Source organism: Rattus rattus, chromosome 2 (genome assembly GCF_011064425.1).
Source record: "Rattus rattus isolate New Zealand chromosome 2, Rrattus_CSIRO_v1, whole genome shotgun sequence".
In the NCBI taxonomy this organism is placed as follows: domain Eukaryota; kingdom Metazoa; phylum Chordata; class Mammalia; order Rodentia; family Muridae; genus Rattus; species Rattus rattus.
Window position 1 is genome coordinate 185,103,254 of NC_046155.1, and position 72,089 is coordinate 185,175,342.

General features: G+C 37.2%; 1 protein-coding gene and 1 pseudogene across 1 annotated transcript; both read right to left on the reverse strand.

The window, feature by feature from the left end:
* Positions 1-14,070: 14,070 nt before the first annotated feature.
* Positions 14,071-27,613, reverse strand: LOC116894613 (vomeronasal type-2 receptor 116-like). Its single transcript, XM_032896327.1, is given in 6 exon segments — positions 14,071-14,990; positions 16,654-16,777; positions 23,501-23,728; positions 25,024-25,836; positions 26,196-26,487; positions 27,396-27,613. Coding segments are annotated over 6 exon segments (2,574 nt in total). The 5' UTR covers positions 27,593-27,613.
* A 35,139-nt stretch (positions 27,614-62,752) lies between these two features.
* The window catches only part of LOC116893501, a 28,583-nt pseudogene continuing 19,246 nt past the window's right edge, over positions 62,753-72,089 (reverse strand).

Sequence of the window (72,089 nt, forward strand, 5' to 3'; positions counted from 1 at the left end):
CCTGGTAGTCTCAGGACACATGCACACAGGAACAGCCAAAGACAAGTAGAAAAGAATGACTACATGCCTGAAAGCAGAACACTCTGTTCCCATAACTGACTGAAAGAAAACAGATCTACAGCACTCCTGACACAATCTTATAGTCTGTCTGGCCACTGTCAGAAATAGCAGAACCAGGTAACACCAGAGACATCCTGATGGCAAGCGGCAAGTGCAGGAACCCAAGCAACAGAAACCAAGACTACATGACATCATTGGAGCCCAATTCTACCACCAAAGCAAACACTGAATATCCAAACACATCAGAAAAGCAAGATCTAGATTTCAAATGACATTTGATCATGATGATGGAGGACTTCAAGAAAGACAAAAAGAACTGTCTTAGAGAAATGCAGAAAAACACAAACAAGTAGAAGCCTATAGAGAGGAAACACAAAAAGCCCTGAATGAATTACAGGAAAACACGATCAAACAGGTGAAGGAATTAAAAATGGAAATAGAAGTAATAAAGAAAGCACAATGGAAAACAACACTGGATATAGAAAACCAAAGAGGAGACAAGGAGCCATAGATACAAGCCTCACAAACAGAATATGAAGATAGAAGAGAGAATCTCAGGAGTAGAAGATTCCATAGAAAACATTGAAACAACTGTCAAAGATAGTATAAAATGGAAAAAGCTACTGCCCCAAAACATGCACGAAATACAGGATACAATGAGAAGATCAAACCTAAGCATAATAGGTATAGAAGAGAGTGAAGACTCCCAGCTCAAAGGACCAGTAAATATCTTCAACAAAATCATAGAAGAAAACTTCCCTAACCTAAAGAAAGAGATGTCCATAAACATACAAGAAGCCTGCAGAACTCCAAATAGATTGGATCAGAAAAGAAACTCCTCCTGTCATATTATAGTCAAAACACCAAATGCACAAAACAAAGAAAAAGTATTAAAAGCAGTAAGGGAAAAGATCAAGTAACATATAAAGGCAGACCTATCAGAATTACACCAGACTTCTCATCAGAGAGTATGAAAACATGAAGATCCTGGACAGATGTCATACAGACTGTAAGAGAACTCAAATGGCAGCCCAGGTTACTGTATCCAGCAAAACTCAATTAACATAGATGAGAAACCAAGATATTCCATGACAAAACCAAATTATACAACATCTTTCTACAACAAATGCAGCCCTACAAAGAATAATATATGGTAAAGCCCAATGAAAGGAGGAAAGATACATCCTAGAAAAAGCAAGAAATCTAATTATTTTGCAACAAAAAAGAAGAAGACAAGCACACAAACATAATCTCACATCCAAATATGAATATACCAGGAAGCAACAATCACTATTCCTTAATATCTCTCAACATCAATTGACTCAATTTCCCAATAAAAAGACACAGATTAACAAACTTGATGCACAATGAGGACCCAGCATTTTGCTGCCTACAGGAAACACACCTCAGAGACAAAGACAGACACTACTTCAGAGTGAACGGCTGGAAAACAGCTTTCCAAGCAAATGGTCAGAAGAAGCAAGCTGGATTGGCCATTCTAATATCTAATAAAATAGATTTTCAACAAAAAGTCATCAAAAAAGGTAAAGAAGAACACTTCATATTCATGAAAGGAAAAATTCATCAAGATGAACTCTCAATCCTAAATATCTATGCTCCAAATACAAGGGCACCTACATACATAAAAGGTTTAATAAAGATGGACAAAAAAATAGAAACAATGTACATAATATAGGAGGCTAGTGATTGGTTCATCATGAGACAATCTACTTCAACTTAGCAAATAACATGGAAGCAAAAATGTGCCCATTTGATAATATTAAATGCTGTGTAATTTAAGTTCGGTTAAAACCTACCTGACTATTTACTGCAGCCTACTCTATCGTGTCTTCAGATAACCAGAGCTGTTTCCTACTTGAAAAGGATGAAATAAAGTTTCCTATCTTCACCTTAGTCCAGTCCATTGTGGAAAATTCCAAATGTAAAAACTATCATAGTCTTCGTGCATTTTTTTTCTCTCCGATTCATGTTTACTCTGTCCCCAACAGGATTAGTGAAATGTGTGTTCTTGAAAACGAACTGCAGCTGAAAGATAGGCAGCATAATATAATGTATATGGCCTTCCTTGAAGTAATATACATATATATATATATATATATATATATATATATTCTGATTTCAACTTGCAGGCAACTGTAGTGAAGGCAGCAAGGGAAGGGTTCACATTGAAACAAAAGAATAAATAAAATCATTTTAATATTTTTAATGTTTTTACTACATTAGATTTCTCAGAGGCATGCATAGAGACACCAAATATGTGTTTAAAATATGTGTACATACTGATACACCTATGTACAGACAGACTTACATTCATACAGAGATATACACATAGTAGAGGCTAAAGTTATTTACACACACATACAGATATGTAACCGTCATTCACATAAATATTCACGCACATATAGAGAGAGCTGTGTTCACCCTAAATCACAAAAAGACACAGGCACACACAAACCACAAACATAGAAACACATATAAACAAATGCATATCCACGCATCTATGCACATACACACTTGTACACACAAAATTATCACAGAAATATATAGATAGGGAGATATACACAGGTACAAACTCCCACAGAAAGATACGTTGACACCTAAAAATGTTCATGCTCACATCCAAGTACAGAAATAAAGACAGACAGGCAGAGTTACAAAGCAAAACGTGTGTGTGTGTGTGTGTGTGTGTGTGTGTGTGTGTGTGTGTGCAAGAACATAATAGAACACACAAAACACATACATAGGCACATGCAGAGACATGCAATGATAAACACAGGAAAATAAACATAGGCAAAATCATCCATACAGAAAAAATTGACACACAGACAAATTTTATTTTAATTTCCATAGGTAGTCAGATAAATAAAAACATGTACTTTTGTGGCAACACGGAGAAATACAAAACATATGATCATACACACATAAAGAAACATAGCATATATAATGTGTGTAATGAACAGAATCCTTGCACTCTTCCGTGTGCAAGTACTCTCTGAGCACCCAGAGAGTTCTTCTGGCCTGCAGTGTGGACAAAAATAGGTGAGAATACTTGTGAATACTATCTCATTGACTACTACCACGTCTACAACCACCTTCCTCAGACATTCAGGTTCTAATTCATATAGGTTAGATTCAATTCACCCATCTACTTTTCCTGCTCACTGAGTCCCACAGGGTAGCCCCAAGTGCCCTGGACAGTCTGCTATACCCTGTGGACCTCTACTTTCCTGACTCATGTCTGCCCAAGCTCATTAAACCTGTACATTATGAACCACATGGGGTAGATGCCTTTCTCTCACTCATCTACAATGTTCATTGAGTCCTCTAGGGCACTCCAGGCTTCTCTGAGTAGACTGCTATGGAAAGCATACCTCTGATCTCCCATCACTTCTCTGCCCACTTTCACAAGCCTGCAGATCTTTACTATATAGACCTGCTGACCTGGATCAATATTGACCATTGATACCCATCAGACGCCTGCCCCAACAAAACTTTTGCCCTTAAGCTCCTTGCTAGTTTGAAACCTCCATAATTCCTCCAGCTCTCTACCCACCTTCACAGGAGTTGAGGCTCCTGAACAATATAGAACTGTTGGGTCAGTGTCACACAGCCCAATGATACTATTCAGAGGTCTGTCGCAACAGCACAATTGACTTTAAGCCTTCTCTAAATAACTACTACAATTAGAACATCCTGGAACCAAAGCTATCAGATGACTAAACACCCACAAAAAATATCAATAAAACTCAGGCCAATATTATAGCTGCAGAGCATAACTACAAAATTGAAACAAAGAAAAATTTTCTAAAATCAAATCTCATAAAGAAGATAGAGGTCTTCAAACAGGAAATGAATAAATTACTTAAAGATGTACTGGAAAATACAATTAAATATGTGAAGAAAGTAAGTAAAACTATTCTAGATCTGAGAATGAAACTAGGAGGAATGAAGAAACCAGAAACAGGGAATTCTGGAGTTGGAAAATCTAAGGAAAAGAATAGTCACAAAAGATGCAAGCATCAACAATACAATAAAAGAAATAGAAAAGATAACGTCAGTGTTAGAAGAAAGAGCAGAAGAAATTGATACATCAGTCAAAGAAACTGTTGTCTAAAAAAATTGTACACAAAAAATCCAGGAAATCTAGGATACCATGAAAATACCTAATCTAAAAACAAAAGGAATGGAAGAATTTGAAGAGTTCCAGCTTCAAGGTCAAGAAAATATGTTCAACAAAATTATAGAAGAAAACTTTTGAAAATGAAGTAAGAGATGTTTATAAAAGTACAAGAAACTTAAAGAACACGAATTAGATTGGAAATAAAAGAAAACCCTCCTGCCACATAATTATCAAAACACAAAATTTACAGATAAAGAATATTAAATGTAGCAAGCAACAAAGGCCAGGTGCTATACAAAAAAAGACCTATCAGAATTACACCCAATATCTAAACAGAAAATTTACATGAATGAAGGACCTTGTCAGATTGCTTGCAACCTCTAAAACACCACAAATGTCAAAGTCAACTAGTATACCCAACAAGAATCTCAATCATCATTGGTGAAGAAAACAGTGTAGTTCCAGAAATTTAAACAAAATCTATCCAAAAATCCAGTGATACAGACAAAATTAGATGAAAATTGCAACCAAAGAAGTGTAAGTACATTCAAGAAAACACAGGAGACAAGTAATTTCATATAAGCAAAAACAAGGAAATAAACACACTCACCACCACCACCATCACCATTACCACCACCCTACCACCACCACCACCACTACCACCACTACCACCACTACCACCAACCACCACCACAACCACCACCACCACCACCAACAAAAAACCCTCAGGAATTAACAATCATTGATCAATAATATATCAATAACATACCTCGATATAAACAAGCTTAATTCCACCCTTAAAAACACAGGCTAAGAGAATGGATGGAAAAACAGGATCCATCATATTGTTATATACAAGAAACATACCTCAGCAATAAAAGTAGACATTAGCTCAGATAAAAGAAATGAAAAGTTGAAAATTTTTTTACCTAACCAATAGTCCCAAGAAGCAAGCTGGTGTAGTCATTTCTCATGTCTAGCAAATAAACTTTCAACCAAAATTTATCAAAAGAGACAGGGAAGGACACATCATCACTTTCAGAAAAGAAATGTTGCTAAAGCTTAATTCACATATCTAATCCTGTTGTGGATTGCCCTGCTGATGTTTGTATTCTGATTTTAATTTTGCTTCCTCAAGAAGAGCTGCCCTGATGAGGAATAGTTCACATACTCAGGTGATTTCATGTGAACCTTCTCCTATTTTAAGTGGTCAAAAAAAGGCTACAGCCTATGATTGGCAGTAGAAGGGAAACTTTGGGCTGGAGGTTATAGAGAGTGCGGAAAGAGAGGGAGTAAAAAGGAAAAAGACTGAAGAAGGGGAGGTGGAAGGAACATGGAGCAGAACCACATGGTTCTGAGAAGCTACAAATAGCAAGGGATCTCATAGCTGGGAAAGACAGTAGTGTAGTGACAAATGTGACTGAACTAGGTGTACAGTTTTAAATATTGTAACTGAGTTGTGTGTTTTTGCATGGGCTTATTTTGCTTGGAGATTTACTGCAACAAATTAGTGCCTATCATATAGATAAGAACCCAACTAACCTGAGAAAAAAGTCCACTGCCCCTTCCAGCACCAAAAGTTACATCTGGGTAGGAAATTTAAGCTTTCAGCAATGTGTGAATTGAAATCTGACTGGGTATCTGGGGTATACAGAGATCTGCACAGTGGTCCACTCCCCATTCCCCAAGCTGACAGCTATAGGGAGGAGCATCACCTCAGGCTGGAGCTAGATTTGAGCAGGCTGGGTGTCAGATTCCCTGGGAGGGCCAGGCTATTCTGGAATTCAACTTCCTGCAAGGTAAGAGGTACTTTTCTGACAGACACAGTGAGTTGGTTAGGCATCTACAGAGGAGGAAGTCTTTCCCTGCTAGCTCCTCTCTATCCCCTTGTCTACACAGGACTAGAGGACAGCCAGACTTGCTCTCCTGAATGTTTCTGATACAGACTACTTGAGATCAGCACACAGGCTGCCAGCTGCAACCCAAACAAAAGAAAGAGATCCTACTCAGAAGCACTGAAGTCTGTTGACTATCTATTGTCAGACACTCCCTGCCAATAAAAAAAAAAATTGGAGAGGACTGAGGTGTCCTGAATCGAACAGAAGAGGGGAAAAGACACACAAAGGCCTACAAATCATGTAATAAGAATTATACATTGATTATACATACACACACACATACGTACGTACATACATACATACATACATACATATAGATGAGAAACGTAATAAATACCTTTATGTGATGATAATTTGAACGGTTTGACAGGGATAGATTTAAATAAATTAGACACTTTGGAATTTATTATTACTGCAATATTTATTCTCTTGATTTACTGTGTCTTCTCATAAAACAGTGCCCTAGATAAAAAGGTATGTGCCTTAGAAAACAAATTAGAGCAAACAGTTGAAAATTTCATAGATGAGATTGAGCAACAAATAGATAAACTTAAAACTTTGCAACATGGCCTAGAGAGAACACTAGAACTCAATGTCCAGGACAGTATAGGTCAAGATAAGAAGTTCAAGTTGGTGAAGAAGAAAATTAAAGAAGATACAAAAATGACAAGATCTTCATGCTCATGGATTTGTATCATTAACAGTGTAGAATAGGTCATCTTCTTAATAGCAATCTATAGATTCAAAGAATTTCCCATGAAAATTCCAACATGATTCTTTAAATCCTTTGACAGAGCAATTTTCAAGTACTTACGTAAAAACAGAATACCCAGGAAAATTAAATAATTAACAATTCTCAACAATAAAATAACTTCTTAAGAAATCATCATCACTGAATTAATTTGTATTACAGAGAAATCTTAATAAAACCTTTATGGCATTGGTATAGGAACAGACAAGTTGATCAATGAAATAGAATCAAAGTCTGAAAAAAAAAACACGCACTTATGGACACTTGAATTTTGGCAAATAATGCAAAACTATACAATGGAGAAAATAAAGCATTTCAACAAAAGATGTTGATCTAACTGGATGTCTTCATGTAGAAAAATAGAAACATATCCATACTTAGCACCCTGCAAAAACTCAAGTTCACATAGACCAATGACCATTAAAACCAGATACACTAATTGTGATTGAGTAGAACAAAGGGAATAGCCTTGAACTCATTGGTATAGGAGCCAGTTTTCTGAAAAGAACATTCATGTTAAGGCTCTAAGATCACCAATTGATAAATTGGACCTCAGGAAACTGAAAAGTTTCCAGGACAAAATGATAGCCTATAGGTCGGGAAAGGATCTTCACAAGCAAATTCCAAAATTTATGAAGAAGTAAAGAAATTAGACACCAACAACCCAAATAAGCCAATTAGATAATGGGTTCAAGTATCAGGTCTGAAGAGGAATAACAGAGATAGATAGATGGTCTTAAGGATGAATATACATCTGCAATTGTTGGGGTGAGGATGTGGGGGACATCTTGAGGACATGTTAGAGACCAGGGTTAGAGAAGCACCCAAGAATCAATAAGAGTGATCTTAGCAGGGACACCCAACTTTGGAGATATAGAACCTGAAAAGGCTACCTCCTATGCTAGGCAGGCATCTCAGCAGGACAGCAGGAACACCAACATACCCACAAATTTTTTCACCCAATATTTATCCTGTTTACATGAAATAAAATGATGGGTGATGGTGCAGAGACAGAGGTAATGACCTAGAAATAATGATCCAAACTAAAGACCAGTACCATGGGCAAGCACAGATCCCTTACACTGTTACTCATACTTTGTTGTGCTTGTGGACAGAGAATCTATTGAGCTTGTCCTCTGAGAGGATCCACCCAGCTGTTGATTCAGATAGAGAGTGACCCTCTCACAGTCAAATTTTAAATGGACCTGAGGGACTCTCATAGAGTTGGGGAGATTGAGGGTCCCAAATGGATAAGGACCTCCATAGGAAGACTATCAGAATCAACTAACTTGGATTCATGAGGCTCCCAGACACTTTAACAGCAAACAAAGAGCATATGGGGGCTGGAGTTAGGCCCTTCAATAAGTATTTCACAGAAGTGAATCTGGGACTTCATATGGCTCCCAGACGTACAGAATGCAGGCTATTCCAAAATCTGTTGCTTGTCGGTGTGCAATATTCTTCCGTCTGGGCTGCCTTGTCTGGCCTCAGTTGGACATAATATTTCTACTTCTGCAGAGACTTGATGTGCCAGGATGAGGGTTACTTAGGGGACCTCCCCCTCATAGAGAAGAAGGAGGGATGGGGGAGGGAGATAATTCTGGAGGGGAGTGACCTTAGTGGAGGCAGTGATCAGTGATCAGGGTGTAAAATTAATATAAAAAAAGTTCACCTGAAAGACTTTAAGAGATATATGAAAAGAATCATTTTACTAAGTTTAAGGAAAAAATATGCTTAGGAAGTTTGTTTAAAGAAAGAAGAAACCAGGAAGTTGGCATTGAAAGTCATGAAAAATGAATAAGTAAAGAAATAAAATTAAAATTTAAAACAGAAAACAATCTCATTTAATTACAAAATATTTGACAATTAATCAGCAAAGTGTTATCTTCTAGTTGCTGAATGCATTCATTAAGAAGAACTGATTAAGTTTTAAGTGTTAGAAAAGTTGGTATGATATTTAGGTATTCTTTCCAAAATCAATTTCTTCACTCACAAATCATGAACTCTACTCAAGTGACACTGCATTAGATATTTGTACTAATGTCTTGATTGATCCTTTTCAGAAAAATGTCTGAAAGTCGTTCTTTTCTTTTAATCTTTTGGGCATCTGACAGATATTATGACTATGGCATTAAAAACTCAAAATATCAAAAAAGACTCCTCAAAATATCATCAAATAGCAGAAGCACTCCCTTAAAACACTGAGAAGTGGATCTTTTCCCACTGTGCATGAGCTGATTACCTCCCTGAAAAAAGGACCTAATGGAGGGGCATGACCTATAGTATATGAAACATTGTATGCCATGAGTGCCATCACTCAAGGTCATGTCAAAAATCTGTACCATTAGCCATTCCAAGGAAGCACTGAATAAGTATTTCTTCAGTATCCTACAGTCAAGCTCTGAGACTTCACAGTTAAAATACCTCTACCCTAGCCTTACCATATATTCACTTAAGAATTTGAAAAGGTTCATTGTCTGGACAAAAATTTTAAAACCAGAAATCTCACCATGATATTTTCCAAAAGCAAGAGTCCTGTGGAATTTATTAAATGTGAAGTCTCCATTAATAATAGTAACACCCCACTGTGAGGTGGTAAGCCATATTCTCTGTATACCTAGAGATTGTCACATTCTTTTTCCCTTCTCCATTTTATTAACTTGGGTATTTCTTATTTACATTTCAATTTTTATTCCCTTTCCCGGTTTCCAGACTAACATTCCCCTAACTGGCCTTCCCCTTCTATATGGGTGTTCCCCTCGCCATCCTCCCCACATTAACACTCTCCCCCTAACAATCACATACACTGGGGGTTCAGTCTTTGCAGAACCAAGGGCTTTCCCTTTCACTGGTGCTCTTACTAGGCTATTTATGGCTACCTATGCATTTGGATCCCAGGGTCAGTCCATGTATAGTCTTTGGGTAATGACTTAATTCCTTGAAGTTCTGGTTGGTTGGCATTATTGTTCATATGGGGTCTCAAGCCACTTCAAGGTCTTTCAGTCCTTTCTGATTCCTTCAACGGGGGCGGTACCGGACTCAGTTCAGTGTTTTGCTGCTGGCATTCACCTGATATTTGCTGTATTCAGGCTGCGTCTCTTAGTACAGATCTACATCCAGTTCCTGCCAGCCTGCACTTCGTTACTTCACCCATCTTATCTAGTTTGGTGGCTGTATATGTATGGGCCACATGTGGGGCAGGTTCTGAATGGATGTTCCTTCAGCCTCTGTTCTAAACTTTGCCTCCTTAATCCCTCCCAATTGTATTCGTCTTCCCCTTTTCAAGAAGGAGTGATGCATTCATATTTTTGTCATCCTTCTTGAGTTTCATGTGTTCTGTGCATCTAGGTTAATTCGAGCATTTGGGCTAATATCCACTTATCAATGAGTACATACCATGTGGGTTTTTCTGTGATTGGGTTACCTCACACAGGATGATATTTTCCAGTTCCATCCCTTTGCCTATAAATTTCATTAAGTCATTGTTGTTGATAGCGGAATAGTATACCATTGTGTTGATGTACCACATTTTCTGATCTAGCTATTATAAATAAGGCTGCTATGAACACAGTAGAACATGTGTCTTTGTTATAGGTTGGGGCATCTTTTGGGTATATGCACAAGAGAGGTATAGCTGGGTCCTCACGTAGTTCAATGTCCAATTTTCTGAGGAACCTCCAGATTGATTTCCAGAATGGTTGTACCAGTCTGCAATTCCACCAACAATGGAGGAATGTTCCTCTTTCTCCATATCCTCACCAGCATTTTGATCTTAGCTATTCTCACTGGTATGAGGCAAAAACTCAGGGTTGTTTTATTTTGCATTTCCCTTATGACTAAAGATGTTGAACATTTCTTTAGGTGTTTCTCAGCCATTCAGCATCCCTCAGCTGTGAATTTTTTGTTTTGCTCTGAACCCCATTTTTAATAGGGTTATTTGTCTCCCTGCAGTCTAACTTCTTGAGTTCTTTGTATATTTTGGGTATAAGCCCTCTATCAGTTGGAGGATTAGTAAAGATCTTCTCCCAATCTGTTGGTTGCCATTTTGTCCTAACCACAGTGTCCTTTGCCTTACAGAAGCTTTGCAGTTTTATGAGATCCCATTTGTCAATTCTTGATCTTAGAGCATAAACCATTGGTGTTTTTTCTCAGGAAATTTTCTCCAGTGCCCATGTGTTGAGATTCTTCCCACTTTTTTTCTTCTATTAGTTTGAGTGTATCTGGTTTGATGTGGAGGTCCTTGATACACGTGGATTTAAGATTTTTACTGGGTGATAAGAATGGATCGATCTGCAATCTTCTACATGCTGACATTCAGTTGAACCAGCACTATTTGCTGAAAATGCAATCTTTTTTTTCATTGGATGGTTTTGGCTCCTTTTTTCAAAAATCAAGTGACCATAGGTGTGTGGGTTCATTTCTGTGTCTTCATTCTAATGCTCAAAGATAATGTATTCTCTCTGTCAGACTAAATGACAGTACCATTTGTGGACAATGTCATGATTTGTTTGTAATACACTTCAGATTTCGTTATATATAAATGCATGTTGACTGGGATCATGTTCACAAAGGCAAAGCAGACTGTATATTTTTCTATCTCTGTTCTCAAATGTGATAGAAAGTGGATGACCTGATCATTGAAATGGCCAGACCAATCCAGTTCCAACTGAAATGAATAATGAAGGGGACAAGGGCTAGGGCAAAACATGTTTCCTTAGGAGGCAGCTGATACAGATAGGGAAATTGTAAACTCAGGACATTATGGAAATTTCCATAAGTAAGGTAAAGAAACTAGAACAGAGACAGCAGCATGATGCTGAATATGTACAGAAGAATAGTTAAATATAATTTTCTAAAAAATATTCTAGAAAACCTCTCATCTGTCACTTCTTCCTACATCTCTGTTTCAAACAAGGAAATGTGAAAACCCCATCAATTCTTGGAATAGTGTCCTACAACTACATAGAATACATAATCCCAGAATGTCTGATCTCTTTACATTGTTCTTAGAATTTGGGAATGGCACCAATGGAGACCTTATTCCATGAATTCCCACCCTACAATATCTTACTTGCTGAGATTTGCATAGGTCCAGGTATGTCAAAATGATAACAGATGTATTTCAATTTGGTCCTGTCAACAACAATGTGCATATCGTGTCATACTCACAAACATAATTAGGCAAAATATTATGATTTTGTGCAGACCAATGAATAAGTCTGTCTAATTGTGAGTGACTCTTACAACTGCAAAGTGGGATCTCAAATACTAAAGAGTCATTTGGTTAAAAGATTAGGGTTTCTGATCATTTCATCCATGGGAAAAGCAAAGGTCACAATTATCTTGTGATTTTGAATATTTCTGTAAAAGATTAGAAAATTTATTATGGACAGAGATCTACAGATATCATTTGTAGTCAATTTAACTAATATACTGAACAAGGTGGTATTGCTCCAATCCCTATGCTTTGAAACACATAAGAGATGGGAGAAAGAAGAAAGTGATTGGAATATATTTTTCCACCCATCAACTATGTGTATGTATGCATTGTGTTATGTTTATGTTAGAGAATTTTGGAACTTTGTAATATGTATATATGTAAGTATTTTTGTTTGTGATTAGACATATATGTGTGTGTGTGTGTGTGTATTCACATACATACATGAATATATGTTTGGGTTTGTCTGTGTAAAGTGTGTGTAAATGTGTGTTCCATTTTTCATATCTTCACACATATATGTATGTAAAGATGTCTGGGTGTGCTTTACAACTTACTCCTTCTACCAATTGTGTGTATATATGTATGTGTATTATATGAAAAAAAGTTGAGGCCTGTTTGTTGGAACCTTGCACAAATATACATATATACAAAAGCTTGGATTCTGCCTGTGGGAAATTTGTTCCATCCTCCAACTAGTGTGTGTATGTGTATGTGTATGTTTGTATACATGCACATGTGTATATGTGTAGATAGGTGTTTATGTAAAATGCTCTGAAACTGCTTGCAGTAGCTGGGCTTCATCCATCAAGTGTGTGACTATGTATGTCTTTGACTGTATGTCTTTCTTCCTAAGTGTCTACATATATAAATTTGCATTTGTTAAATTGCTGGAACTTAGCTTCAACCAGTGTGTCTCTGTGTTTGTGTGTGTGTGTGTGTGTGTGTTTATTTGAATGTTTGATCTTTTTGTTTCTTTTCTCTTCTCTAAATTCAGCACGTCATAGCCAGTAATCCCTGTGAGTTTCTGAGTAAACCCATGTCTACTGTTCTAAGTACTGACTTGCACAACCTGCCTGTCTTGGGTTACTCTGTGGTGTCAAAGCTGATCTTTTGCATAGAGTCAGCTAAATTCCACACAGAGAAGAGATTATTTCAAGGGGCTGTTCTTTCTCTGACAATTTCACAAGGGCGTTGTTGATGATATACTTAAAGATGAGCATTATAATGTAAAGTGTGTAAAAAATAAGTCCAGTCATCTCTACCCATTTGTGATCCTTTCATTCTAGGTTCCTGTATTCTAAAACCTTAGGGGAACATTGAAAAGCAAACTCCCAGTATAAAGTCTTTGTACCATTCTTCTATCCTCTATATCTTTTTTTAAATCTATGTAATTTTAGTTATTTCCATCTCTCTCTCTCTCTCTTTCTCTCTCTCTCTCTCTCTTCCTCCCTCCCTCTCTCTCTCTCCTGTGTGTGTGTGTGTGTATATATATATATATATATATATATATATATATGTGTGTGTGTGTGTGTGTGTGTGTGATTATGGGAAAAATAGCTTCAGTTAATTATAGTGCCCAGAAGAGAACATCTATTCCATTGTAGCAATTAGTACAGGTGTTTGGTAAGATCTGTCGGTTGGACTAAGTATTGAATCAGTCCCCCTGTAAGAGCAGGCCATAATTATGAATGCAAGGACAACAATTCATCTTTGGAAATATTCTAACAACCTGTTGGTAAAAATATTCCTTTTCCCTCTGTGCTCCTAGAATAACTCTTCTAACTATTATATAGCATCAGGAATTCATTATCTCCAGTTAAAGAGGAAGACTGTTTTAAACATTGTAGAAGATTGTAGGAGACAATAGGAATGTCAGTAAACATGGTATTTCTAGGCAATATAGTCACAGGAAACAGTGAGAGCCATTCCAAACACAGATAGGTATGGCAATATAATCCAATATTTGGTGATTATGAACCAAGTATATATTTTTAAGAATTTATGAAATATGAACATGGGAAGATGATTTCACCCTGACCATTTGAAGAGAATTTTGTTCTGGTCTGAACAATACTGTGTAACATTTGGGAACAAAGATGCATCCCAGCATCCCTGCACTGGAGGCCAAAGTGGAGAATATCTCCACCGCCACCATCATCTTGCCTTTGGTGCTATGGTAAACAGGAATGAAAGTGACCCAGACACTGCAGAACACCAGCATGCTGAATGTTATGGATTTGGCTTCATTGAAAGCACCAGGAAGATTTCTGGAAAAGAAAGCCAGAGTGAAGCTCCCAAAGGCCAGGGTACCCAAGTATCCCAATACACAGTAAAAGGCAGTGACTGAACCCTTATGACAAACAATGATTATATGGCCATGCTCAGATTGTGCATCAATATCAACAGATGGAGGAGAAGCTCCCAACCAGACTGCACATAAAATGACTTGAATGAGAGTACAGACGAGAATGATGTAGTTAGAAGCCCCTGAAACAAGAATGTACTTCATCATTCTTTGTGAGGCTGTGATTTCGAATGCTAGAACGACAGTAATTGTTTTGGCCAACACAGTGGAAACAGAAACAGTGAATACCACTGCAAATGTGATTTGTTGCAGGATGCAAGTGGCAGAGTTTGGATGGCCAATGAAGAGCAAGGGGCAGAGGAAACAAAAGATGAGTGAGAAGAGCAAGATGTAGGTGAGAGTGCAGTTATTGGCCTTGATAATAGGAGTGCTGTGATGCTTCATAAAAACTCCAAGAACCACGGTTGTGAATGCAGAGAAGCACAACGAGATTAAGGAAATTGCCATTCCCAGGGGTTCTTCATAGCTGAGAAATACAACAGCTTTGGGAATACAGTGACTCTGCTCTGTGTTTGCATATTGGTCCTCTTGACATCAGGCTCACAAATCAATATCTAATAGAGAAATGAAGGTATTGTTAGTTCAACTTCAGCAATTTGACTGACAGGATATTTCACTTAAGCATATAGAAGATGTCTTGCCCTGTATGAGTCTAGTTGCTGAGAATGCATTGAATGTCACTGCTACATGAAATAATGGAATCTATTTTGTAATGGATTTAATCATCGTTATGGAAATGAAAGTAACAAATATTTTTGTCTATTTTACAGTATTGTTGTGATCTTTTATCATGGGTGTTTATATTTATTAGTGTCTTTGCATGTAAAAGTAAGAGAAGTTCTCATTAACATGATAATAATTGTGTTTATATAGGGGAAGCATGACAGTGAGAGTGAGACCAGAAATTTATATGAATATAACATTGGTGTTTGTCCATGCAAAACTAAAAGAAATTCATAATTTATCCAATTATGCAGTAGTAACACCACATTCCTAAACCTTTTCATAAAAAGAAGGCAGCCTATTACTGAAGGTACAAATGTCTGTAATTTCCAGCATTGTATTTGCAGGAACCTGATAGCCATGCCACTGAGTCATTGAATGATTGCAATAAGAGATAATGTACTTCCTAGTGTAGAAGTCTTTTACATGGAACAATGCATTTGTGGAGATCCATTATCAATTTATTTTATAAGAGAATACAAATTAAGCTTGCTTTTGAGCAGAATGTGTTGGACTTCGAGAATACTCGAGTTTGCTTCATAGCACCAAGGTTACCTATCTCCAAACAGTGTTGTTGAATTTCTTATGTATATGCCTAATGTGGAAGTGCATGAATATTACAAAGCAACAGGTAGGAAGTTGGTTACCTCCTACAATTTGATGGGATCTGGAGGTAAACCTATACCATCATGCTTAGTGGGAAAGGATTTAACTGCTAAGCCATCTTACTGACAAATAAATGTCCCTATGAGATGTCACTTTAATTATATAGGTTCATACAAAATAGACCAGAATAACAACATGCTTGTCATTTGTCTTTATTTTGTCTTGACTAAATAGTTATTTGATTAACTTGGGCTATGGTAGTGTCAATGCCATTTGAAATCTGTGGCTAATTCCTTTCAGATCAAAACAATTTTAATGTGTTTTATTGTGGAAAATTTTAACTAAACAATATGCATAATTAATATTATGAATATGAATAGAGGAAGGAAATACTAAGTTGAATATATAATAATTTGCCGTCTTCATTCATCTTAAAGAGAACATGGATTATTTTTTTAACCATAGTCACATGGTTAACTTTGTCTTCCTTGTGCTTCAGTACATGTAATGTGTGCATAGAGTTATGTAAGGGAACATAGATCAAGGCAACATAAAGAATACTTTAAAGATTCATGATCTATATATGTTTTTGAGAACATTAAACATTAGAAAATATCTTGTCTAGAGTACACTGGCACTGAAGTTTTCTTCTCACAACTATTCAGTTGATAATATGCCATCTACTATAACTTTTAAAGGAGGCAAAATATAGAACAATATCTACTTTTATCTTAATAAGGACATTTTAAATTATTTTATTCCTATGATGACTAACTAGGGAACAAGACATATTTTATTTTAACTTCCACTTTAGACCACTTAAGCATTCCAATATAGAAACAAGATGATGATCTGTTTGAAGAACTTATTCCAGCAGGAAATACTCACTTGTCTCATTAGAAATCTCATTTTCTGGGCAGGGTTTGCAATGAAAACAGCATGTTGCCATTCCATCCTTCCCAAATTTTCTATATCCAGAACCACAATCAGCACTACATACAGAAGTTGGCATCTAGTGAAAAGTACACATATGCTGCTAACAGAAATTTTGCTTACTGCTTCTATAATTATACTACATTAGCATGTGATGTTAATGAACTAATTTTATATATACCAACTGATTACCAGACTTTACTTAGTGCATTGTATGATGACAGACATCAATATATGGAAAAAATTGAGGAGAAGTTGAATTGTTTCCCAACTCCTTGAAATTCATGAGCAAAAGCTGCTAGTGTCCTGTGTGCAAACACTACAGAGATTTCAAGGTTGTTATTCTAGTTAATTTCTCTCCCCTAAACACATAACACAATATAAAGATATAGAGAATCCTAATTAAAAAATTTTCTCCATCACTTTAGCCTGTCATCAAATATGTGAGGCATATATTAAATTGTTAATTGATGTAGGAGTGCTCAGCCTATTGGGAACAATGTTGTCTCTAGCCAGTGGAATATTAGAAATCATGCAGAACAAGCCAGTATGCAGATTTCAATGAGTTTCCATTGCATTATCCAGATCCATGTCTTTTCTTTTCTTGAGTGTAATCCATGAGCCAAATTGACCTTTCCTCCTCACTTTGCATACAGTTACTATATAATAGCAGCAACATAGTAGCAAATTAGGAGTAAAGGACATATAAAACAGGAAACAAGGCCTCAAATAAGGCATCACATAGAGCCTACAAAGAGTGTGAAAAACTGAGGAAGATTTAGATTTCTTGAAGTTAATTCAAGTATTTCTTACATTAAGAAAATCTTGGTTTTACAATGAATCTCATGATGGGTATCTATATTCTGCATTGGAATTTTGCTGATATCTTCATTCTGAATTTCCATCCTTTATTTCTTAGTTTCCTATTTTCATCACAGAGTTGAATATCTACAGATTCAACTCATGTTCTCTAGAAATCTGGTTAACCACAACTCTTCCTTTTTTGTGTGAAAAAAAGTCTCCCTTTATAGTATTAGTAGTTCTCATCTTCCTTTATAGATCAAAGCACAAGATTTTTCTTCTTCTTACTGGTAGTATTTTTCATTATTCATTTTCTCACTTACTAAGATTCTAAGACATATTTAGGATGAGTTCAGAACATGCATTTCCTTGTCCAAATTCTGTTCATTTCACTTAAGGCAGATTATCCATTTCAGCCCAGGTTAGAAAAGAGTCACTGCGAAAGTCTGACTAGCCACAATTGCTTAGAGATTCTCCTCACACATAATTCAAAGAATGCAGATTAAAGGCATGTACCACTACAAAACTTGGCCTCATTTCTGATTTTAATGGAAATTATATGATACTCCTGTTCATGTAATACAATTTGACATAGACAACTTCATTATTGCATCACGTGTTCTAGTAGATTGCCAGATACTTGTTTTTTTTTTAAATTCTGAAATGATACTAGACTGCATTAAGAGCATTTTCTGCATGTTTTTGTGTAAAATATAATTTTATCCTTTAGTTTATTTGTGTGATGATTTAGACTTAACTGATATGCACATGATTAGCCATGCTTACAATCATGGAATGAAGTTATTTGAGCATAGGGACTAGTATTTTAGCTCTGTTCTTTACGTCTAATGGTAAATGACGTAGATGTTTAGTCAAGAATTTTTTCAGGCATGTTGATCAATGATCAATGAGGTAGTAATCTATTTATATTTCTTCTGTTCAACTTTATTATGTTACTTCCCTTCATCCCATTTTTATATGTGTGCTCCTTTCATGTGAATAAAGGATATTTTAACATTCCTCAGGCAGGCCACAAAGGAATGTCCATTTTATGTTAATCATTTTATATGTTTCCATTTCAAATGTTATACCCCTTCCTGGTCTCCTCTCTACCAAGCCTGCTTTCCTTTCCCCTCCCCTTGCCCTCTAAGAGAGTACTCTTCCATTTACACTTCCACTTCAAACTTCTTGTATCTACCTTCTCTGGGGCATCAAGTCTCCACAGGACAAAGGGATAAAAATGTCAACCATTAATAAACCAATAATTCCCCCAATGGCCATATTTATGTAAGTGTCCTATGCTGTTATTTAGCCATGGTGCTGTTTAGGTCATTACTACTACCAGGTCCATATCCTGGCCCCTGGTTCTGTGGCACCCAGCATCTTTGCTGATATCTGTGGTTTGTTTTCTTACCAACATTTCTACAGATATATGTGGTTGCTGCTGTCACAAGGTGAAATGTCTAGGCTGGATGTTCTGCAGCCAATGCCCATGACCTGTGATAACACCAAAGGCCATGTGGATGTCCAAGCTGCTTAAGTCATGCTGTCTCCTGGAGCCATAGTGATCTGAGTAAGCTTCACAGCTACAAGAGACAAGTGGAATGACAGGATCCATGCTGCTCCATATGGCCACTTCTCGATCCATTGTCCTATTGCATCATTCCATGTCTATGTTAATATCCATGGCCTATATTATGACGGTGAAGATGGGAATTTTCATGTTCTGGATTGCAGTGTGAAATGATGATGGTGTACATGGGGTGTGCTGACTCTTGAGGACCTTGACAGTGTCTGTGGCCTAGCTGCATTTAGGCCCAAGGTTTCTGTCACTGCTAACACTATAAAAAATGTAGAACACCATTATTTTTTCTTCTGATGTTGTAAAAAGGCTAGGCAACTACTTTTGCAGTAAATTGAATGATTATATATTCATAAATGTGAGCAAGGTACAGGAAAGTTTTAGGTAGCAAATCCTACTGTCATCCCCACCCAGACACTTCCCCCACCATCCAAGGAAAAGAAGCAACTTAAGCAGGAAGTAAATCCAAAAGAAGGCTTAAAATATATGATAAAGAACCCGATGTTAGTTAATCACAATTGAGGACTTCTGGAGAGCCTTTGGGAGGGAACAAATACATTCTATTTATAAAGCAGGAACCGAGAGTCTTGCCATGTTCCAATGAGTACAAAAATGACAGAATGTGGACATTTTCATTTTAATTTTTATAAAAGATGCTCTAATGCAGAGGCAGATATGGAAGTAATGGGAACTGGGTATTATGTGAAATTCCCAAGGAATCAATAAAAATATTATGTTAAAAATTAACCAAACTCATTGTGTTTTTTGATTAGAGAAAATGACCATTAATGCTCAATTATTACTAAAATTATTTGTTAATTATTGTTCAGTTGTTACATTAATATTTGATACATTTTTAACAGACATTTTTCTGTCAGGCATTTGAGTGTTGTTTATATGTTATTTTGAACTCTTATGCTCATCTTACTTTTTTAAAAGATGTATTTACTTTATATATGTGAGTACAGTGTCACTATCCTCTGGCACACCAGAAGAGGGCATCAGACCCCATTACAGATGGCTGTGAAACATCATTTGGTGGCTGGGAATTGAACTCAGGACTTTTGGAAGAACAGTCAGTGTTCTTAACCTCTGAGGCATCTTTCCATCCCTCATATTACTTTTAAATATGATGGAGTTCTTTTAATGTCCTTAATTGTGTTCATGCTGAATATTTTTCTGTCTCCTTTTATTATAAGAAATAAACTTTCTGGATATTGTAATTAGATTGGCAATTATATCTTTTAATTTTTGAAAGACAAAATTTTATTCTCATCATTTAAAAATGTCTGTTGCAGGCTAAAATTGCCAAACATATAAAGTCCATGTAAAAAAGGTGGCAAAATATGGAACCAATATATTCACCTGAGAAGGGAAAATAGAATAGACACCATTGGTTAATGTGGTTATGCACTGAATGGAGTTGGGTGGGATGAGAATATAATGGGACGACAGGGGAGAATGGATTACAGAATATTTGGAGATACAATTTCTATGGAGTGGCATGTCTGAGTGAAATTAGAGAGCTAAGGCTGTAGAAAATCCCAGAAATCTATGAGGGTGACTTTAGCTAAGTCTCCTAGTAAAGCATGAGAGTTTGCCTCATGAACCTGGCAAATTTTCCAGGGTAGGGATTGAGACAACATGCCATCTCCAAAACTTTTGATCTAAATTTGTCTTACCTAAAGATATGTGTGAGGAAAATGGAGCAGAGGATGAGTGGGTAAATAACCAATGAGTGGTTTAGCTTGAATAACATCCCATGAAAGGAATCTTACCCCTGATGCTGGCTATAATATTCTGTTACACTTGAAGGCAAGAGCCTAATAGATCCATGATATGAAAGGCATCACTCAGATATTAAAGGAAGCAGATGCGGAGATCCACACCCAAACAATAGGTTAAACATGTGGAATCCTGAACAGGAGGGAAAAGAAGAATTTTAGGAGCAAGAGAGATAAAGGAAACCCAAGAAAGCCTACAGAATCAACTAACTTTCAGACATAAGCTCTCAGAGTGACTGAACCATCTACTATGAATAATGCATGGGGCTGACCTAGGCATTCTAAACGTTTAACCATTCTGCAGATTTGTCTTTATGTGGGACTCCTAAGAGCAATATGAGGTCTGCATTTTATTCTGTGCCTTTCTTTTGTGACAGTTTGTCCTACTGGGCTGCCTCTACTGATCCCAACAAGAGAATATGAATCTGTGCCTAGTTGTTGGGCAACAAGATATGCCAAAGCATGTTGATATCTGGAGAGTAGAATCTACCCTTTTCTGAATAATGATGGAGTAGTGAATGAGAGTGAGGTGAAATGTAGGAGAAAGAATAGAAGAGAAGGGTAAGTAAATGGTTATCAGTAAGTAAAGTTAAAGAATGAAAAAATTAACTAAGTACATTTAAAAATGGGTGAAGCTAGTGGAACCTGCTGTCATCCAGAGATGGACTTTATAGGAATGAGGGTTCTCACCTTCAGCTTTCATATCTGCTCCTTGTCCCACTATAAATTTTAAGTAAAATTTGTCAAGGACTATAACATTTCAAAAGCTGAGTATTTCCTTTTCAAATTGCTGTTTATATGCTTCTAGCAGACAGATGTCTACCTTTTTCACATCATTTTGGATATGTACTGCTGCAATATAATGGACATACTCTTGATACCTAGAATACCTTCTTTTGCGTGTTCCTGGTGGTTTAAATTTGATCTTTTAATCATACTTATTCACCTCTTACTTTTACTTTTCCTTGTTTTTTTATCTGTGTCATAGTTTGAATTTTCTACTTTTTATGCCTCTACCTTCATGTCCTGCCTATTTTGTCCTCAAACTGGAGCATGCCTTTTATTAGAGTATTCACTAAGATATTCTTTAGGTTTATTATGTTTATATATTAGTTTCAAATTCTTTCATCATTTTGTAACTTACTGGAATCCCTTTTTCATATCCTCTCTCAGTGTCTCATTGTATCAAAGTTTTCTCAATTTCATTGTATCCTCCCAGAGATGATTACTGCCTTCTTTGATATTTTTTACTATTTTTATAATAATTGTTTGATTCCTAGTTTACTGAATCACAGAACATATCTTTCATTTAAATCTATAATTCTAATGTTTGGAATATTTCCTTCATGATTCACATTTTATATTAGACTCCACATTGGCATTAGATTATATATGAGTAGAACACAGTTAACATTTTTATAAGTCTATATTCTTCCAGTTAACAGTATATAAGATTCATGTGAAGCCTGAATAGAACAAACAGGAGATTTCAATGTTATCCTCTAAATGGATATATAGTTCTGCAAGTATACTTTTAGCTCTTATATTCTTTTCCCTAAGATTAGCACTCTTAATCATATTGTCGAAGAACAGTAATTTTAAATTTCATACCATCTGAGCAACATGAGATTTTATTACAAATGAAACAGGGCAGTTTGAATATGACACATGAAAGCTAATCACATCAGCATTCCTACCTATATTATACCTAGAATGCATATGGATATTTAATTTTAAAAATTCCTCAACTGCAAATTTTTATTACTAACAATTGCTCTCCATATAGAGAAGGCAACTAAGTACAGACTTCTTTGTTTGAATAAAATATGCAAAAATCAATGGGGTGAGACAAGTTTCCTTTACTAAGTATTATCTTTTACAAGGTATGATTCACGGCTGGAGCCACAGCTAAATTCTCAAGAACAATTGTTATTCATGAAGAGGACCCATGTTTGATTTCTAGCATCCGTTAAGTGGCATGAACCTCTTGAAAATGCTCTGAGATTTGAATAAATCTTCAGCTATCCACATATACTGCACGTGCAGGTGTTGCACATGTATACATGCATAAAACACTCTCATACCAGCATTAATAAGGAACTGAAAAATCCAGAGTGTTGTTCATAGGGTATGTAAATTTTTCATAAAAGGTTAATGTCTGGTTAGCAAGAGGTTTTGGAAATTTAGAATTAGTTATTAAACAGGTTTGAAAATTCCATTATAAAAACTAGTAACTTGGTTATGATGAATTTACTCTGTCCTTACAAAGAGCCAGAGTCTTTAAACATCCATTGAAATGGTTTATCATCAGATTGGATATCGCTCTGTAGTAGCAATAATGGGATTAATAGAATATTGCTTACTATACTGGAAATAATATCAAACTATTTTCTGAAATAGTTAATATTAAAGGAATGAAACAGGTTCTGATATAATGCAAATGTAATCTATGCCTATTGAAGAATTCTCAATGAATTCCAAAAAGTCATCTTAAACATGAAAATATGAGCATAATATAGGATTCTAGAAATTAGTCTCTCACATGACAATAAATTTCTTCTCACCAGTTTTATGAAAGTTTGGATGCATGCACTTGATAGTGTAATTTAAATTAATACAATTAGGCTGAACCCACCTGTGCATTTCCTCCAGCCCACTCTGTTATCTCTTCCGAAAAATGTATCTGTTGACCATTTGGAAAATATGGACTAAACATTCCTATTTTAACTTTAAGTTCAAGGCCCTGTGGGGAATTCCAAACATAGAAAATATCATACACTTCCTGCAGTTTGTTTCTTCGGTTCATATTCACTCTGTCCCCAACAGGATTAGTGAATGGGTTCTTCCTCAGAAAGGAACACAGCTGAAAGACAGGCACCACACTATAGATTGTATTCTCTTCCTTAAAGTAAGAAAATATTTTCTTATTTCATCTTAAAGGCAGTTATATTGACAACATGTAGGTGAAATGTCTCAGTGAAAGTAAAGAGATGTGCAAAATTATGATGTTATTTAATTCTATAAGAGTAGATTAACTCTCAAGCACAAACATGCCTGCAGACAGCAAAATATGTTTGTAATATAAAACATACACATGCAAAAAAAAAGACTTGCATCCATATAGAGGTTCACACATAATAGAAAAACATATTTATTTACGCAAACATACACATACATGCCCAAACACACATGAAAATATAGATGTACACAGAGACAGACTATGTAGAAAAAACCTCGAACAGACACAGGTACACAAAAAACACATACACATGTATACACACACAGAAATACATGCATAGGAGAATAATTATGGGTAGACATATATATGTACTGATCTCTATATAGAAAGACACTGACAGATAAATTGATGATATTGTATGTAGACAAACAAGCAAAAATGAAAAAAAAACATACACAAAAGCACCCAAAACATAGAGGCTCCTGCAGATACATGCATTGATAATTATATACAGGAATATACATAGTGACAAAATTCATCATACAGAAAGAACTGGAAATAGACACCTTATTTTCATGACATAGGCAGATTGGCAAAAATATCTATAAAAACCCTTCTATTTCTACCTCCTTCTATATTTCTCTATCTAAATATCTAGATGTAGTCATAGATATAGATATATACACTGATATACAGAAACACAGAAACATAAATATACAGTAAGAAATACACATTAACATACACTCCAACACATGAATGTATTGTACTGAATTCTAGCACTATTTTCTGTGTGCATATTCTCAGTGCACTAACTGATTCCACAAGCCTAGAGTCAGAAGAGTGTGAGCTGGGATCTTTAGTTAAAACAATCCACTACAATGATAATAACATACGTAAGAATTAATAAACAAGGACTCATCATTGATTGGACTCCTGTGGATGGACTAAATATATTTTCAGTATTAAAACATGTATGATGATACTCAGTTAATATGTAATAAAATCACAGGTCTACACTGATGCATAATGCCTTCTACTCTATTCTCTTAACATTAGAGTTTTATACTAATATCACGATTTACTTAGTAAAAATTCTTTGATTTTGGAAAATATTTAGCACAATCATTTTGGGCAATTTACAGTCTCATAAAACTATGATAGTGATAATACAAAACATCATCTAACAGTAGAAATATTACCTTCTTGCAGCTATAACTATAATTTTTGCCATTGTCCTGGGTCATATTATCAAACTTTTGAAAAGTCATCTCATGGAGTGCATGGGCAAAAGCGTACACAGCATTGTATATGTCATAACTCCCTTCAATAAAGGCCATGTCAAAAGTGTGTACCATTAGCCATTCCAGTGAGTGATTGGAAGAGCAGTTCTTCAGTGTCTTACATTTGGATGCTGAGACTTCACAGTTAAGATGCATCCATTCCAGCTTTACCAGAAATTCATCCGAGTATTTGACAGGGTTTAATGTCTGGACAAAATTTTTAAACCCAGAAATCTCACCATGGTGGTGTCCAAAAGCAAAAGTCCCATATCCGTTACCAAATGTGAAGTCTTTCATACTAGGAGTGACATCCCACTGTGAGGTGGTGATCCATATTCTCTGTATACCTAGAGATTCCCACATTCTAAAGCTCACAGCTAATGTAGTGTCTGTGTCGCTATAAATGATAACAACATTTGCGGATGATGTCATGATTTGGCTGTAATACACTTCAGCTCTTGACATGTATGAATTCATATTGACTGGAAGAATGTTGACAAAGGCAAAGCAGACTGTATTTTTTTCCATCTCTCTTCTCAAAAAGCAGAGAAATTGAATGCCTTGATCATTGTCTAAGATGACAAACCCTACCCAGTTCCAACTGAAATGAATTATGAAGGAGACCAAGGCAAGGGCTAGAGATGTATCATCAGAGGCCATCTGATATAGATAGGGAAAATTTTCATCATCACTCAAGACAGGATGAAAGGGTCCATAAGTAAGATGAAGGAACTAAAACACAGGAAGCAGTATGAGATACAATGTATTCCTAAGAACTTATAAACACATTTTTCTGCACAATTCTAGAAATCAAAGCTAGCTATTATTTCCCCCTCATCTCTTTTTCATATAAGGTGATCTGGAAGCACTATCAAGCTTGTGAATAATCCGTTTGAACTACAGAATTTTGCCCAGGCCTAGTAAAATCATGCTGGCACAAACAGATATATTATTTCATGATTGAATTCCCAACCTTCCCTCAATACACACAAACACACACACATACATACACATACACACACACACACACACACACACACACACACACACACACACAAGAACAAAACAACCCAAACCTTACCTTACCTTACCTGCTGAAATATGAAATTGTTTAGGATTATGTGAAGTGTCACAGTTGTTGCCCAATTTAGTCTTGTAATTGCCATTACACACTTGGAGAATTCTTTACAGACATAATTAGGGAGAATATCATGATTTTGTAATCCCATAGAAATGAGACTGTTTAACTCAGATTCCCAATCACAAGAATATTCTGAGAATTTAAATATTAGAGAAATATTTGGCAAAATATCAGGATTCCTGTTGATTTCACTAATGGAAAAAGCCAAAGCCAGAGCATACTTGTGGTTTTCAGTATGTGTTCTGTAAAAGGTTAGGGTGTTTATAATGGAGAGCAATTTATAGATATCATTTGAAGTCAATAAAAGGACAGTCCTGCATTGGATTGCATTGTCCTCACCCCATAAATATTAATATGTGTAATGTGGTTAATATGACAAATGAAACTGGAAGTTCATAAATCCTTGAAATGTTCATGAAATATCATCCTTCATGATTGATGTTATCACTATTAGTAATAATATCACTTTTCAAATGGAATGCACCATATCCTTCAGCATCCATATATTGCTTCCTTACTCTAAATAGAGAATAAATACTGGACTTTGTAAGACCTTAAATCCAGTGAATTTGTAAAGATCAAAATATGAAGTTAGTGGTTGAAAGATCTCTTAGTAAAATTTTTGATACAACATAAACAGGGACCACATCTAGGAAATGTATGAAAGTATGTGAATGTTTATATGAATGCTCTACAGAGCTAGGTGTGTCACCAACATTAGTGACAATAGCACATGCACTTGAAACTACACTGTGATGGAAAGCTTATAAGCAGACTCTATGGCCATTTGCCTAAATGCACCAAGGATAAAGTCATAGAAAATATATGGGGATTCTTTTGATGAGATACCATTGACTACTATGATATGGAAACTGTCTAGGAGAGGGATGAATGTGATAGATAAATATTCACATTTGTTGTATTGCTCAGTTTGCATCTCTATATGTGTGAAGCTGATGATACTGTTTCAAATTAAAGTTGTAATAATAACATTAAGTTTCTAATAGAATTTGGAATTATTTCTTGTTTTGCAGGTAAAAAACAGAGTACAAAATACTCATAGCTTTGCCTTGCTCCTCATCCTCAGTAATTTTGACAATTGTTGATGATGACCTTTCATCATCAGTAATGAAAACACAAAACAACTTACTGTATATTCGAAATGTGACTGAAATATTCATTCTCCAATTGCTGTTTTACTGCATGCATCAAGAAAGCACATCCTATTCCCATGTTTCCATTCTTTTCTTCTTTCTGCTTCATTCTCCAAAAGCATCTGGGATAAATAAAATCAGCCACAAGAAGTGGAATGTTCAGGAGCAAGAAGAGTAAAATTATGGTAAACATATTTTTCGTGCTCTGAGCCTGGTAAATTTGGTTGTAAAGTGCCAAACAGATCAGCAAAGCAAACAGTTACCAAAGTATCCCCGTGTACTATTATCACTGTGGCTGAGGAAGATGCTGCATATGTATTCATGTTTCCTTTTTTAGAGCAGTTTCTTCACCCCTAGAGGAATCATTGACTCTCTCTCCTGAGAAGCTTCATCTCATGTGCACAGTGCATGTGATAAACATGGTTGATAAATACAGATGAGGATGGTACAGGTAGGTCAATGACATCACTTATGTTTGTGAAAATTAAGGTCCCTAGAAAGATTCTACTTTGTGAAAATTCGGTCTCACAACTGCCTCAAAATCTGTTTATATGAACACATTAAATAATTAAATAATATCAATGAATTTTATTAGTTGATTCACTGTGAGACAAGCATTAATGGTTTAGAAAGGACTCAAAATCTGAGGTCACGGCCCTTGTGTCACAAATCCCCAAATAGGAAAAAGTACGATCATGTTTGGAGCTTTGGTATCCACTGAGAATGTAGTATGGACAATGTTATAACAGTGACATGTATAGAATATTTAAACAAACTCGGTCTTCAGGATTAAAAATTATGAAAAATGCATAAATGCTTTGAATATTGCTGTATTCACATATTATCCAGGTCATTATAGAACCACAATTTACTTACATATTATTATTTTTATCAATATGATTATTTATTTTGATTTGTAAATACATTTAGAATATTCTCCTTTATATTTAGAATTTTATTTTCTTCCAATATATAGCATCAAACTTTATATGAATTTGAAATATTTTGTTTATTTGCATTCTATTCAGTGTTCTGCTCTCAGTCCTCTTGCATTTTAAATATTCAACAAGATCCAGAGAAAATACTACATCTGTGTATTCATTTCAAATCTACATAATCCTAGCACTCATATTCCCACAAAATTTTAATGAGAAACTAAACTGAATATTTAAGTTCTAAAACATGATCTTCAAAAGTGACCAACAGTTCTCACAGATCAATATCTTTAGACCTATTTCTCCTAATTTATATTTGATTTTCTACCTTGATTTTGCTAATTTTATATTCCTGTCATTGCAGTGAAGTATTCTTACAATTAGTATCTTAGAAGCAAAGAGTAAGTGGTAAGTGAACCTGTGTATAATGAATAAAATATTATACAATTTTCTTCACTCTTCATCCCATAGGAAGAACAACAATATCAGCCAATCAGAACCCACAGAGTTTCCATGACTAAACCACCAACCAAGAGTGCACATGGAGCGACTCTTGGCTCAAGCTGCATATGTAGCAAAAGATGTCCTTGTCAGACATCAATGGGAGGAGAGGCCCTAGACATCAATGGGAGGAAAGGCTCTTGATCCTGTGAAGGCTTGATGCCCTATGTAGGGCAATTTCATGGCATTGAGTATGCCTGAGTAGGTTGTTAGTTGGAGGGGATTACCCTCATAGAAACTGGGTGAGGGAGGATGTGAAAGGAGGTTTCCAGGGGGATCCTGGAAAGGGGAAAACAATTCAAAACACAAATTAATGAAATGTCCTATAAAAAAACTGAAGAAAAAAGTCACAAGAAAACAAACTTTGAACTTACAATGTTTTCAGAGTTAAACATTATGAAAAATCAAGAAATGCCTTGAATCTTGCTGTATTCAAAATTACCAAGATAATCATAGAACCACATTTTACTTACATACATCTTTTTATTTTAAAAAATATGATGGGTGTTCCTTCTGTGTCTGTTTTAACTTTGCCTCAAAAGGTCTTTTGATATAATTCTCACACCCATTCATACAATGAGTAAAGGTATTAGGGAAATCAGAGATGGCATTTCTTCTGGCTATTATAAATAAGGCCGTTGGAAACATTTTTTTTTCTTTATTCAAGAAAGGTATAGCTGATCCTCAGGCAGTTCAATGTTTTTTAATTTCCAGAATTTACATCTCAAATGTTATTCCCATTTTTCCTGGTTTCCCAGACATAAGCCATTCTCCCATCCAGGGTTGTTTTGATTTTTTCTCTTCTTCTAAAGATGGTATTCCTCTCCTCAGCTGTGAATTGTTTGTTTAGCTCTGAACCCCATTTTTAATATTGCAGTTCAACTTCTTGAGTTCTTTGTAATTTTGGATCAACCACCCCTCTTTTCTCCCACCAACATTTCTCACACTGGGGTCCATCCTAAACCACAGGTCCGAGGGCTTCTCCCTTCCATTGGTGCCCAGCAAAAGGCCTTTCAGATCTCCGACAGTTTGAATGCACTTGGAGCCATCAGTCAGTCCATGTATAGTCTTTGGGTATAATCCCTGGTTAGTTGGCATGGTTGTTCTTATGAGGTTCCAAGCCACTTCAGCTCCTTAAATCCTTTCTCTAATTCCTTCAATGGATTCCCATTCTCAATTCAGTAGTTTGTTGCTAACATTTGCCTCTGTATTTGACGTACTCTGGCTGTGTCTCTCAGGAGAGATCTATATCCAGTTCCTGTCAGACTGTACTTCTCAGATTCTTCATCAATCTTATCTACTCTTGGTAGTTGTATATATATATGGGGCACATGTGTGGCCATTCCTTCAGTCTCTGGTCCAAACTTTGCATCCATATCCCCTCCTATGAATGTTTCTGTTCCCCCTTTAAAGAATAAGTAAAGCCTCCCCACTTTGATCATTCATCTTCTTGAGCTTCATGTGGTTTGTGGATAATATCTTCGGTAATTTGAGCTTTTGTCTAATATCCATTTATCAGTGAGTGCATACAATATGTGTTTTTCTGTGATTGGGTTATCTCAGTCAAGATGATATTTTCTAGTGCATTCCATGTGCCTGTGAATTTCTTGAAGTCATTGTTTTTGACAGCTAAGTAGTATTCCGTTGTGTAGATGTACCACATTTTCTGTATCAATTCCTCTCTTGAAGGCCATCTGGATTCCCTCCAGCATCTGGCTATTATGAATAAAGCTGCTGTGAACATAGTGGAGCATGTTTCCTTGCTGTATGTTGGAGCAAATTTTGGGTATATGCCCAGGAGAGGTAAAGCTGGATACTCAGGTAGTTGAATGTCCAATTTTCTGAGGAACCTCCAGATTGCCTAGCAGAGTGGTTGTACCAGTTTGCAATCCCCAAAACAGTGGTGGAGTGCTCCTCTTTCTCCACATCCTCACCAGCATCTGTTGTCATCTGAGTTTTTTATCTTAGCCATTCTGACTGCTGTGAAGTAGAATCTCGGGTTGTTTTGATATGCATTTCCCTATTGACTAAGGATGTTGAGCATTTCTTTAGGTACTTCTCAGCCATTCAATATTGCTCAGATGAGAATTCTTATTTTAGGTCTGTTTCCTCATTTTCTTAGGGTTATTTGGCTCTCTGCAGTCTAACTTCTTGAATTCTTTATATATTTTGGATGTTAGCCCTGTATCAGAGGTAGGATTGGTAAAGATCTTTTCCTAATCTGTTGGTTGCCGTTTTCTAGTGACAGTGTCCTCTGCATTGCAGAAGCTTTACAGTTTTATGAAGTCTCTTTTGCCAATTCTTGATCTTAGAGCATAAGCCATTGGTGTTTTGCTCAGGAAATCTTCCCTAGTGGCCATGTTATCTAGAATCTTCCTATCTTTTTCTTCTATTAGTTTGAGTGTATCTAGTTTGATGTGGGTGTCCTCGGTCCACTACAACTTTAGTTTTGTACGAGGCAGTAAGAATGGTTCAATTTTTATTTTTCTACATGCTGACCTATACATAAACCAGCACTATTTGTTGAAAATGCTATCTTTTATCCATTGGATGATTTTAGCTCCATTGTTAAAGATCAAGTGATCATAGGTGTGTGTGGGTTCATTTATGGGTTTTCCATTCTATTCCACTGATCTACCTGCCTTTCTCTGTGCCAATACCATACAGTTTTTATCACTATTGCTCTGTAAGACTGCTTGAGGTAAGGAAAAGAGATTCCTCCAGAAATTCTTTTATTGTTGAATATAGTTTTTGCTATCCTGTGGTTTGTTATTCCAAATGAGTCTGCCAATTGCTGTTTCTAACTCTATGAAGACTTGTGTTGGAATTTTGATAGGGATTACAGTGAATCTGTAGATTGCTTTTGGAAAATGATCTTTATTACTATATTAATCCTGAGAATCCATGAGCATGGGAGTTATTCCTGTCATCTTAGATCTTCTTCAATTTCTTCAGAGATTTGACGTTCTTGTCATACAGATCTTTCATTTGCTTGTTTATATCACACTGAGGTATTTTATAATATTTGGGACCATTGTGAAGGGTGTCATTTTCCTAATTTATTTCTCTGTCTGTTTATGCTTTGAGTAGATGAACGCTACTGATTTGTTTGAGTTAATTTTATACCCAGCCACTTCGCTCAAGTTGTATATCAGGCTTAGGAATTCTCTGTTGGAATTTTTGGGGTCACTTAAGGATACTATCATATCATCTGCAAACAGTGGTATTTTTATTTCTTCCTTTCCAATTTGTATCCCTTTTACCTCCTTTCATTGTCTCATCACTCTGTCTAGGGCTTTGAGTATTATATTGAATAAGTAGGAAGTAAGTAGGAAGCCTTGTCTAGTCTCTGATTTTAGTGGGATTTCTTCAAGTTTCTCTCTGTTTAGTTTAATGTAAGCTACTTGTTTGTTGTATATTGCTTTTACTATGTTTAGATATAGGCCATGAGTTCCTCATCTTTCCAGTACTTTTATCATAAAGGGATATTGAATTTTGTCAAATGCTTTTCAGCATCTAATGAAATGCTCCTTTTTTTCTTTAAGTTTGTTTATATAGTGGATTACATAGATGGATTTCCGTATATTAAAAAAATTCCTGCTTCCCTGGGATAAGCGTACTTGATCATGATGAATGTTTGTTTTGATGTGTTCTTGGATTCAATTTGCAAGAATTTTATTGAGTATTTTCGCATCTATATTCATAAAGGAAATTGTTCTGAAGTCCTCTCTCTTTGTTGGGTCTTTGTGTTGTTTAAGTATAAGTATAATTGTGGCTTCATAGAAGAAAACAGGTAATTTTGGGAAGAGGTGCTTAGTCCTGTTAGAACTAGATGTCCCAATGTGGAGGGGGGTTACCCAAGGTATCTTTCCATTGTCTGTGGTAAAGGAGAGTGGTAATGGGAGGAGGAATTTCTAAGGGCCGAACTAAGAGGAGATGAAGAAGTTAGGAATGTGACTAGGATGTAATGTGAATTAAAATAAATTAATAAATTATGGAAAGAAAAGAAAAGAAAAAAATAATTTTTACTTCCATAATATACTTGGATTATGGTTTTGGCTCTATCTAATTCATCCAGCACCTTCCCAATTCCCTTTTTACCTGGATTCACCTAAGTTTTCCCTCTCATTAGAAAACAATTAGTCCTTTGTGGGATACTAGCATATATTAATATAAACTGGACTAAGATAAATAAAAAATTAACTCATAAGAATTAGACAAAAAATGTAAACATTAGGAACAGACTACAGGAAATGTCATGAAAATCAGAGGCTCATATGTTTACAGTACTAGGAATATCATTAAAACTCTAATATTGGAAACAAAATATATGTGCAAAGACCATTTTGGTTAAAATGAGAAAAGAACAATGGTTTACATTAAAAATTGAGAGGTAAGGGGATAGAACTGGAAGGAAATTTGAGACATGGACCTTCAATGTAGTAATTGAGTTCACTTTCTGTTGTCCATATTGTGTTGGGCATGCAGTTTATCTTGATAGTAGTTTGTTTCGTGATGGAGACACGTTTAAAATAAACTAAATTTTTATTGGAAAGTGGTTATTAATTAGAGATTGCTAATGGATTAGGGATGGTGTATGTTTACATTTCTTATTTGAGTGCAAGATGATTCTGGAAGACTGATGTAGGCACTTTATCTTTTGTTTCTATCTTTGTATGTCTATTGTGTGCCACTTCTGTTTATTAAGAAAGGCTTGTTTCTTTGGTGACCTAAATCACCTCTGGTTCTCTGAATGTCTCATCTTCCCTCTCCTTGGCCTGTCCAGAGATATTTTAAGGAGAGATTCCATTCACATTTATAAATCTCACTCTGAGCATGTTATCTGGGTGCTGATGTCCGGATTACTTCCATTCTATAGAAGAAAGATTTTCTGATGATGGCTGGGCAATGAATTGTTTTATAAATATAACATAATGCTATTAAAAGTCATATTACTGTTATTTTTATAAAAGGAATAGCATTTGCTTTCTGGGATACTTGGTCTATCTATTGTTGAATTCAATCTATTTTATAGTTGTTCTATCTTGGTTGAATTCAACCTCATGAAGTGGGTAAACTAAACAATCATATATTGATTGCTTGTTTACTCCTACAGCAAACTCTGTGCAACATGCACCATAGCTGCCTTGTAGACAGGACACCATTGTAGAACAAAGTTTTTTATGTTGCCATTACCATTTCTTCTTTGCTAATATGCACTGTACCTTCCTGCACACAAAACACTGGAAAAATGGGTGAAGGCTCTGATTAGGCCCCATCACAAATACTCCATGTTTATTACGTTCTATATGTGTTTTTAGAAATGATGCAGCACTCTAATTTTGGAAATAGCTTACTATATGAAATATATAGTATACCCCTTTATCAAAACGGTTAATTAGAAGTGGTGCAATCTCTGTAGTAGAAACTTCATTTGTTGACAACTGAGCTGTTGGGATCTCTGTCTTCCTTATTTGGTTATTTCATTTACATCTCTGTCATGGATTTATATAATTGAAAAATCATCCACTCTTTTAAATATGTAGAGTATTCAACTGGCATTTACTTTTAACTTTCTTTCCACACATTCAATTCCCTTTCATTTTTCTCTACCACCTCACCAAATGTTCTTGAAAGTAGTTTTAATTTTTATTTCCATGGTAACTAAGAATGTATAAAATTCCTAAAGATAACACACATTTGCATTTCCTCTTCTCAGAATTCTTAATTTTGTACCATTTACAAATTGTGCTAACTTTGTCGTGCTGTTAAGTTTTTCATTCATTAAACATTATTTATGTCCAGTGTCTATATTACAGTATTTGGCATGGAGCTTTGTCTTTGTATTAGGTATTTTTGAAATCTGTATTAAACTTCAGTATGCTATAATTGTAAAATCTAATTGTAGGTTTTCTAATTCATTGAAATTTTTGTATAGTGTAGTGACAGTTGTAGTCCACTGTGATTATACTCACACAGCATAATTTAACATAACTCTTTCTATATTTCCAGCTTTATTCCTTTTGCTTTCATTATTTGGTCAATCCAGAAGATTATTTTATCCTATTTAAGTTTTTGTTTTTACACTTCTGTTTTTTATTTATACACTTATGAAATTGCCTAAGGATTGTTTTGAATATTAGCAATAGCACAAAAGGCCAGTGTCTAAATCCAGATAGCCCACAATGAGCATTGGCAAAACATTTTGGTTCTCAGGTGTGTTCTTCCATTGTCTTTGGCTGGCCTAGGTGGGGTGGGGTGGGGTGCTCTGCCATGCTCCCACTGTGTACTCTAGAAGACAGGTCCAGTTTTCCCTTTTTGTTTTTTTCTTGGCTATAAGTCCTAAATGTAGACTGGAAGGAGATGAAAAGTTCAACTTTGAGGGGAAGCTCAAAGGAAGAATGTAGTCTTGGTAGCACAGTCACAGAGTGAGAATCAGTTATTGGATTAATGGGGGGCAGGGAGCTGCATCTCCTTTGCCAAAGGGCACAGCGTCTCTGGGAGGCAGGACATGGGAATTTTGACCATGCTTTCCCCATGCCATCGATGGCAGGGTGTTGGACTGTGGGAAACCACAGGAACACCACTCCTGGAGTGGGGAACCACAATCTGGAGTGCTGGAACATCCAGCCATAGCTGACTCTGAGTTCCTGGGCCTTCGGTGAGACACAGGGCCATCTGGTTCCCAGAGTGGGGGCATGCGGGCAGGATCCTGATCAGGGCCCAGGGAAAAGGAGGGAACTCCATTTGATCCCAAGGTGGGAGTCCTTGGCTTGTGAGAGGTTGACTGTAAGCTTTGGTTTAATGTTGGCCACAGCTAGGTGCCCAAGAAGGCCTTCTACGGGAGAGTAGTTGGTGGATTTATAGGCGAAGTCCTTCTCTACAGTTCCTGCAGGCAGGTCCAGCTGGAAAAAGACAGTCCTTGTTACCAAAGCTTTTATTTGTCATGGAGGAAAGTGGATGAATAAAACATTATCCCAATGTCTCAGGGTGGGCCTGAGATTAAAACACTTGTAGAAAGGCGAATTGGCTAAGCTTCTAGACCTTTAGGTACCTCATTATTATGAAGATCTGTCTATTGCTAATAGTGGGCCATTGGTAGGGAGGCTGAGAAGTGTCCTAACCCTCTTTGTAGGGGCCCCAAGACTTCCATGGCTTTGTTAATTGCCCTCAAATCTTGTTGTAGCACCAGCTGTTCTCCAACCAGCTGTGTTAGGACTCTAAGCTTCTCCCTGGATTGAGACCACTGTGGGACCCAGATGGCTTCATTGCAGAGCTCATCAAGGTAAGGAGTATTAAATCTTACAGTGGTCTCTAGAATTGGGCGTGATTTCGAGGAGGGTTTTTTGCATCTCCTTGGATATTACTTTCTTTATAGGTAAGATCCTCTATTTTAAGGTGGTCTCTTTCTGATTAGGTGGTGAGAACTACCTCTAAGTCTTGTAATATATCTCTCCCTTAGCTGTATGGGGGGAGGTAAAGTAAGGGGAGAGGCAGATGGAAGCTCCTTTGTTGTTTTTTGTTTGTTTGTTTTGTTTTGTTTTTTAATGGAACCCTGACCTTGAGTGGGAGAGGGAGGGTTAGAGTAGCAGACCAGTTGTTTGGAGTCTCTCCTGAAGCATAAGGGGGCAGGGCTAGTTTTTTAGGACCCTGATATTTGGGCTTATCTGACTGAGCACGCTCAGTAGCTGTGTTACTATCAGACTCTCCTATTTTAGATTGTCCTATGCATTTCCAAATTGCTGCTAAGATCAGCAAAATTCACGGGAAGGTGGTTATCCTTGTTGGGTATCTCTGTTTTTCATGAGAGAAGATACTCCAGTCCATGAGTCTAGGCTATAAATATTGTCATTGGCCATGCATGGCACTATCTGGAGGACTTCCTTCCAAAAGGAGGCTTGGTTTTGGCTATATTTTTATTTTCACCAAATTGTCCATGTTTGACAATATTTCTAGCTAACATATTAAGTCCAGGAGGAATTTTAGGCTTTAGATATCTGTCCTCTTTTCCCTAACTGGTTTGATGCAGGCTAAGCAAACAGTAAATACTGGTTGAATATGAATTGGTTATCAGAGAACATTAAAGCAATGTGAAAAATTGAATGTGTTTCAAGTTGAACTTCTAGACTAAGATATGAGTGTTTTTAGAAAACACAACAACACAAATTTTCCCCACATATTCTAGCTTGGAATTTCTAGAAATGAGTAGATGATTACATATGTTCTATTTTAAAATACTAATGCATTTCTTTTGGATAATAAGAATCATTTTTTTTGGTTTTTGTATCAGATTTTTAATTTACATTTCAAATGTTTCCTGTCCCTTCCCCAGATTCCTGTCCACAAATCCCCTATCCCACCTCCCTACCCTTCTTCTGTAAGAGTGTTTCCTCACTCATCTACCCTGTTTTCTCCCCTTCCCCAGCCTGACATTCCTCTATACTGGGGGGTCCAACCTTGGCAGGACCAAGGGCATCTCCTCCTGTTGGTGCCCAACAAGTCCCTCTGTAAGACTTGAGAAAAGCGCTCCAAGACCTATGTTCGAGATGTCCAACTTACTAGACACAGAGATGGAGATCGATGTAATAAAAAGGAGGGCTACTGATCCAGTGCACTGAGGTCATTCTGCAGTCACAGTAGAGGGGACCCCCAAGAACTCAGGCACACAGTTTTTATACCTTTTAGGAGTACATATTACATCAGTAAGTTTACAGTTTAAACTTATTGGCTCAGCATATTGACCTTTAAATCTATTGGCTAGTAAGTATATGACACACATTCAAGCTCCATCAGGGAGGTAGCTCCCATCAGGGTGATATCTTTGGCATGCAGAGGGGGTGGTGGAGGGTCCTGACCCTACTTCAGTTGTGACATTTCTTGAATAGGGTGTTTATTTAGCAAATTCTTCTGAAGTTCCCAATCACCTGATGTTTTCTAAGATACCTTTGATCTGCTTGGTTCCCCCAATCCACACCTTCCCTGCTACATATGCAGCTGGAGCCATGGGTCTGTCAATGAGTACTCTTTGGATGGTGGTTTAGTCCCTGGGAACTCTGCTTGGTTGGTATTGTTGTTCTAATGGAGTTAATAACCCCTTCAGCTCCTTCAATCCTTTCTCTACTCCTCCAATGGGGACCCTGTAGTCCAAGGGCACATATGTCTCTGGTCTGGGGGAATTTTTTTTACAGGACAGGGAGTTGCCCATGACAGAAAAGAGGAGAAATGATTTGTCCAATTTGAACATTCTCTTGGCCTATTGGCTTTGTGGGATTCCACTGAGGTCCAAAACACAAAGCCTTCCCACAGATTTAAGAACTGTCAGCTAACCTGTGGATTTTAAGTGGCTTCTGTGTTATCAGGTTTTCTTTTTGTTTTAGGGAAAAGTTAGATAGAGAGACTTTGTCAGTGCCCATTATGTGCTGTCAGAATTTAAACAGGGGACAGAGGGACTGTCTGCCAACACCAGAGAGTAGCTTTGGCCAGGAGACTTTGTAAGAGTCTTTTGGAAGACCCCCACTCAATAAGGCCACAGAGATCCCGAATCGCTGTTATCTGGAAGAGGTTTATTGTTCCAATGTATGTTAGGGTCCCCCACTCGCAGGCAAGAGGAGATCCCCAAGTTCACAAAGCACACTTTATAAACATTTTGACAGGGAATGCAACAGTCAGCTGAGCTGGAAGACTGTGATTGGTTACCCTGAGCAACATTTAAAATAATTGGTCAACTAGAATAGGGAGCTTGTCTCCTTCATTTGACCGTGTCCTGCCCAGTGTTTTTGTGTATGTGTTCTTTTAAAGTTATGCTAAAAATCTAGAGAAATGAAATCAATTCTCTTAGAAGCTTTTAGTCTTTGGACCTTGACTAGAGATAGTTTACAGCCTAGACATGAGAGAGAATGTGTTTATAAAAACTGTCTTCGAGGACTCTCTGGAGATGCTTTGGTGAAAGAGAAGGAAAATGAGCTTAAGCTTTTTTGGAGCTCTCCTAAGGACAGAGGAGGTCAGAGGCTTCCTGCCTCCTCGCTGGCTCCTATTGGAGAAAAGCTTATTTCTAGTTCTGGGTCCTTTAGGTAGGATATCTGGGTCCCCTTGGTAGGAAACCATCTTGTTATTTCCCTCTAGGTCTCCTGACTGCCCTTAGTGAATCAAGGTGTCCATGTCTCTCAGTTTATTTCTCTGGTTTTTTTCCTCACACCCACACAAAAATCTCTGATAAGGTACTTCTCTTAAAATTACTGCTAGAAAAATTGAGAATTGAGCTTGGTCTAAATATTAAAGATATGTGTAGATATTTCATTTTGTTTCTGACTGGATTTAAAAGTATAAATATGTTCTACATGTCTTGGTTATAGTTACTGGATTTTAAAGTTTTTGGGTATGGTTAAAAGTTTGTAACATTGGTAACAAAATGTTAGTTAAAAACTGGTAACTCGGTTAAAGTCACCTTAGACAACATGTGGCATGAGCCAACTGAGGCAAATAGGTCCCTAAATGTAGCTCTAACTTGTGTAATATTTTGTACAGTGCTTATCCTAAAAACCAGACTTATAAAAGATAAAATTTTGAGAAGTATCTCTTTGAGGTATTGGAGGCTACACTCCTGTGCGTTCATATGCAGGAATTGGCAATCAACTTTATAGCATGAGGGATGGACTTGTTCTTTAGGAGAGATTGGATTTTGGAGACTAGATTGTTGGAGGTTGAGTTTTGCTTTGCAAAGTTTTGGTTGTGCTCTGGTTTGCAAAGAAAACTAAAAGATTCTGGTTAAAAATTGGCAGTGTTCCAATAGCTGCAGTTTGCAGTTTGTTCACAAACAGGTTCAGGATTCTAACATACACATGTTTGTAATTAAGAAAAAATCAAACAGGTAGAGATTGTTACAGGATTTATGAAGGGTTGGTGAGGCTATGGAACTTGTAAGAACATTACATACAGCCTGTTTGTTTACTTCCACTACCAATTCAAGACATTCATATAGTATTATAGATTTGGAGGATTGTTTTTATGTTGTTTCTTTATGTCCTGATGACTGTGAAATGTTTTCATTTAGTGAGTTTGATTATAATTTTGGAGAGCGCATGAAGTGATCTCATTGGAAAGTTTTGCCTCAACGAATCATTTATGGCCCTACATTATGTAAAAATTTGTCACTGCTTCAATACAAGAAGTTAGGACTTTGAATCTTTCCGTGTATATTATTCATTATATGGATATTTTATTAGCTGATCCCTCTGAAAGTGTTTTACTACAAGTCTTTGCTCTTACACAACAAGCTTTTTAAATTTGGGGAGTAGTTGTTGCTCCAGAAAAGATTCAAAGGGAATATCCTTTATAATATCTGAGACATCAGCTATATCCTAAACAAACTGTGGCCCCGAAAATTCAAATAAGGAAAGATAGTTTACGATAAATTATTTTTAAAAGCTTCTAAGATACGTTAATTTGTTAATTGGCTAAGACCTCAGCTTAAGTTCATTACAGGAGGACTTAAGCATTTGTTTGATATCCTCAAGGGAGATGCAAATTCTAATTCCTCTAGACAATTAACTAATGAAGGAGGAATAGCTTTGCAGAAAGTAGAGAAAGCCATGTGTGAACAATAGATACATTAATTATATAGACTATGGTCATTTGTTGGTTGTTTGTACTCTTTTGTACTCCTTTGGCAAAAGAAACCCTTACTATGGACTCATTTTTCCTCTCCAAGTAAATTTATCACCCTATTATAAAGATGTTATTACAGAATTGTACGATAGAGTCACGGAAGTATTTTGGCAAAGAACCTTATGAAATATTTACACCTTATTCTAAACAACGATTTAATTGGTTATTGTAGAGTACTGATATTTGGCCTATTACATGTGCAAAATTTTCAGGCAAAATCGATAATTCTCCTGTATACATGTTTACTATTTCCAATAAATTTACACATGTAGCCCATAGAAAATGCACTTACTGTATTTATAGATGGTTCATCTAATGAGAAGGCAACAAATATAATTAGATCACATGTTTTTTGGTTTTCGTTTTTTTTTTTTTTTTCGGGGCTGGGGACCGAACCCAGGACCTTGTGCTTGTTAGGCAAGCATTCTACCACTGAGCTAAATACCCAACCCCTAGATCACATGTTTATTATCTTGAGTTTCCTCTTACTTCAGCACAGATTATTGAACTACGTGCTACAGCTGCAGTTTTTAAAACTCAAGCTTTCAATTTGTATACTGATAGCCAATGTGTAGCTTATGGTTTGCAATTGATTAAAATTTTTTGTTTTTTAGATACTGCTCACCCTCAAATTTTACAATTATTTATTCTCTACAACCGATTTACAATAATGTACTGTCCCTTTATAGACCATTAAAGACTCAGACTAGATTGCCTGGACCCTTTAGCAAGGGCAGTGCCACAGTAGATTTATATACCACGCAGATTATAGGCCTTACATAGGAACAATTGGCCAAACTATCTCATTCTTTATATCATCAAAACAGTAATAGCTGGAGACAATAATTTGGTATACAAGTCAAGTTGTAAATACCAGTGCTCAGTGTCCTCAATTTCTTCCTGTATCACACAATGGTGTTAATCCTCATGGACTTATACCTTATAAGTTATGACAAATAGATGTTGCTCATTTCCGGTTTGGGAAAATTAAATTATTTATTTTTGACTATTGACACTTTTTCAGACTTTCTGGTTGCAGCTGCTTTAACAGGAGAAGCATCTGAAAATGTAGTTAGTCATTACATACTTTACAAGGAGTGTGGACAGCTACAGCTCCTCAAAAAATGCCAAATGCCACAAGATTCTTAAATGGAGAGATGAGGAAGGACATGAGGGGTGGTTTCAGACTTTTGTTCTTGTTTTTGTTTTTTTTTTCATCTTTATTAACGTGGGTATTTCTTATTTACATTTCGATTGTTATTCCCTTTCCCAGCCTTTTGTTTTAAAACACATACCTATCAACTTGTGGGGACGAGATATACTCAATGATATGAGAGCTGAGTTAACAACTCAGCCTATATAAAACATGATGAGGAAACGAGGTTTCATACCAGGGAGGGGATTTTTCAAAATTTTACAAGGCAAACCTTATAGCATAAGTGAAGAGCTAAAAATAATTACACATCTCTATGATAAAACAGGCTTGGGAAATTTACCCTAAGGGTCACTGTTAATAATCCTCCTTATGTTAAACCATTGCCCATTACCTGGAAGTTAAATGATCAGGTGTGGTTTCCACATTGGCCACTGTCCTAGAAAAAATTAGAGACAGCTCATCAACTAACAGAAGACATTGTTACTTCCACTTTGCCTTGAAATATTCCCATTTTTGTGATAAAAAAAGGTCTAGAAAGCAGAGATTATTACAAGATTTAAGAGAAATTAACAAAACTATGATGCTTATGAGACCTTCTCAGCCTGGTCTCCCTTTTCCTGAGGCTATACCCGAAGAAAATTGGCATATGCTAGTTATTGACTTAAAAGATTGTTTCTTTACTATTCCACCAGATCCTAAATATTGAGAAAGATTTGCTTTTAACATTCCTTCCATAAATTTTAAGGAGCTTTCTCCTTGCTATCATTGGGTTGTGTTACCTCAGGACATGGCCAATAGTCCTACTATGTTTCAGGTGTACATAGCCGCTGCCCTAAAGCCTTTGTGGCAAAAGTATCCATAGTTATATATGATATTGATTATTCTTCCAATAGATAAATAATACTGCTTATGATAAACTTTACAAATACATAAGAAATTTCATCTTAATTCTAATTTTTTGAGGTTTCACAATACAGAAACTAAAGAACAAGCAGCCCAAATATTCAGTCAATGTCCCCAGAATGCCCCATTTATTTCCTCTCCCAATTTGGGAGTTAAACCAAGAGGGTTACAGCCTAATGATATTTGACAAATAGATGTTACCCATATTGTTGACATTCCTTATAATTCTCAATTGTAAGGAATTATAATTATAATTACAACCAAATAATTGTAAAACAGGTACTATAAAACTTTAAAACAATATCTTATTAAAAGGGGGAGTTATATTTTTATATGCCAGATAATAATTTGAATAATGTTCTTATTATTTTAAATTTTAAAATTTGGATGTCAAGGAACTCTCTGAATGTTTATGGTACTCTACAATTAGGCATACTTATGTCTAGGTGAAATGGAAGGATCCACATATTGGCATATGGAATGATCCTGTTCAGGTATTTAATGTGGAGAAAAGGGCATTTTTGTGTTTTTTTTTTCTACAGGATGTTGCAGGAATGTGCTAGCTGCCACAATGACTGCTGATACATGCTGGTGCCTGGAAAAAGAAAGATGTTGACTGTAAACTTGCTGAGTGCCCTGACAATGTTGACTAGGAAGCTGTTTGGACATATATTTCTGACCCATCTTTGCTTGCTGATATCCCAGATTGGACAGGCTGCCTTGCTTCAAGCTTTTTGATCTTGTGGAACAGAGAGCATGGAGACTGTGCAAAATGCCTTCAGAAAATCAAAGAGAACTTATGACTATTCTCTTTCTTTTAATGTGACAAGTTATTCTGACTAAATAATAGACTGGTCAATCTGATATTGAAAATAACAGTTTTCATTTGAAAGATTGGTTCTAGACATTTTCAGAGATATTTAAGGATGGAAATCCATCAAAGTAATCCACTATATAAACAATCTTAAGCAGAAAAATAGGATCATTTAATGAGATGCTAAGAAATCGTTTGACAAAATTCAATAACCGTTCATAATAAAAGTCTTAGAAAGATCAGGAATTCAAGACCCATACCTAAATACAGTAAAAGCAATATACAGCGAACCAATAGACAACATCAAAATAACTGGAGAGAAACTTGAAACAATCCCACTAATATCAGGACCTAGAGGAGGCTCCCCAATCTCTCCATAATTACTTAATATAGTACTTGAAGTTCTAGGCAGTGCAAGTAGACAGCAAAAAGAGGTCAAATGGATCCGAATTAGAAAGGAAGAAGTCAAAATACCAATATTAGCAAATGATATTTTGACTATATAAGAAACCCCATATGTCCCATCAGAGAATTTCTACAGATGATAAACAACTTAAGCAAAGTGGGTGAATATAAAATTAACTCAAAAAATCAGTAGCCTTCCTCTACTCAAAGAGTAAACAGGCTGAGAAAGAAATTAGGGAAATGACACCCTTCAGAGTAGCCACAAATAATATAAAATACATCGGTGTGACTTTAACCTAGCAAGTGGATCTGTATGAGAAGAGTTTCAAGTCTTTAGAGAAAGAAATAGAAGAACTCAGAAGATGGAAAGATCTCACATGCTCATGGATTGGCAGGGTTAATATAGTAAAAATAGCCATTTTGCAAAAAACAATCTACAGTATCAATGCAATCCCCATCAAAATTCCAACTCAGTTCTTCATAGAATTAGAAAGAGCAATTTGCAAACTCATATGACAAAGGAATAAACCCAGGATAGTGAAAACTATTCTCAACAATAAAAGATCTTCCTGGGCAAATCACCTTCCCTGTTCTCAAGGTATATTACAGAAATAGTGATAAAAACTGAATGTTATTGGGACAGAGACAGGCAGATAGATCAATGGTATGGAACTGAAGACCCAGAAATGAACCCACACACCTATGGTCACTTGCTCTTTGACAAAGGAGCTAAAAGTATACAATGGAAAAAATATAGCATTTTCACCAATGTTGTTGGTTCAACTGGAGATCAGCATGTAGAAGAATGCAAAATGACTCATTCTTATATCCTTCTACATAGCTCAAGTTCAAGTGGTTCAAAGAAAACCAGATGCACTGAAACTAATAGAAGAGAAAGTGAGAAAGAGCCTTGAACACAGAGGCACATGGAAAAATTTCCTAAACAGAACACCAATGGTTAATGCTCTAAGATCAAGAATCATCGAATTGAACCTCATAGAATTGCAAAGCTTTTGGAAAGCAAAGGACACTGTCATTAGGACAAAATGGCAACCAAGAGATAGGGTAAAAGTCTTGACCAATCCTACATCTGATAGAGGGCTATTATATACAAATAATTCAAGAAGTTAAACAACAGGAAATGGAATAGTCCTATTATAATGAGGTACAGAGCTAAACAAAGAATTCTCAACTGGGGACTACTGAATGGCTGAGAAGTCCCTAAAGAAATGTTCAACATCCATAGTCATCAGGGAAATGCAAATCAGAACAAATCTAAGATACCTCTTCACACCTTTCAGAATGGCTAGCATCAAAGTCTCAGGTGATAGTAAATGTAGATGCTAGCCAGGATGTGGAGAAATAGGGACACTCCTCCATTGTTGGTATGATTGCAAGCTGGTGCAACTACTCTTAAAATCATTCTGCTTGTTCCTCAAAAAAAATGGAAATAAGTAATACCTTGGAACCAGCTCTACCACTCCTGGGCATACACCCAAAATATGCTTCAACATATAATAAAGACAAATGCTCCGCTATGGTCATAGCAGCCTTTTTCATAAAAACCAGAAGCTGGAAGAATTTAGATGTCTTTTAATAGAAGAATGGATAAAGAAAATCTGGTACATTTACAAGATGTACTACTGAGTACTACTGAGCTATTAAAAACAATGGGTACATGAAATTTGTAGGCAAATGGATGGAACTACAAAATATCACCCTGAGTGAGGTAACCCAGTCACAACATGACACACATAGTATGCACTCACTGATAAGTGAATATTAGCATTAAAGATTAGAATACCTAAGGAAAATTCACATATAAGAAGCCCAAGAAAATAAATATTTTATCATATGGGGAGGCTGGCATGACTATCAACTGTTCCTAAACCAACTCCAATAAAAGTAAAGGAATAAATACCTTCAAAAAAAAAAAAAAAAAAAAAAAAGAAGAAGCCCAAGAAATATAGAAGGGGAGGGGGAGGGGTTAGGGGTATGTTGGCCTGGAAACCGGGAAAGGGAATAACAATCGAAATGTAAATAAGAAATACTCAAGTTAATAAAGAAAAAAAATTGAGTGTAATACATGGAATTGGAAAACTATTTTAAGCAAGATAAGATGTGCTCAGAAACACAAGTATATGTTCTCACATTTGGATCCTCTGTTAGGTAGCCAGGTGGTAGAGAGCATGTATAGAAGCCAGGGAACTAGAATAGGCCATGAGATTGAAGAAAAGAGACTGTTGTGGCGGGGGTGAGAAAAAAAAAAGAAGCCCAAGAAGAAGAACTGAAGTGTGGATGCTTCACTTCTACTTAGAAGGCTGAACAAATACTCATGGGAGGAAATACAGGGACAAAAAGTAGAACAGGGACTGAAAATAAGGTTATCCAGAGACTGCTCTGCCTCAGGATCCATCCCATATGGAGCCACAAACCCCATTCGTTATTGCTGATGCTAAGAAGCGCTTGCTGACAGAAGCCAGATATGGATATCTCCTGAGAGGCTTTGCTGTGGGGTGGTGGACTGTCAAAGTTATCCTGATTCCTTTTCTAGACAGCTTAAGTCCCTGGAAACCATCATAGGGATGGCAGGTACATTCCCAATCTGCCAGAACAAAGAGCCCCACACTCTGCCATAGCCTTACTAATAGAGATGAGGATGGTTGCACCTAACCATGGGACTGAACAAGGGGATCCCAAGGGAGGAGTTAGAGAGAAAACCTGAAGGTGTTACATTGATTGTAACCCCCTAGGAAGAACAACAGTATCAACCAAACAGACCCCACCAGAGCTCCCAGGGACTAAACTATCAAGCAATGTCTCCAGTTGCATATGTAGCAGAGGTTGGACTTATCTGGCATCAAAGTGAAGGGAGGCACTTGTTCTATTAACAGTTTGATGATCGGGCACTGAGGTAGGAGTGAAGTATAGCCAGAGGAGCATGCTCATAGAAACAGTGGTGAGGAGTGGGGGTGGGATAGGATGTTTGAGAAGGAAAATCAGGATAAAGGATAACATTAGAAATGTAAATAAATAATACAACCAATGAAAAAATTAAAAAAATGAGAATGGCTAAGATCAAGAACTGAAGTAACAAGTAACATCACATGCTGGTGAGGATGTGGTGAAAGAACACTCCTCCATTGCTGGTGTGATTGCCAACTGGTATAACCACTCTGGCAATCAATCTAATGATTCCTTTGAAACATACATATACAGAAAAGATACTCTGACATACCACAAGAGCACATGCTCTCTTATGTTTATAGCAGCTTTATGTTTAATATCCAACAGTTGGAAATAACCCAGATGTTCTTCAATTGAAAAATGGATACTGAATTCCATACACAGCCACTATACCCAGTCACTATTGCTGATGTCAACAAGTGCTTACTGACAGGATCCTGATTTGGATGTCTCCTGAAAGGCTCTGGCAGAGCTTTACTAATACAGATGAGGATGCTTACAGCTAACCTTCAGACTGAGCACATACACCACAATGGAGGGGTTAGATAAAATACTGAAGGAGCTGAAGGAATTTGAAACCCAATATTAAGAAAAACAGTATCAACCAACTCGTCCTCCCAGAGCTCCTAGGAGTTACAGAAACCACCAACCAAAAAGTACACATTTAATGACCCATGGCTCCGGACATATATGTAGCAAAGGATGTGGCTGTCTGGCATCAATAGCAGGGGAACTCTTGGGTTCTGTGACAATTCATTTCTCCACATAGTAGAATGTTAGAATGTTGAACTGGGATTTGGCGTGTGGGAGGGGGAGCATCCACTTAGAAGCAGGGGTAAAGGGATGGGAGAGGCATAACCAGGAAAGGAGACAATATTTGAATTGTAAATGCTCATAATATCTGAAAAAAACTTTTAAAAAGAGAAAATGTTCATTTAGGCCATGGAATAAAAGTGATCTATTAAGAAAGAAGGCATCAGGAAATTTATTGGCAAATGGACGGAGCTACAAAATATTATCATGAGTCAGGTAACTCAGACCCAAATGGGCAAGAATAGTATGTACTCACTCATATTTGCATGTTAACCAACAAGTACATAATGCCTAGGATTCAAACCACAGGACAGAATAAGTTTAGCAAGCATAAAGTTCCAAGTAAGGATATTTCAATCCCTCTTAGAAGGGGGAAGAACAAAATCATGGAAGGCAGAGGGAAGAAGGGATGGACTTGAGTGAGAGGGAAAGGTGACAATGTTAACTGAGTGTGTGTGTGTGTGTGTGTGTGTGTGTGTGTGTGTGTGTGTGTATGGGGGCGGTGAGGGTACAGGAACGAAGGCCAGAGGATGAATGGAAACATGCAGCCTCAGGTGATGGAATTTTGGTGACTCTCTGTACCTGGAACCTGGGAGATGAGAGACTCTCAGGAGTCAAAGGAAATGACCTGGGCTCAAATGGCCAACATTGGTGAGGGGAAACTCAAAGTGTTCACCTCCATTAGATAGACAGGGTTTTAAGTGGAGTGAAGGTGCTACCAACCCATTCTCAAATTTTCTGACCCAGACTTGTTCCAGTCTAAAAAATCTATAGGAACAAACTGGAAAATAGACTGAAGGAAAGGTGGTCCAGTAACTGGCTTAACTTGGGATCCATCTCATGGAGTGGTGGATGGTAGGTTCCAAGGCCTGACATTATACTGATGGATTGGTGTGCTTCCAGATAGAAATCTAGCATGGCTGTCCTCTGAGAGGCCCAATCAGCAGCTGACTGAGACAAATGCAAATAATTATACTGAACCATTTGAGTGAAATCAGGAATCCCTATGTTGCATTAAGAAAAGGATTGAAGGGGTTGGGGATTTAGCTCAGTGGTAGAGCGCTTGCCTAGGAAGCACAAGGCCCTGGGTTCGGTCGGTCGCCAGCTCCGAAAAAAAAGAACCAAAAAAAAAAAAAAAGAAAGAAAGAAAGAAAAGAAAAGGATTGAAGAAGCTGAAGAGGAGTGCAACCTCATAGGAAGATCTGAAATCTAAAGTAACCTGAACTACTGAAAGCCCCCGGAAAAGGCAGGAAACAGCAGTGGGTCTGAGCGACACAGGAGATATATAATATAGTAAAGGACTGCCTGGTCTGGCCTCAGTGGGAGAAGATAAACTAAATCCCTCAGAAACTTAGGCCCTAGGAAGGAGGAGTTCTAGTGGGAGAGAGCATCCTCTCAGAGATAGGGAGAAGGAGGAATGGGGTGAGAAACTGACATAGGGATGACTGGAAACAGGCAACAGCTGGAATGTAAAGAGAATGTAAATAGATAAATTCATAAAATAAATTCCAAAATTTCAGTTATAGCTGGTATTTACATCTCTCTCTCTCTCTCTCTCTCTCTCTCTCTCTCTCTCTCTGTGTGTGTATGTGTGTTTGTGTTTTAGTGTATTGTTATGTACACAGGCTATTTCAAGTAATCTTGAAGCTCAGAAAGGTGCATCTGATACTTTGGAGCTATTGTTACAGTTGTGCACATTGTGGAAGATTATAGGAGACAATGTATGATACTGTAGAAGATATAATACTGGTAGGCAATATCATGAAAGGAAACATTGATAATCATTTTAAAAGGAGATAGGCCTTGAAATGTAATTCTTTACTTGTGACTATAAACAAACTATACATTTGTCATTTAGAATTCATGGACTGTACATATAGGAAAATAATTTCTCCCCAACCATTTGCAGATAATTTCTGTCTGCTCTTAATAGAATTATTTAGCACTTGGGAACAAAGATTCATTTCTACACTGGGAGCCAATGTTAAGATTTCCACAGACGCCATAACATTGTCATTAATGCTACAGTAGTAACTCACATCATTTAGATTAAAGGCATGTGTCACCTCACATTTTTACTCTCATATAGCATTTAAAAAAGATTCCTTGATTGCTCTCCCAATGGTGTACAATGCTGCTAATAGATTTACATAGAATACTTTATGACTGAAAAACATATTGTTTTGGTATGTGAAATTTTTATTCTGATTTTAACTCTAAAAGCATGCTTGACATTGCTAAGTACTCTTTCAGCATATTTTTGAATAATGATATATTGATTATATTCCACTTAACTGATTTCTATATGTTGAATCCTACTTGCATACTTGGAATGAAGTCTCTGTCACAGGGACTTAACTTTCTGTTGTGTCATTGAGTTCTGTTTGGAGGTGTTTTGTAAAGAATTATTGCTTTCATCTTTATCAAAGGTGAAAGCAGTTGTTCTCTCAGTTTCTTTCTTCTATTCCACTTCCTTACACTGACTTCATCCCATTTTTTTACAGGTATGCTCCATTTGTGTATTTAAATTAGTTTTTTTCAGACCAAGAAGTCAAAAAAAGGAACATGTTCCTTTTATAAACTAGTCTTGTCCTCAGTGGCCATATTGATATGAGTACCCTCAGCTGCTCTGTGAAGCAATGATGATGTCCACATTCATCTATGTACCAAAACCATATCTGGGCCATTGATATTATTGGGTCAAGGGTCTCTTCTTATTTCTCTGCCCCATGTAAATATTAAAAGCTGTGCAGATACCTGTGGACTGTGCTGAAACTGTGGTGCATATCTGGATCTGAGGTCCTTCTGAAGACTAAGTTTTGTTGAAGTCCGTGGATAACGTTACCATGAAAGACCATCCATATACCTATAAGATGGGCTGTTCCCTGGAACCATACTGATGTCCATGGTTTGTGGTATTGCTTGGGGCCACACAGATTTGAAAGCTCTGCACTGACACCTGATCCTATGGAGATGTCAGTATCTCTGCTGGTTCCAAGGATTGCACATGGGTCTATTGTCCTTCTGCATCTGTGGTCTCTATTGATAGTTATGTTCCATGGTAAAACCAAAGACTCTGAGAATGTCCATGTTTTATAAAACATCTTGAAAGCATGTTGCTGTCCATGAAGAATGCTAATTTCTGAGAGTCTTTTTTGGGTCCATAGTCTTCTGTTATTGAGGCCCATTATTCTGGTAGGTATTATTATCAGAAATCAGGTAGAAGATAGCTGTCCATGTTCCTAACGGTTTAATAGCTAGAAATCTACTTTTGCTTACAGGTGCATAGAAAGGTTCCATAACCATCCCAACCCACAAACCAACCCAAAGTAGGAAAAAAGAGAAGCATTTAAATAGCCTTTGATAGCTATTAAAAAAAAACTCATAAAATTTATTTGAGGATAGGTTTCTACAGGACACGAGAAAATGGTGAAGATCAGGATGAGGGTGTAATTTCCAAAGAATCAATAAAAATAGTGTGTTAAAAAATAAGTAATCAGATATCATAATGTATATTTTGACTAAAATATAGGACCACTAACCATCAATTATTATTAAAATATTAGTTAATTATTGCTAATTTTTGTTAATCCAATATTTGATAGTTTTCTAATGGTTGTTTTTTTTATAGGAGTCATAGTTCTAGATATAGGAATAAGGTATGGATGAGAACAGGAGAGATCTAGGAGAAAAGAAGAGAGTACTAGGAGAAGAAACTGGAATCTGGGGGTCATATCTGGGACAATCTAGATATTTGAGCAACGCAAACTCCAGTGTGAGGGTGACCACATTTAAGATGTATAGCAATGGGGGTTATGGAGACTATACAGTCATTCTCCTGTAACTAGCAAGACTTACAAAGGAGGGACTGGGACAACATCCCAATCATAAGACTTTGAGCTATAATTTAGCTGGCCTATAAGATGTGTGGAAGTAAAGAAGACACAGAAATTATGGTCCTTCTCCTGATGCTGATGATGAGATTCTTCTATACTTGCAGACAGGAGATTAGCATAACTGCCATCTTAGAGGCTTCACCCAGCAACTGACTGATACAGACACTGAGACCTACAGTCAAATATTAGTCAGGTCTTACAAAACACTGCAGAAGAAGGGAAATAGTCCAGGAATGAGATGGGTTAATAAAAGCACAAGAAAATTGACAGAATCAACTAACGTGGGGCCACAGAAGCCCACAGAGACTGAACATACAACCAGAGGGAGTATATTGGACTGTCTTAGGGCTTCTGCTCATATGTAACTGTTGGACTGTTTGGTCTTCATGTGAGACTTCACAAAGAGGGAGAAGTCTGTCTTTGACTATTTTGCCTGCTTTTGAAACCCTTTCTCCCTACTGAATAGCCCCTTCTAACCCCAATAGAAGAAGATGCCTATTTTCCTAGGATTACTTCAACTTGATATGCTAAGCAGGTTTATATCCATGGGTGACTTCTCCATTACTGAAGAGAATGGAAGGAAGAGAGGATGCGAGAGGGAACACAAAAATAGGACTTAGAAGAGAGGAGGGAAGGAATGTGATTTAAGGACCTAACAATAATTACTTATTAATTAAAAAATGTGTTCTTGTTGGAGTCTGCTGTTATCTACATGGGTCCTTTCTCCTGAAGCTTACATTTTTTTTCTTTGTTACAAAACAAATTTTAACTAAAATACATCAAGTGTTATTTCATTTCTAACATTGCCTATTTGATTTTAAATTGGCTCCAGTAATTAGATGTCTACATGACCCCTAATGTTCAGGAATTTATAGCTTCAATTCACTAGATATACTGTTGATATCTCTAGTGTGTCCTTTTTTATTTAGTGTTCAAGGATTATAAATATGATCTCTTAATCTCTTAATCATCTATACTTCCTCATTGTTTTATAGTTCTGTCCTCAACATGAACTAGTCTTTTTGTGAGACTTTTCATTGAGAGGTTTATGTGATTTACTTTGCTTTCCCTTTATATATTGTAGTTTAAAATTCTTTTCCTATTTTCTACCATTATTGAATTCCTTTGTCACATTCAAACTGAGTATTCTCTTGTGTAGAAACTTTCATGATCTATTTGAGTTTTTCCTGAGATTTTTATTCTTTATAATCTTTTTTAACATCTTTATACTTATTCATGAATTCTTTATGTAATATGTAATTGAAAATACTCCCACATAAGTCTATGACTATACCATTTGAAAATCATGTTGCTTTGAAGTCTTCATGTTTTTTTTAATTATTTCTGCATTTGAAATGCTGTGTGTGTGTGTGTTGCTCATCTTCTGTACACTTCCATTAGATGTAACTGTAATACTCAAGTGAGCCATGGTTAAAAAAATTCCGTAAGACTTCTCTTTGAATCTCTGGATGGATATATATATCTCAGTAGTTATGGTGTCAGCTCATATGTTATTTTCTATGAAAATGACTCTCCTCACCATTGTGATGAAGAGTATTAACTGTACATGTTGTATTTGTGCAACCTGATATATCACTTGATATCAATCTTTAAGACATTTTTGTACTTAATTTTAAAACTCCACCAAGTTGTAGATGAGCATTTAAATTGGAATGTTAAAAACAATGCACATCAATATTCACACTTATATTATGTGCAGGATCCGCACTTGTAAGTTTGATTTACACATTTTTAGTCAAATATTTATTATAATCAATGTCTCCCCATCCAGAGAAACAATAAAGACATATCCTTCTTTGTTTCAGTGAACTATGCAGGAATGAAGTGTGGCAAGTGTGGTTGTTTTAATGAGTAATTCTTTCACAAGATATGATTCATGGCAGAAAAGATGATTCAGCTGTCAAAAGAAGGTTCTACTTAGGAAGCAGATCTGAATGTAATTTCCTGCATATCCTGAGTTTCAGAGTTGAACTAAGCTCTGCCAAGTTTCTGGAGTTCAGAATTATTCTTCTGCCATTCATCCTTATCATACATTGAGGTATTTCACAGATACACATGCAAAAAATCACCTATACCCAGAATAAAAGGAGAAAGAAAAAAGTTATAATTCAGAGTGTATCCTAATGTGTCATGAAACATAAATGTATGGTAGGAGGTACTGGAAATATAGGATATGTTTTTGAAATGGCATTTAAAACTATATAATAAAATGTAATGAATTTCTATGTTAACTTTACTGCATCTGTAGAATGAGCCTGAAACTTTCCCCAATTGTTTCTCAATATTTGGTATAAGAATGGGAATAACTGTGTAGTAGTAAGCCCAGAAGAAAGAGAATAATGTTTACTTTATTGTATACACTGTATCAAGTTTTCAAAAATAAGTTTTATATTCATATTTTAAACCAGAAACATGTTCTCATATGATAAAAGTACTCTGGATGCATGTTTGAAATACTCAAAAAATTACTAATAATATTATATAAAAATTGAAGGAAGAAGGACAGTATAGTAAGCTAGTGATTGGTTCTTCTTGTGATATTCTTAGTTACAAGGAAACACAAATTGACAATGTGTACTACAATGCAATTTAAATAGTACATTTATGTCAAACATACCTGCCTTCTTCCTGTGACCCACTCTATCATGTTTTCAGAGAAAAAGAGCTGCTGATTAAGTGTAAAATATATACTAAACTTTCTTATCTTCAGTTTTTGTCCATGACATTGGAAAATTACAATTTTATAAAACATTATACTATTTTTTTTGTTTTGTTGGTTTTCTCTCTTCTTCATATACTCTCTGTCCCCTACAGGATTAATGAAGTGAGTCTTCTTCAGAAACAAGTATTGCTGAAAAACAGGTAGCATGATATAATTTATATGTCATTCCTTGAAGTAAAAAAAAAAATCTTGTGTGATCTTAAATGTATCCATGGAAGAGTTCTCAACAAATGCAAATGGATAATTAAAAATCATTATAATGTTTCTATTATTTTAGTTCTCTTAGAGGAGAGTACCAAACATAAATACAGACATTCATGCAGAAACCAAATATGTGTGAAAACTCTCAGAGTGTCCAGTGAGGTCCCCTAGCCTACTGTGGGAACAGAAACAGTTGAGAACACTTGTGATATCAAACTCTTGATTGTCCAGACACCTCTTTCTTCTTCTCCATCTGATGTTCAGATTCTGATTGATACAATTTAAATGCCCTTGGACAACCCATCTTCCATGCTTAGCAAATTCTCTTGGAACTTCCCTAGCTTCCCTGGGCATTCTTTTATATCCTGAGTGTCTTCATTCTGCTACCTCTCAATTGACCTTTATAAGACCTGCAAATCCTAAACCATATATGTTAGATTCCTTTCCCTACTCATCATCCCTGCACACTTAGTCATCTGGGACACTCCAGTCTTCCCTGAGTATTCTTCTATACACAACAGACCTTCATTCTCCCACCAACTCTTTGCTCAACATCATACACCTGCAGAAAATAAAGCATACAGACCTGCTCACCAGGAACCTTGCAGCTAATGGATATGATTAAGCTACCTCCTAATGCCTATGAAACAAACATCCAGGGAACAAAGCTATCAGATAGCTGAAAACCCTCAAAAGAACACAGTAATATCAGCAAAAGCCAGGACAAGATGACACCTAAAAAGCTCAACAATATAAATTAAAATGAAGATAATATTCTTAAATTCAATCTTTTAAGGGTGATAGACATCTTTAATGAGGAAATGAATTAATCCATTCATGAATCCCAGGAAAATACTAATAAATAGGAGAAATAAATAAATAAAAGTGTCCAAGACCTGAAAATGAAAATAGGCATAAGAAAGAAAACACAAACTGTGGGAATCCAGAGAAGGAAAAACACCAGATGAGATCAGGAACAACATATGTAAGAATCATTCATAGAAATGGGTGAGAGAATCTAATACATAGAAGGCTCAATAAAATACATTGATTAATCAATCAAAAAAATGTCAAATCTAAAATTTTCTTAACACAAAACTATCCAGGATATTTGGATATAATGAAAAGATATAACATAAGACAATAAGAATAGAAGAATTTGGAGAGAAGAGGAAAGATGAGCTTTTCTGCTCTGAGTGACCTGCCTGGAATCCTTAAGGCACACAAACCCAGGAGCAGTCTGGGACAACAACCTTTCCTGTTTCTGCCAGCATGGAGCTACTAGTCCCACACTTCTCTGTACTCAAATCCTGTGGGGGAGAGAGCTGAAGTTTCAGAACTGTAAACAATACTGAAAGCTCAGAGAAGACCATCAATCCTGCTCACATTCCTGGCACAAGAAAAATCCACATAGAGCCCTATGGATATAGGAAACCATGAGTAGTCAGGGAAAGGATACTTCTGGTCATTGCCTGCACCCAGAGTTGAATGCCAGTGACCAGGAGTGCTGACATACCTGAAAGCAGAGCTAAAACCAACTCTTTTGCTCCCAGCAACCTGTCCAGAGCCCATAGGACACACAAACCCAGGAGCAGTCTGGGACAGGACACTTCCTGTTTCTGCCTGCACCCAGAACTGACACAGCCTCACAGCTTTCTGTAAACAGATCCTGCTGGATGGAAACAGGTCTACAGGAGTGCTGATACACAGGCTTACAGAAGAGTCAAGCCACTGTCAGAGACAACAACACCAACTAACACCAAAAACAACCTGATGGTAATAGGCAAGACCAGGAGCCTAAGCAACACAAACCAAGAGTACATGGCATCATCAGAGCCCAGTTCGACCACCAAAGCAAATACTGGATACACATCAGAAAATGATATGGATTTAAAATCGCATCTCATGAGGAGGATAGAGGACATTAAGAAAGACATAAATAGCCCCCTTAAAGAAATACACGACAACACAGGTAAATGAGTTGAAAACCTTAAAGAGGAAACACACAAATCCCATAAAGAAGAAAAACAAAACCAAACAGCTGAATGAATTGAACAAAACCAACTAGGATCAAGAAATAAAAATAGAAACAACAAAGAAATTACAAAGGGAGATAACCCTGGATATACAAAACCTAGGAAAGAGATCAGGAGTCACAGATGGGACCATCACCAACAGAATACAAGAGATAGAAGAGAGAATTTCAGGTGCAGAAGATACCATAGAAAACTTTGACAAAACTGTCCAAGAAAAATGTAAAACCCCAAAAGCTCCTAACACAAAATATTCAGGAAATCAAATGAGATCAAAGCTAAGGATAATAGCTATAGAAGACATCCAAGATTCCCAACCTAAAGGAACAGCCAATATCTTCAAAACTTAAGAAGAAAACATTCTTACACTAAAGGAAGAGATGCCCATAAACATAAGAAGCCTATAGAACATCATATAGATTGGAACACAATAAAAATTCCTCCAATCACATAATAGTCAGAGCACCAAATTGAAAAATCAAGAAGGAATATTAAATGTCAAGTCACATATAATGGCAGACCTATCAGAATTACACCAGACTTCTCACCAGAGACTACGAAAGCCAGAAGATCCTGGACAAATATCATACAGACCCTAAGAGAACACAAAAGCCAGCCCAGACTACAATATCCAGCAAAATTCCTAATTACCATGGATGGAAAATCCAAGATATTCTATGACAATATCAAATTTAAACAATATCTCTCCACAAACCCAAGCCTACAATGAATAATAGATGGAAAAATCCTACAAAAAGAGGAACACTATATCCTAGAAAAGAAGAAAGTAATCTTGTTGCAACAAACCCAAAAGAAGTCAGCCAAAATAACACAATTCCACTTCTAACAACAAAAATAACTGGAAACAGCAATCATTATTCCTTAATATATTTTACCATTAATGGACTCCATTCCTGAATAAAAAGACATAGACTAAGAGACTGGATAAAGAAAGAGGACCCAGCATTTTGCTGCATACAGGAAACACACCTTAGTGACAAAGACAGGTCGTATGTCAGAGTAAAAGCCTGGAAAACAATTGATCAAGCAAATATTCCCTTAGAAACTAACAGAAGTTATGAACAAAATAGATTTAACATATGACAAAACCAAATTTAACATACACAAACACTTGAGACCAAAAAAGAAAGCAATGCTAAGTGGAAAACTCATAGCTCTGAGGGTCTCCAAAAAGAAACTGGAGTCAGCATATATAAGCAGCTTGACAGAATATCTAAAAGCTCTAGAAAATGACGAAAATACACACAAGAGGAGTAGAAGGAACGAAATAATTAAATTCAAGGCTGAAATCAACCATTTAGAAAGAAAAAGAACAATACAAAAAGTCAACAAAATCAGGACCTGGTTCTTTGAGAAAATCATTAAAATAGATAAACCCTTAATCAGACTAACAAGAGGGCACAGACAATGTATTTGAGTTAACAAAATCAGATATGAAATGGGAGACATAAGAACAGAATCTGAGGAAATTAAAAAAATCATCAGATCCTAATACAAAAGCCTATATTCAACAACACTGGAAATTCTGGAGGAAATGGACAATTTTCTAGACAAATGCCATTTACCAAAGTTAAATCAGGATCAGATAAACCATCTAAACAGTCCAAAGAAATAGAAACAGTTATTAAAATTCTTCCAAATAAAATAAAATAAAAGAGTCCAAGAACAGATGGGTTTAGTGTAGAATTCTATTAGACCTTCAGAGAAGACATCATATTGTCCAAACTATTCCACAAAATATAATCAGAAGGAACACTTCCTGCAAGGAGACTATAATTACACTTTTACCTAAACCACACAAAGACCCAAAAAAGAAAGAGAATGTCAGATCAAATTCCGTTATGAATATCAACACAAAAATACTCAATAAAATTCTTGCAAACTGAATCCAAGAACACATCAAAACGATCATTCATTATGGTCAAGTAAGATTCATCCCAGGGATGCAGGGATGGTTCAGTATATTGAAGTCCATCAAATTAAACCATGTGGCAAACAAACTAAAAAAAAAAATGCCATGTGATCATCTCATTAAATCCTAAGAAAGCATTTGACAAAATTCAATATTTGTTCATGGTTAAAGTCTTAGGAAGACCAGGAATTCAAGGCCCATATATAAACATAATAAAGGCAATGTACAGCAAACCAGTAGCCACCATCAAACTAAATGGAGTGAAACTTGAAGCAATCCTACTAAAATCAGGTCCTAGACAAGGCTGGCCATTGTATTCCTACCTATAAAGTATAGTACTTGAAGTCCTAGCCAGAACAATCAGACAAGAAAAAGAGGTCAAAGGAATATAAGTTGGTAAGGAAAAACTCAATTTATCGCTATATGCAGATGATATGATAGTTTATTTAAGTGACCCCAAAAATTCCACCAGAGAACTACTAAACTTGATAAACCACTTCAGCATAGTGGCTGGGTAATAATTATCTCAAAAAAAAAAAATCAGTAGATTTCCTCTACTCAAAGAATAAACAGGGAGAGAAATTGCTCATGAAATGATACTCTCACAATAGTTACAAATATCAAAAAATACCTTATTATGGCTCTGATCAAGCAAGTGAAAAATCTATATGACAAAAACTTCAAGTCCCTGAAGAAAGGAATTCAAGACGGTCTCAGAAGATGCTCATTGATTGGCAGGACAAATATAGTAAAAATGGCCATTTTACAAAACAAAATCTACAGCCTCAATGCAATCCCCATCAAAATCCCAATTCGATTCTTTGTAGAGTTAGAAAGAGCAATTTTCAATTACTTTTGGAATAACAAACAAACAACAACAAAAAAAAACAGGATAGCAAAAACTATCCTCAACAATAAAAGAACTTCTGGAGAAATCACCATCTTTGAACTCAGGCTTGTTACAGAGAAATAGTGACAAGAACTATATGATATTTGTACAGAGACAGGCAGGGTGATCAGTAGAATAGAATTGAAGACACAGAAATAAACCCACATACATATGGATACTTGATCTTTGACAAAAAAGATAAACTCATATAGTGGAAAAGAGGATGTTCAACAAAAGGTGCTGATTCACGTATAGGTCAGCATGTAGAAGAATGCAAATTGATCCATTCTTATTGAGCTGTACAAAGCTTAAGTCCAAGTGGATCAAGGACTTCCACATCAAACCAAATAAACTCAAACTAATAGAAGGAATAGTGGGGAAGAGTCTCAAACACGTGAGCACTGGGATAAATTTCCTGAACAGAACACCAATGGCATATGCTCTAAGATCAAAAATGAGGTCGCATAAAATTGCAAAGCTTCGGTAAGGTAAAGGACACTGTCATTAGGACAAAAAAGCAACCAAAACATTGGAAAAAAGATCTTTACGAATCCTTCATCTGATTGAGGGCTGATATCCAATATATACAAAGAACTCAACAAGGTAGACTCCAGAGAGTCAAACAACCCTATTAAAAGTGGGTTACAGAGCCTGGCCCACAGCTCCCTGCTCCCAAACCCCATTGGAGAGAGAGCAGATGGCCTAGACATGTAGGCAATCCTGAGACTGCAGGGCAGAAGAGACGGCCACTTTGGCCCACCTTTGCCCACATTGCTGGCCCAAAACGAAACTGTATAGGGCCTCTGGGCACAGGAAGATAGGGGCAGTCAAACTGCAGAAGATCAGCAGTCCAGACTGCTCCTGGATCTGAACGGACCTGGTCAAACAGCTCCCAGCAGCCAAATCCTGTGGGAGGGAAAGCTCGACTTTCAAAGGGGTAGAAATGCCTGGGAAACCAGAGGAGACTACTCTCTGCCCACATTTCTGACTCTAGAGGAAAACACCTAGCACCATCTGGAGCCCCAGTGCACAGCGACCCAGGAGAAGGAAGGGTAGGCCCTTCTGGTTGCAGCACTCACAGAGAGCTGAAACCCAGCCCAGAAGAGTGACTTCAGGCCCAAGACAAGAGGTAAGAGGTAAGAGATGCCCATAAACATACAAGAAGCCTACAGAACTCCAAATAGATTGGACCAGAAAAGAAAATCCTCCTGTCACATAATAGTCAAAACACCGAATCCACAAAACAAAGAAAGAAAATTAAAAGCAATAAGGGAAAAAGGGCAAGTAACATATAAAGGCAGAATTACACCAGATTTCTCACCAGAGACTATGAAGGCAAGAAGATACTGGACAGAGATCATACAGACCCTAAGAGAACACAAATGCCAGGCAGGTTACTGAATCCAGCAAAAGTCTCAGTTAACACAGATGGAGAAACCAATATATTACATGACAAAACCAACTTTACACAATATCTTTCTACAAATCCAGCCCTACAAAGGTTAATAAATGGTAAACCCAAATGTAAGGAGGCAAGCTTCACCCTGTAAAAAGCAAGAAACTAATCATCTTGGCAATAAAACAAAGAGAATAAAAGAGCACAAACATAATCTCACATCCAAATATGAATATAACAGGAAGTAGGGAGCTGCGACGTGCCGCACCTCAAAGATGCCGCTGGTTTCTACCTTCTACCCTCCCAATGGTGAGTGCTCCCTGAGATAAACAAGTCCTTATATGGCTAGGCCCACTCAACCTGGTCGCTTCCACATAGATACAGCCTATCTGCTATCCCCACGTGGCTTGCTAGGATTGGCCAGCGCTAGTTATTTAAGTGTGGTGTGGGGATTCCCCATCGTCAGAAGCTTGTACAAGGTTCCTGAATAAACTGCTTGAAGAAGATCTTCGCTGGTCCTGTCTTCCTTGCTGGTCGAGGTTGGGCACAACAAGTGGTGGCCCGTACAGGGATCCTGAGATCAGAACTTCTCGAAATCAGGGCAGCGCTGGAAAGTTCCCAAAGTAAGGTGGGACCATAAAGACCACGGGAAATTAGTGGCTATAAAGTTTCAGGGTAGTGAGCAAAAAAGTTCAAGGTAGTAGCGAACCGAAAGTAAAGTTCGAGGCAGTAACGAACAGGAAGTAAAAACAGACAGCCTTGTAGTCCATGGACTTTTTCATCCTCCTTATTTTGTGGCTGCTTGTAAACCTCCTTTTTTGGGGGGGGGGCAGGAGATCATTTATGCCTATTGCTGTGAGGATTGTGTACAGTAATGGTGAGTTACACAATATCATGGGGAATTCACAATCCCACCCAATTTTTCTGGCTCTTCAGGAGCTGTCTGAATCAAGAAAGTTGAAGATGAAAAGGAGCACCATAGAGAGGTTTCTGAGTGAATGTGATGCCATTGCACCCTGGTTCACAGTCTCGGGTAATTTTTCTGTTGCGTGTTAGGACAAGCTAGGTGAAGACTTAGACTTTGCATGGTCCCAAAGAACCTTAAAACCAGGAGTTCACCCAGTCTGGCGTCTAGTGCGTAGTTGCCTGGAGGATCAGAAGTGCTGTCAGGAAGCGTTAGAAAAGGGACGTGTGGCCCTTGAAATGCTCCAGGAAGAAAGATCAGAAAAGCAAGGAAGTACGAAAGAAACAGATACGGAAAGATCAGGTACAGACAGAGAGACAGAGGGGACGGATACTGAGGATGAGTTACAGGAATTAATAGGACAAGTGAAAAGACAGACTTTAAAGCCAAAGCATAGGGAAAGGGGAAATAAGTGTAAAATGGAGGGTGAACCCCCTGGACAACACCCATCTGCTCCTCCTCCATTTAATCCTGTAGAAGGGGGAAGTAGAAGCCAGGGGCATAATTTCTGCCCAGAAGTGTGGAAGGCAGTCCGCACACAACTACATCTGGCCTATCCTGTTTATGTGGATGCTAATCAAAAAAGGTATCATGAGCCTCTAGACTTTAAGGTGATCAAGTCCCTGGTGGAATCAGTCAGGACATATGGCATTACAGCCTCATTTACCATAGCTCAGGTTGAGGCCTTACACAGGTTTTGCATGACTCCTAGTGATTGGACTAACCTTGCTCAGGCCTGTCTTAGTCCGGGACAGTATTTGGACTGGAGAGCTTTTCTTATTGAGTTTGCCAATGAACAGGCTGCCACTAACTTGGCAGCAGGGGGGTGGGGGCAGGCTGCCTGGGATAGGGATATGCTGCTGGGTCAGGGACGCTTTGCCAATGCTCAGACATGGTATCCAGGACAGGTTTACCAGCAGATTAATGAAGTTGCAACAAAGGCATGGAAATCCTTGCCTAATAAGGGAGAAGTGAGTGGAAACCTCACCAAGATCCTTCAAAGACCTGTGGAGCCATTCTCTGACTTTGTAGCCTGATTAGTGGAAGCAGCGGGGAGAGTCTTTGGAGACCCCGATACTGCTATGCCCTTGATTAAACAGTTGGCCTATGAACAGTGCACAAAGGAATGTCGAGCTGTTATCACTCCTTACAAGAACAAGGGACTTGAAGCTTGGATGAAGGTCTGTAGAGAAATAGGGGACCTTTGACTAATGCTGGACTTGCAGCTGCTGTTATGCAGATGATGCAGAGAAAAGGAGGACGCTCAGGAGCGTGTTTTAAGTGTGGTAAACAGGGGCACCTAAAAAGGCAATGTCCAGAAAGGGGAATTCTAGTCAGTATAGGAAGTGGCCAATGCCCAAGGCAACCAGGGCTGTGCCCCAAGTGCAAAAAAGGGAACCACTGGGCTAGTGAGTGCCGCTCGGTAAAAGACATCAATGGGCAGCCTCTTAGCTCTGGTTTTGGTGGAGCATGTCCAAAAATGGACAGCAGGGCCCCGACCCCAGGGGCCCACAAATATATGGGGCAATCGAGAATCAGGATGTGAACAGAGTCACAAAGAGATGGCCGTCCCTTGCCATCCGAGGGACCAAGGAGAGCCACGAAGGGCTCTGCAGGACTGGACCTCCGCTTCACTGCCAGACTCATATTAACTCCTTGGATGTGGGTCCAGTTGATAGAAACTGATTTTAAAGGAACCCTTGAGCCTGGCTTATGGTCATTCAGAAGACGTAGTTGCACCTCGCCCCTGAGTATGTGTGAGTGACCCTGCCCAGTGACGGGCAACTTCCCTTCTATATAAGGCATGGAACCTTGTGGGCGACAAGGTGTCCTAAGACGGGTTTAATGAAGGGATGATCCTAAGACGGGGGGGGGGGGTCGCCACGTTCAGTGGTGCCTTTCCTGATTGATTAATTAAACAACAAGGGGGAATTGTAGGGAGCTTCGACGTGCCATGCCTCAAATATGGCGCTGGTTTCCTTATTTGGCTAGGCCCACTCAGCCTGGTCACTTCCACATAGATACAGCCTATCCGCTATCCCCACGTGGCTTGCTAGGATTGGCCAGCGCTAGTTATTTAAGTGTGGTCCATTGGTTCCCCATCATCAGAAGCTTGTACAAGGTTCCTGAATAAACTGCTTGAAGAAGATCTTCGCTGGTCCTGTCTTCCTTGCTGGTCAAGGTTGGGCGCGATGTAAATCTTAATAACCCAGTAGTTTTCAAATGTCCAAAGACCAAGGCTGGGGACTTAACACAGTGTGGACGTACAGCTCGATAATAGAGTGCTTACCTTAAATTAACAAATCCTTGGGATCTTACTTATGACTCTTCCTACCCTTGAGGATTATCAGTCAATATCCATCCATGAGAGCAATGGGAGCAGACATGACGATTATAAGGATATCTCAAGAAAGGTGAATTTCTAATTGTCAAGCTTTCAAAGAGTTGTGCAAAGACCTTTAGGGGTCTAGATTTTGTAAGTCATAATTCATGTCTGGGAAGTAGGAGGAGGGTTCAAAATCCCTATGAGAACGTACAGTGAATGAGCATGCCAGAACCAGATTAGGGTTCAACTTTATATAATTTGGGTGACTTAGGATAGAATGGGCAAAGATCACTGCTTGAAGGTTAAGGTATCAAAATGCCCTAGTAGCATGAGGAATCATTTCAGGAATATCAGGCATCTGAATGAGTTCCAATCAGGAGGAAAAAATGTTGATCCTGTAATCTAATTAAGCCTACGTGATGTTTCTTAGGTAGAGGAATACATGAGGGTTTTGAATTCCCAAGTTAGGGTCAGAGAAGACCTGCTAAATAAGGAAGCCTTTCATTACACGCTAAGTCCCAGAAGAATATCCTGTCAATGGTAGACTTTGATTTTAATTTTCAGAGTTTTCCCACACCTACCACCACCACCAACAAAACAAAAATCAACATTTCTTATGGGCCTCAAGGCAAAATATTTGTTGTGTGTCTCTGTATAATCAAAAGCAAGTTACATCCAATATACAGTAGCAAAAGTAAACATTATATGTAGAGAGCTGCGAAGTGCCGCGCCTCAAAGATGGCGCTGGTTTCTGCCTTCCACCCTCCCAACGGTGAGAGCTCCTTGCAGTAAACAAGTCCTTATTTGGCTATGTCTGCCTGGCCTGCTAGCTTCCGCATAGTGACAGCCTATCTACATGACCCACGTGGCTTGCTAGGACTGGCCAGTGCTAGCTATTTAAGTGTGGTGCAGGGCGTTCCCTGAGGAGAGAGAGTCAGGAGAGAGAGAGTAAGAAGGGAGAAAGAGTCAGAAAAGAGAGAGTCAGAAGAAATAGAGGTCAGAAGATTGTATCAAGGTTCCTGAGTAAAACTGCTTGAAGATCTCCTGTGGTCGTGTCTCCCTTGCTGGTCAAGGTTGGGCGCGGCAACTATATTTTGAAATGTTAAGAAGGGGCCAAAACAAGTAAAGACCAGATCAAAGCAGACCAAAGTTCATCATCCCAAACATTAACCCCTGAAGAAATTATGTACATCATCTGGAGCTCATGATCACATAATGGTAAATAATATGGCTTTGTTCATGCCTGTCTCTATACTACTTTTGCCTGAAGCACACATAAGATTTTACTTGGGCAAGCTCCATTCTGTACCTCCAGATTCCTTGGGAAAAATCACAGTCTTGACATTATCAATATCCTAGATTCTCCACTGTAACATTTTTTTCATTTATTGAATATTTTCTTTATTTACATTTCAAATATTATCCCCTCTCCTGGTTTCCCATCTGACAAACACCTATACCATCCCACCTCTCCCTGCTTCTATTAGGTTGCTCCAGCAATCACCCACTCCCTCCCTCCTCCCCACACTGGCATTCTTCTACACAGAAGCATCCAGTTTTCACAGGACCAAGGACCTCTCCTCCCCTTTAACACAAAATGGCCATCCTCTGCTACATATGCAGCTGGAGTCATAGTTCGCTCTATGTGTTCTCTTCGGTTGGTGGTTTAATCCCTTTGAGCTCTGGGGAATCTGCTTGGTTGATATTGTTCTTCCTATGGGATTGAAAACCTCCTCAGTTACGTCAGTCTTTTCTCTAACTCCTCCATTATGGATTCAGTTCTCAATCCAATGGTTGGCCGTGAGCATCTGCCTCTGTATTTGTCAGATTCTGGCAGAGACTCTCAGGTCACAATGATATCAGGATCCTTTCAAGATGCACTTGTAAGAATCTCCAAAAGTGTTGGGGTCTGGTGACTATATACGGGATGGATTCTCAGCTGGGGCAGTCTCTGGATGGCCTTTCCTTCAGCCCCTCGTAAACAATTTGTCTCCGTATTTCCTTCTGTGAGTACTTTTATTCTGCCTTGTAAGAAGGACTGAAGAATTCATACTTTGGTCTCACTTCTTTTTTTGAAATTCAAGTGATCCGTAAATTGTATCATGTGTATTCTGAGCTGTGAGCTAATATCCAATTATCAGTAAGTGCATACCATGTGTATTCTTCTGTGATTGGGTTAACACACTCAGGATGATATTTTCTAGTTCCATCCATTTCCCTAAGAACTTCACTTAGTCATTGTTCTTTTTTTTTCTCCCATCTTTATTAAATTGGGTATTTCTTATTTACATTTCAAATATTATTCCCTTTCCCACTTTCCAGACCAACATCCCCCAACCCATCCGCCTTCCCCTCTATGTAGGTGTTCCCTTCCCCATCCTCCCCCATTACCCCATTACCCCTAACAATCCCGTTCACTGGGGGTCCAGCCTTGGCAGGAACAAGGGCTTTCCCTTCCAATGGTACCCCTACTATGCTATTCATTGCAGCCTATGAATTTGGAGACCAGGGTCAGTCCATGTATAGTCTTTGTGCAGTGGTTTAGTCCCTGGGAGTTCTGCTTGGTTGGCATTGCTGTTCATACAGGGTCTCGAGTCCCTTCACCTCTTTCAGTCCTTTCTCTGATTCCTTCAACAGGGGTCCCATTCTCAGTTCCTTGGTTTTCTTATTACATTCACCTATGCATTTGTCATATTCTGGCTGTGTCTCTCAGGATATATATATATATATATATATATATATGTATATGTATATATATATATATGTATATATATTGGATTCCTGTCAGCCTGCTCTTCTTTGCTTCATCCATCTTTTCTAATTTAGTGGTAGTATATGTACAGGACCATTTGGGGTAGGCTCTCAATGGGAATTCCTTCAGTCTCTATTCTAAACTGTGCCTCACTATATCCTCCTAATGGTATTCATGTTTCCCTTTTAAAGATGGAGTGAAGCATCAGCATTTTGGTCTTCCTTTTTGAGTTTCATGTGTTCTGGGCCTCTTGGGTAATTCAAACATTTGGGCTAATATCTACTTATCAGTGAGTGCATACCACGTATGTTTTTCTGTGATTGGGTTACATCACTCAAGATGACATTTTCTAGTTCCATCCATTTTCCTATGAAATTCATGAAATCATTGTTTTTGATAGCTGAGTTGTAATCCATTGTGTAGATATACCACATTTTCTGTATCCATTCCTCTGTTGAAGGGCATCTAAGATACGTCCAGCTATGGACTACTATAAAGAAGGCTGCTAGGAACAGAGTGGAACATGAGTCTTTGTTGTATGTTGGAGCTTCTTTTGGGTATATGCCCAAGAGAGGTATAGCTGGGTCTTCAGGTAGTGCAATGTCCAATTTTCTGATGAGCCTCCAGACTGCTTTCCAGAATGATTATACCAGTCTGCAATCCCAACAACAATGGAGGAATGTTTCTCTTTCTCCACATCCTGGCAAGCAACTGCTGTCTCTGGAGTTTTTGATCTGAGTCATCGTGACTTGTGTGAGGTGGAATTTCAGGGTTGTTTTTATTTGCATTTCCCTTATGACTAAAGGTGTTGAATATTTTTTTAGGTGCTTCTCAGTCATTCGATATTCCTCAGCTGTAAATTCTTTGTTTAGCTCTGAACCCCATTTTTTAATAGGGTTATTTGTCTCTGTGCAGTCTAACTTCATGTATTCTTAGGACATTTTGGATATAAGCCCTCTATCTATTGTACAAATGGTAAATATCTATTCCCAATCTGTTCGTTGCCATTTTGTCCTAACAACAGTGTCCTTTATGTTACAGAAGTTTTGTAGTTTTATGAGATCCCAGTTGTGGATTCTTGATCTTAGAGCATAAGCCATTGGTGTTTTGTTCAGGAAATTTTCTCCAGTACCCATGTGTTCAAGATGCTTCCCACTTTTTCTTCTATTAGTTTCAGGGTATCTGGTATGATGTGGAGCTCCTTGATCCACTTGGACTTAAGCTTTGTACAGGGTGATAAGCATGGATCGATCTGCATTCTTCTACATGCTGACCTCCAGTAGAACCAGCACCATTTGCTAAAAATGCTATCTTTTTTCCATTGAATGGTTTTGGCTACTTTGTCAAAAATCAAGTGACAATAGCTGTGTGGGTTCATTTCTGGGTCTTTGATTCTATTCCAGTGGTCTTTCTGCCTGTGTCTCTATAAATACCATACAGTATTTAATCACTATTGTTCTGTAATACTGCTTTAGTTCAGGGATAGTGATTCCACTGGTAGTCCTTTTATTGTTGAGGATACTGTTAGCTCTCCTGGGTTTTGTGTTATTCCAAATGAATTTGCAAATTGCTCTGTCTAACTCTATGAAGAACTGGATTGGTATTTTGATGGGGATTGCATTGAAGGGCAATGGTAAAATGCCAATTTTTACTATATTAATCCTGCCAATCCATGAGCATGGGAGATCTTTTATCTTTTTAGATGTTCTTCAATTTCTTTCCTCAGAGACTTGAAGTTCTTATCATACAGATCTTTCACTTGCTTGGTTAAAGTCATACCGAGTGATTTTATATTATTTGGTATTATTATGAAGGATGTCGTTTCCCTAACTTCTTTTTCAGCTTTTTTCTCTTTTGTGTAGAGGAAGGTTACTGATTTATGTGAGTTAATTTTATATCCAGCCACTTTACTGAAGGTGTTTTTCTGGTTTAGTAGTCCTCTGGTGGGATCCTTGGGATCACTTTCATATACTATCATATCACTGCAAATAGTGAAATTTTGACTTCTTCCTTTCACAGTTTGTATACCTTTGATCTCCTTTGGTTCTCTGATTGCTCTGGCTAGGACTTCCAGAATTATATTAAATAAGTAGGTGGAAAGTGGGCAGGCTTGTCTAGTTCCTGATTTCAGTAGGATTGCTTCAAGCTTCTCTCCATTTAGTTTAATGTTAGCTATGGGTTTGCTCTATATAGCTTTTATTATGTTTAGGTATGGGCCTTGAATTCCTGTTCTTACCAGGACTTTTACCATGAAGGGGTTTTGAATTTTGTCAAATGCTTTCTCAGCATCTAATGAAATCATCCTGTGGTTGTTATCTTTATGTTTGTTTACATAGGGGATTACGTTGATGGTTTTCCATATATTAAACTATCCCTGTGTACCTGGGATGAAGTTTACTTGATCATGATGGATGATTGTTATTGATATGTTCTTGGATTAATGTTGCAAGAATTTTATTGAGTATTTTTGCATCAATATTCATAAGGGAAATTGGTCTAAAGTTCTCTTTCTTTGTTGGGTCTTTGTGTTTAAGTATAAGAGTAATTGTTGCTTCATAGAAGGAATTCCTTAGTGCTCCATTTGTTTCAATTTTGTGGAATAGTTTGGATAGTATGGTTATGAGGTCTTCTTTAAAGGTCTGATCGAATTCTGCACTGAACCCATCTCGACCTGGGCTCTTTTTGGTTGGGAGACATTAAATGAATGCTTCTATTTAATTAGGAGTTATGGGGTTGTTTGAATGGTTTATCTGTTCCTGATTTAACTTTGGTTCTTGGTATCTGTCTAGGAAATTGACCATTTCCTCCAGATTTTCAACTTTTATTGAATACAGGCTTTTGTAGTAGGATCTAATGATCTTCTTGTATTTCCTCTGATTCTGTTGTTATGTCTCCCTTTTCATCTCTGATTTTTTTTTTAATTTGGACATATTCTATGTGTCCTCTGGTTTTCCTGGTTTATCTATCTTGTAGATTTTCTCAAAGAACCAGCTTTTGGTTCTGTTGATTCTTTATATAGTCCTTTTTGTTTCAACTTCATTGATTTCAACTCTGGGTTTCATTATTTCCTGCCTTCTACTCCTCCTGGGTGTATATGCTTCATTTGTTCTAGAGCTATTAGGTGTGCTGACAAGCTGCGGATATATGCTCTCTCCTGTTACCACAGGCACTCAGAGCTATGAGTTTTCCTCTTAGCACAACTTTCACTGTGTCCCATAATTTTGGGTATGTTGTACCTTCATTTTCATTAAATTCTAAGAAGTCTTTAATTTCTTTCTTTATTTCTTCCTTGAATAGGTTATAATTTAGTAGAGCATTATTCTACTTCCATGTTTATGTAGCATTCTTTCCTTATTGTTATTGAAGACCAGTTTTAGCGTGTGGTGGTCTGATAGAACGCATGGGATTATTTCTATCTTTCTGTATCTGTTGAGGCCTGTTTTATGACCAATCATATGGTCAAATTTGGAGAAACTACCGTGAGGTGGTGAGAAGAAGGTATATCCTTTTGTTTTCGGATAGAATGTTCTATAAATATCTGTTAAGTCCATTTGGTTTGTGACTTCTCCTAGTCTGTCTATGTCTCTGTTTAATTTCTGTTTCCATGATCTGTCCCTTGATGAGAGTGGGTTGTTTAAATCTCCTACAATTGTTGAGTGAAGTGCAATGTGTGCTTTGAGCTTTAGTAAGGTTTCTTTTATGTATGTAGGTGCCCTGGTATTTGGAGCACAGATATTTAGGATTGAGAGTTCATCTTGGTAGATTTTTCCTTTGATAAATATCAAGTGTCCTTCCTTATCTTTTTTGATGACTGTTGGTTGAAAATCCATTTTATTCTATATTAAAATGGCTACTCCAGCTTCCTTCTTCAGACTATTTGCTTGGAAAATTGTTTTCTAGTCTTTTATTGTCTGTCTTTGTCTCTGAGGTGTGTTTCCTGTAGGCAGTAAAATGCTGGGTCCTCATTATGTATCAAGTTTGTTAATTTGTGTATTTTTATTGGGGGAGTTGAGTCCATTGATGTTGAGAGATATTAAGGAATAATAATTGTTGCTTCCTGTTATCTACGCATTTGGATGTGAGATTATGTTTGTGTGCTTCTCTTCTCTTTTTTGCTGTTAAATGATTAGTCTTGCTTTTCCTAGTGTATAGCTTGCCTTTTCCACATATTATCATTTGTAGGCCGGATTTGTAGAAAGATATTGTATAAATGTGGTTTTTGTCATAGAATATCTTGGTTTCTTCATCTATGTTATTTGAGAGTTTTGGTGGATACAGTAATCTGGTCTGGCATTTCTGTTCTCTTAGGGTCTGTACGACATCTGTCCAGGATCTTCTGGCTTTCATAGTCTGTGGTTGAAGTCTGGTATAATTCTGATAGGTCTGCCTTTATATATTACTTGATCTTTTTACCTTACTGCTTTTAATATTCTTTATTTGTTTTGTGCATTTGAGGTTTTGACTATTATGTGGTGGGAGGAGTTTCTTTTCTTGTCCAATCTATTTGGAATTCTGTAGGCTTCGTTTATGTTTATGGACATCTCTTTCTTTAGGTTAGGGAAGTTTTCTTCTATGACTTTGTTGATTATATCTACTGGTCCTTTGAGTTGGGAGTCTTCACTCTCTTCTATACCTATTATGCTTAGGTTTGATCTTCTCATTGTGTCCTGGATTTTCTGTATGTTCTGGGCTAGAAGCTTTTTCCATTTTTCATTATCTTTGACAGGTGTGTCCTTGATTTCTATGGAGAATTCTGTTTTGGAGATTCTCTCTTCTATCTCTGGTATTCTGTTGGTGATGCTCGCATCTGTGACTCCTGAACTCTTCCCTAAGTATTCTGTCTCCAGTGTCGTCTTACTCTGTGCTTTCTTTATTGTTTCTATTTCCACTTTTAACTTCTGCATGGTTTTGTTCTTTGTTGTCTCCTGTTTTATTGTTTTTTTCCAGTAGTTCTTTAATGGATTTTTGTGTTTCCTCTTTAAGGGATTGTAGTTGTTTACTTCTGTTGTCCAGTATTTCCTTAAGAGAGTTATTAATGACCTTTTTAAAGTCCTACATCATCATAATAAAATGTGATTTTAAATAGAGATCTTGCTTTTCTGGTGGGTTGGGATATACAGTGTTTGCTTTGGTGGGATAATTGTGCTATCAAAAACAATGACTTTATGAAATTTATAGGCAAATGGATGGAACTTGAAAATATCATCCTGAGTGAGGTAAAAACCAGTCACAGGAAAAACACATGGTATGCACTCATTGATAAAATGGATAATAGCCCAAATGCTCGAATTACCTATAAGCACAGAAACACATGAAACTCAAGAAGGATGACCAAATTGCAAATGCTTCACTCCTTCTTCAAAGGGAACAAGAATGCCCTTGGCAAGGAAATAGAGGAA